Below are 72,089 nucleotides of genomic sequence, written 5' to 3' on the forward strand. Positions count from 1 at the left end.
CTGATAAGCAGAAAGGAATATGGTGTTCCTTGTTCAATATGAAATATTAAATAAATTTTTTGAGATAGTGGAGAACAAATTTATGACCAACAATATCTTTTAAAAGGCAAAAGACAATACTTGTTCCATATTCATAAATTCTATGAATTACGGTAAGTAGAGTGTACGGACGAGGGTTTTTTATATCATGCACTCAAAAAATATAACCACCAAAATAGGCAAACTTGCAGTTAGTAACTCCAGGTTAGCCAATCGACTTTGATCTACTCTTTGAGCGGTTGATCGCTGAACATATTACTGAATGATTTCTTTCGTTACGATGTCTGTATTTTCGATGGTCTCAATGATAAATTTGGAGTCAATCCTGAAATTCAGGATATAACTCGAACAGAAAGACCTAGAAATATGAGATTTTTGAGACAGATTGAAATATCAAATATTGCAGATAATATGCATAATGAACTAAAGGCCTCTCTTGTTTGCCTGATCATTTCAAAACTACGAATTGGATGGGAATTGAATATTGCTTTCAGATGTATTGTCATAAAATGACTTATTTGCGCTCGAATCCGCCCATATTGGCTCTTAAACTAAACTGCTGAACTCCTTTTATTCCATTATTATCTTCAATATTTTGCGAATGACCGGGCGCTAGTTATGCGGGAATTTAACCTATTTGCCGGCCTTGAGGAATAATGTTATCATAAGGGCTCCTTTCATTCCTTACAGAAGTGTCTTAGTTGTAGCATAATATTGACTCTATTCGTCTATGCTATTAAGACTTTCCGAAGGAGTATTCGCAACATCATGTTAGTGAAACGTCTAGTCCTGGTACCGTTTCACTTTGCTTGACATTCAGGTGTTCTGGTTTGACAAACCGAAAGCTTCAGTCGGTTTTTTCCTCAGATCTCTCCTGACTTTTCGGTTGATGTTCCAATATGTTCTAAATCCACATTTTTATAATTCGGGATGCATTGGTTTTCCAGAATATATTCTGCTTTTTCCACTGGTCTATATACTATTCCTTGTATACCGTGAATAGGTGGGTTTGATTTCCTATCTGAACGCTTCAACCATTTGCCAAACAATGTTGTCTTCTTTGGAAAGATTAGTATCCTCATTGATCAGTATGGATTAATGGTTCATTTATTTTTACTTCGTTAAATGCAAAGAGCGCTTTCCACCGAGCATCAGAAGGACTATAATTTTGCTCAATAATCATTAAAATTATTCATATTATTCCATTATATTATATTTCATATGGAAATTTTCATATATTTGGTGGGCTGAAAAGTTCGTATGCTGACACATAGAGTATTGAATCAATATGATTTTCAGTTAGCCCTAACCTTCAAAAGATGCGTGTATGAATTTGACAGGTGTTGGACTATTAGTTCGTAAGATATAGCATTTTGAGTGGAGCAACTTTTTTAAGATGGAAAAAATTGAAGAAAGGCAATTTTGTTTGTTACTAAAGCATTGCTCTTTGGCGAAAAAACATGCTGTTGAAGCCAAGGCTTATCTTCATAACCGTTATTTGGTCTCTGCACCACGAAAATCACTGTTAAGATGTGATTTGCAATTTTGCTTAGTTCAAACGAGATGAAATGAGGGAGATTCACGCAGTGGACGCTCCAAAGATGCTGTCATCGACGAAAACGAACAAATGAAAAAATTTTGGATTACCTTAAAGTCTAGTTGATCGATATAACTGAGAGTCTCATGATATTAAAGAAACGTTGTTGGACATATCGTAAATGAATATTTGGGTATGTGAACGATCTTTCCAAAGTGGGTGTTGCGCGAGCTCACAATCTAGCAAAAAATCAATGGTTGAACTGTTCTGTTGAAATTTGTGCAACGATATGTAACAATGGATGAAACATGGTTCAATTATTTCTTATCGGATTCCAATCGACATTCTGCCGAGTGGACTGCACGTGATGAACCAACTAAAGAGCGTGGAAAAAAGCAATAGTCGGTTGACAAGGTTATGGTATCAGTATTTTGGCATGAGACTATTATATAGCGCTATTGGAGCCTGTGAAAGACGACATACCGGAAAAACGCTGAAGAAGGACACGAAAGTGCTGTTTAATCGTATCACGAATCAATTGAAACGATGACATAATTGCACGAATTGCTACCGCTTTCTCCAGATCTGGCCCTAGGTGACTTTTTCCTGTTCTCAGACTTTAAGAGAATCCTCGCTAAAAAGATATTTAGCATCTATGAAGAGGTAATCGCCGATACTGAAAACTGACACTCAATTCGAGGCTGAAGATAAATCGTACTATGGTATCAAAAAACTATATGACCGCTATTATCGTTTTATCAAAAATAAAATCAAATTTTATTAAAAAGAAAATAATTTTACATTAGCCTACGAACTTTTCAGCCAAACTTTTGAAGAATCCATCTGAGCCTCTTTTCCATACTGATTTATCATTGATTGATAATTTGATAAAGGTTAGTACCGATTATATTGGATTTATAAGTTGGTAATCGGTAGGACTGGTTATCAAACTATCAATCGATAATAAATTAGTTAGATCCAGGCTCAGATGCGATACGAATATTCGCGTTTGCCGCCTTATATTGAATTTTTGCTAGTCCAGCAAAGTCACCCATATCACGTTGAAATTGTCAGTTCACGTTAGATTACTGAAGCGTGCGGTTAGGACTCGGATTGGTGACCGGCTTAGGAACACCGCGTGCTGTAAGCTTTAAGTTAATTTCCTGCAGGCAAATTCCTCCGCTATATATTGGATATTTATTTGACAGAGATCTCTGAGTGTCAAACTGACGATGCTATCAGGGATCTCAGTCTCAGATGCGGTACGAATATTCGCATTCACAGTTTTCAAAGATATTATGTTCTGTTCCCTTTTCTGTCGGTAGCTAGAAAATTTTAAACTATAAGTTTTTATAATACTTCCATGCATGGCTGCTTAATCTGACGAAAAGTTTAAAATTAGAATGCTCTTGATACATTGAGCGTTATCGAGATAAAAGAAAACTGAAAAACCAACTGATCTCTTTTCTCTTTTTTGGAGTGGACTATTTAAATTTGGTCTTTAAAATGGCCTGCATGATTTGTTGCTAAGTTTTGACTACTGGGTTTGAATTACCTTCTGCAGTGGTTAGTGGTAGGAAATAAAGAAAGATCAAAATGATATTAGGTAGTTGTGTAATTATTGCAAATTATTCATCTCGAGAATTGAATGACTGAATATCGTGTTTTCACACTAATTTATCAGTATTACATTCATCTGAATCACAAACATTACATTGTGGGTAAGCTTTGTTTCCATCAGAATCCTTAGTATCGCACACGTCTTCATCAGTAGTGCAACCTTTGAAGTAGGCTGGTATGCGGGGTACTCCCACACTTACGCAATACTTCGCTTCATCGTCACAAGTATCCGTAATTGGATCTTTACAAGAGTCTTCCGAGGAGCACGAAAGGCATTTCAAGCTGGTACCTACAAGAAAATATTATATTATGAAAATACATCCTGAATTACAATATAGTGTTAAATTATGTATTTTATAAGATTATTAACTGGTCAATACGCGAAACAAGAATAATCAAAGGCAAATGTTACAGAATGACAATGACGCTGTATAGTTTGCTTTGTTATGAAAATATATCTATATATGACGTTCTGGGTTGAAAACCATGATTTAACTTGAAAAATTCAGAGTGATGAAAAAGGTGGAAAGAACAATTTTTGTCAGGGAAAATAATGAAAATAATAATACAACTGGAATCTACCTCCACAAAATAAAACTATGAACGAATATACAAACATTTCTCTCAAATTTTTCATAATTGCGATGGATATCACATGAAAAATATATTGTGTTGTAACATGATACTGTATAATCATGTATAATTAAAATATAGTTATTTTTTATAATTTCAATGAATCCCGAGTTATTTGAGATTTCGTGAATTCATGTTGCAGAGTAGTACAATTGCTCAGATCTGCTTCATTCTGTGAACTTGGAATCGATGAGGAGGCTGGTTGATGACGAAAAGAAGGAAATTTAAGTGTATTGACCTATTTCTAAACGAATGAAAAAATTTCTGCGAAATTAATGTACCGGGTTTTTCACCATAATTTGACCCCCCCTTTAACTTTGTTACTAAAAGAGGTATAAAAATTTTTATTCTACAAAAGTTTCATGAAATCGACTAGTGTTTTGAAAAATGATTTCAGAAAACGAAATACCTACATATTGATTGCAACTTCATTTTTTCAAATGGAACATCCTGTATATTTTTCCATATTTGACCAGCTCTTTTTCCCCTGATTTCGAATATATAACATATGTTTAGTCTATCTCTCTTAGTACCACAGAGTTTCAAATTTTAAGAACCACCGGCATGCTCAGTAATCAGTTTTGAAGTGGTAGTCTGCGATAATTCAAAATGCCCTTTTTGAGTTATCTCGTTGGCAACGACATGACATACGATTTTCACTATAAATTGGAATTGGATGATTTGGATGCAACTCCATATATTCTCTTCTTGTAGCTTCCCTATTTTTATTGTTCTTCACATAAAGAGAAAATATTTCAAATTTTTCCGCTTCTGTGTAGTGCATATTCGATGAATAGTTTCATTCAATGACAAACGTATGTCATATATCGTTGCCAACGAGATAACTCAAAAAAAGGCATTTTGAATTATCGCAGCTTTCCATTTGAAAACTGATCACTTAGAATAAGAGAGAAAGACCTAACATATGTTATATATTCGAAATCAGGGGAAAAAGAGCTAGTCCAATATAGATACAGTGATACAGAAAATATACAGTGTGTTCCATTTGGAAAAATGAAGTTGCAATCAATATGTTGCCCACTCTGTATATATTTCATTTTGTGAAATCATTTTAAAAAATACAAGTCGATTTCGAGAAACTTTTGTAAAAAAAATTTGGGTACCTCTTTTAGTAATAAAGTTAATGGGGGGGGTCAAATTATGGTGAAAAACCTGGTACAACAAAGATGAAAAAATTCAAATAACTGAATTATTAACTGTAGGGGTACAATCATTCGAAAATGCTATCATTATTATCCCCAAAAATTACAATCCAACACAATCATAAAAAATTAGGTTCGAGTTTTTCTCACAATTTTCAACACAATATTTAAAATACAATGTGATAATATTTCTCGAATTAAAAATTTGCACACTATTCCAACATTATTCTCCTTCAAAAATGATAAAAGGTTAGTTCAGGATATTGAGAATGAGTCTAATGAATCAAATCTTAGCGACACATAGATATTTCCGTGTGCAATCCGCAGACCGCAGTCAGCTCTTGTAATGTTGATGACACGACGTGGAATGTAGTTTTGAAGGTGTTTTTGTATACTTCTTCTTCTTTCTTCAGGATTCTATTATTGTTTGATACTCATATATCAATAATTCAATTCAATTAATGATGGAAATGAATTTAAGATACAGATAAGGCCTGATTTCAATTTTGTTGTCAAACTACAGTTTTGCAGTTTATTTGATCTATGAATGATTGCGAATTAGACAGCGCTCTCATCCGAAAATTTGAAGGGAGCAGAGGAGGAAGAATTGATATTCACAGCAAAAAAATTGGACAGATTCCTGTTATGATGAATATGAAATAAAAATAAAAGATCAGGAAAAAACAGACTAGAAAATGGTTCACAATGGCGATATTATTGACTATATCCCTCGTCGTAATTTGCACCAATCAGAAACGCGCAATTTTGAATTACAAATGGTTGCTAGGTGGAAAAACTGTTTGGCAGGACCTGTCAGCAGTTTATTCGCGTTTACCCGCGGCAAAACTTGACAGTTGTTGTCACCAAAAATTACAATACCTTTGAAAACAAACGTAATTATAATCTCCAAGGACACCAGAAAACGACGCTCAACCATTTTTTCTGATTTTATTGTCAAGTGCTAGTTAGTCAGCTTATATCGTGAAAATGAGTCGCTTTGGAAGCGATTCTTTGTCTAATATTGATCTGGCGGTTAAGAAAAGCATACCGTATAATACCCTCAGAACTCATACTTCAATATGGAAACAGTTCATGACATTCTGCAAAGCAAAGAACTATGAGCTTATGGAAAACACAACTTTAGAACAACTAAACCTAATTGTGAAAGATTGGGCGTGGAATATGAATAAGGAAAACGGTGAAAATTACAAAGAACTAGTTGTGAAGACAATGTGGAACACCGTTGCAAAAAAAAATGCAAGAAATGTATTTTGTGAAGTGAAAAATAATTTTTGACCCATTTAAAGACATTATCTTTAAGTCTAGTAGGGAAGCTCGTAATGAGAAAGGAAGGAATTTGCAGACGTGTGCAAATAAAAGGAAGTGCAGCTCTGCTTCATTGAAATTGGATGAGTATTATGCAATGGTTTCATTATGGGATGAAAGCACTCCAGCAGGACTCCAACGGAAATTTTACCATATCGCTTCAGTGGAACTTGCCTGGAGAGGTGGAGAAGCAGTAAAACTGCAAAGTTCATTATTTTAAAGAGGAAGTGGATAATTCTGGGATAAAAACAGGTAGAATACACATTTTTTTAAATAACTGATTTGCAAAAATCCAACTTTTTAGGAAGAGTAGAATATAATCCTCGCTTCAATAAAACGGCACAGGGTGGAGAAAAAAATGGCCGAAAGTAAATGGCTGGTCCCTAACACGAAGAACCCAACCTTTTGTCCAGTCCACCTATTTAAAATTCTGATAAACGTTCATCTAGAATAACAACTGATAGATTATTCTTAACGGTTAACCCATCATAGAACAAAAAACTTTCAAGTGGATGGTACAAAAACACTCCAGTGGGAAAAAATGAACTTTCGAAATGGACTAAAGAAGCGGCAGAGAAGGCAGGATTGAATACAAAAGGAATAAAAATAACAAACCACTATATGCGGTCGACAGCAGCCAGTAACTTAGCTAAAGCAGGGGTAGGTGAACAACAATTAATTACAATTACTGGCCACAGTTCAGCCAACTCAATTAAACCTTATCTGCAAATGGATAATGAGCACTACTCCAACATCATAAACACCCTTAGAAGTGACGCCTCAGAACCTCCAGGTAAAAAGCAGAAAACAGAAGATCCTGCAGTCACTCCTCCCGCTTCTCACTCAACAGATTACATTAATGATGTACCTACACCCCACATCTTCAATGAATCAACAAAAGTTTCAAACAATACCCCTAACATGTATCAAAATTGCAATTCATATTTTAATTGTACCATAAATAATTAGATTTGTAGTATTTTGGATGAAATAAAATTGAGTATCTGTTTTTCAGTTTTCAAATTAATACCTATACATAGGCAATGCATGCAGAATAATCTGTTACTCAGGAAATAGTCTTGTCAAATACCATTCGGGCATCTAATAATTTTTCCTGTGAAAAAAATCGGAAAAACACATTGCAAAGTAATATTTTTTGACAAAAAGCATTCGTGCCACCAGCACTCATGCTTCTTGTCAAAATATTACTTAGCAACGTGTTTTTTCGATTCTTTTCGGAAAAATTAGATGCCCTTATGATATTACTTACAAATAATCAGATAGAAAATTAGTTTTAGTCTCGAGACAAGATACTTCCCGGTAGAGTGGGCGAAACAAAATATGACATTTAATATTTTCAAATACGAACTATCATGAAAAAATTTAAATAGAAGTCACCGATATTGAAGAAGATGGCATTTAACATTTCTTAAAACAATTTCAACGCCTTACACCTAAAATAGTATATTCTAAAACAAGTTGCAGAATGGGCTCCTCTTCCAACACGAATGCGAAACGCAAGAGTGTTGGAATTGCCTTCTGCAACGAGTATTAGACGATATTTTCTCTATTTCAGTCAAGCTTTGTGAAATATTGTCGAAATTCAATGATAAATTCAAATTATACATCCTAGTGACTTTTGTATTGAATCTTGGCAGTTGGTGTGACTGTTACGAAAATTGACAGATTACCGAATTTGAATTGGAATCGTACGTTTTGAAGTTTTGAATAATTTAAAATTACGCATCAAATTCATGAATCATGTTCGATGAAATCGATTTAACACCACCTGAATTAAGAGAAATTACGAATAATGCTACAAATCACTTCACTATATCCAAATTATACATTATGTTGACAATTATTGACGTTTGTTGAAATTTGATAGGATTGAAGGCAGTAGAAACAACCCCAAAACGAAAAATATAACTGAAAACGATGCTGTAATGAGTTCATTACAGCACTGTTTTTAGAACTGTAATGATCTCATTACGATACTGAAATAGAGAAAATATATTAATATAAATTTTTTTTTCCCAAGTTTTCCCAAAAAAGAAAATATTCAATCATCAAATTAATTTCTAAATTCATTTTCTTACCCAAACTGACAAGACTTAAAAAGAGAAGAGCATATAGTATTTTCGACATTTTGGAAATTTGGATATGACTCTGTTCCCAGTCAATCTGTTATATAGTAGTAACCATCAATAATAGCCATCCATAATTCATATTAATTGGTACATAAAGCTAATAATTTCAGGGTAATTCAAAACCTCAAATACTCAAACATAAAGATAACAGTCTCAATTACATGAATTATTCTGATTATTATCGGAAAGTAAATTTTCTTCTACACGTTTCCGAATTTCGAAAATCGTTGTATACATTATGACAACTGTTCCTCACAGTCAAGGTTAAGATATAGTTTACTCACATAAATACCAGTATTGAACTTTCTGAAGTATCTGTCAATCTATGAATACTTATCAAATTACACTGCTTAAAAATATTAACGCACATTCTTAAAATCTCAATTTTAATGAAAGTTAACTCTACATTGACTTTATAAATTATTTTTTATGTTCTCTCGGGAAGAATTAGAACGAAACAAGACACATTAAATGGAAGAAAAATTCAGGATTTCCCCGAATCTTATGTGAAAGAAGAGAAATAAATATATATATATATATATAATCTGTATCCCATTTGATACCTTTCGGTGTATGGGTAGAGAAATAAACAATTTTCAAAATACTGGAATGCTGATAAGTGATTTAATACTTGGTATTTCCACCCCTTGGGTTAATTACAGCTCGGAAACGACGGTTCATACTCAAAATGAGTGATCTTAAAATGTTCTGATCTAATCCTTCCTAGATTTCTCTGAGTTGAGTTCTTAAGTCATTAAGAGTACCTGAAGATTTTCTGAACTTCTCAGCCTTCTATTGAGGTTGTCCCAAACCTGCTCAATCGGATTGAGATCTGGACTTCTTGCTGGCCATTCCATTCGAGAGACTTCAACCTCTTCAAGGTACTCTTGGACGATGCGCGCACGATGGGGTCTGGCATTTTCGTCCATAAAAATGAAATTTTCACCAATGTATGGGGCAAATGGCACTACATGCTCTTCAAGAATGTTCCTTATATACCTATCAGCATTCATAGTTCCATTATCAACGACCACTAGGTCTGTGCGAGCAGTCAAATATATTCCACCTCATACCATAATCGATCCTACCCCGAAACCAGTAGTATTCAGGAAATTGCACTGAGCATATCTTTCATGTGGACGTCTGTATACAAGGGAACGTCGATCACAACGGTAGAGAATCTAGACTCATCTGTGAAGAGAACTCTTTCCCAATCAGCCTCTTCCCAATGGATATGCTCTCTCGCAAAATCCAAACGCGCCCTTCGATGGGCTGGGGTAAGAGCTGGGCCTCTTGCCGCGACACGAGGCCTTAAATAATATTCTCTGAGGCGATTTCTTATTGTCTGAGTGCTAATTTGCACCCCATGAGTTTGCTCAAGCTGATTTTGAAGAAGGCGAGCGTTTGCAAACCGTTGTCTGAACGAAGAAACTCAAGTAACGTTCTTGAATGGCAGTTGTTACCCGTGGTCTACCCTGTCCTGGTCTTCGGACATTCATACCTGTCTCCCTGAATCGCTGCAAAATCCTGGACACACTTGTATGGGAAACTCCAAATCTTTCTGCCATTCTTGTGTATGTCCACCCTTCTTCTCGCAAAACTACCGCTTGGGCACATTCCTCTTGGGTCAAATTGCGTGTTTCGCGTTGCATAGCGATCGAGTGTAGAAAATCAAACGAAAGAAAAACTATTGATCACTAGAATTGATCGAGAAAAACTGATTTCAGAATGGAGCCAATACATTCAAAATCTGATAATCTCATCTCTTTTTATTCCTGCTGGAAAAAACATCTGTATTGAAGAAAAACGTTGAAAGTGGATAACATAGGCATGCATAATTCTGATAAAAATAATTATCATTGAGGACACCTTCAGTTGTATAATAAATTTGAGATTTCCATAATGTGCGTTAATTTTTTTGCGCAGTGTAATATTGAATACGGTCTGGTAAGAATCGGTAAGTGATGATCAGAAAGTGATCAAATGTATTTTGACCATTTTTTCACATAAGAAACTCTTGAATACAGACTAGTAATCATTACAGTAAAATAAAATTTTCTTCATTAAATCTAGACAATATTGTCAGAATTGTCTACCACATAAGTTTCTGGAGACACAAATAAAGTTGATATAACTGAAATCAGCTCTAATTGTTTATTGGAGCCAGCCACCTCGAATGATTCCGAAAGCTTGCTTGTAAAAGTTTATCAAACCCACAACCTTGATGTTATTTTGAGAAATGTTTATTATTATTTTTGTCCTAACCAACCCATATCAGGAATCTGAACAGGATCAATTTAAACAGAAAATATATCTTTTGAATTAGGCTTTTTTTGAAGGTGCAGGATATTATGATTCATCAAACCTGAGATTTTGAATATATGAAATGTATTTTTGATCGATGAAATTAGTCTAACAGTCGCGTCTTGATGGTTTTTTCCTTGATATTGTCTGAGTTGTATTTGTTTAATAATTGTTTTTTATCTACTTTTCATTTCATAACTTTGAAACCAACTGAAACTGTAAGTTATTTCAAACTTTCTCAAATTTGATGATTCAATCCATCCAAATTTAATTGAAAATAGGTTATTAAAAAAAAAAAGGAAAATATATGTTAAGTACGTTTTTCCTTCTTTGATTTTCAATATTTTCACTTCGAAATTAATAGAAATTTTAGTTTTGTCTATGAAGATTGTAATGCTATTCAAACAGTCGTGATGTTCTTCTCAATAAGTATTAAAACAGAAGTTTGTAGGTTCATTATAGGGTCATGACGATGATTTGAAAATGTAATCGGAATTAGCCCAATAATCACACGTTTGTTATAAGGGAGAAAATTCATAATACAGAGCTATTTTGAGTAAACTGAAAGTGCCATTCACACATTTATTCAACCGGTTCTTTACTATCTAATATATAAAATTCTTCTGTCACGGGGTGCGTAATCGAACTCCTCCGAAACGGCTCGACCGATTTTCGTGATCCTTAGCGAGGATATTAGTCAGGGGGGAGAATCGGACAACATTTATTTTTCATCTCCCTAAATGTTAAGGGTGGTCCACCCCTTAATTTTTTTTTTTTATTTTTCAGACAAAATTTTTTGTTTTTATTTTTTTATGATACATCATACAAAAATACATGCAACCCTAAATTTTCACCCCTCTACGATCAACCCTTATTTTTTATTTGGTAATTAAAAAGTTTTATTTTTTTTGCAAGAATTTTTTTTTATTTTGTCATGACGTATAATGAAAAATCTCATATGACTCTCAATTTTTCACCCCTCTACGTTCAACCCTCATTTTTTATTTGTTAATTATAAGCTTTAATTTTTTGGCAAAAATTTTTTTGATTCTATCATGACTTTAAATGAAAAATCTCATATTATTCTCAATTTTCTCCCCTCTACGATCAACCCCTATTTTTTTTTGTGAATTATAAACTTTAATTTTTTGGCAAAAATTCTTTTTTTATTCTGTCGACTTAAAAAAAAAATCTGATTATACTCTCAATTTTTCATCCCTTTTACGATTAACCACTTTTTTTTATTTGTTAATTATAAACTTCAATTTTTTGGTAAGAATTATTTTTAATTCGTCATGACAGAATAAAAAATTTCATATCTCTCTCAATTTTCACTCTTATACGATCAACCCCTATTTTTAAATCCCGATTTAAATATAATAAGGTTGCAAGATGGCAATCAAATATTATAATTGTAGTACGATAAATTCTTATTCAGAGTTTATAATTTCAAGTTCCTTTTTTTATTTTCTGTTGAATTTTGTTTCTAAAGATGCCGGCAATTAGACGTACAAACTTAAGTCGCAGAACTCGTAATGCTGCAAGTCAAAGAAATACAAAAGCAAGTCAAACTGATGAGCAACGAGAAACGCGGAATGAAGTTGAACGGAATCGATGGAACCGGAACCAACAAAATAGAAGTGTTGCATTTAACCCCTATAGAGCTGCATTTAATTATAACAAAGAAATTGACTACAGTACACTGCATATCGTTGCTATTGGACCAATGAACGTTATTTGTCAATATTGCAAGGCATTTAAGTTTAAAAATGAAGCCCCTGCATTGTGTTGCTCGAACATAATAAAGAAATTAACTTAATTCAGATGAAAAGCTCACAGACATTTCTTGATTATAGGGCGGTACGAAGTTTGCCGGGTCAGCTAGTATTATATATACACTTGTAGTGACTTTTTGCTAGTCCAGCAAAGTCACCTATAACAGGTTAAAATGTTTAGTTCACGTTAGAGAACTGAAACGGTAAGGACTTGGATGAGTGACCGCTTAGGAACACAGCGTGATGTAAGCTTCAAGTTTATTTCCTTCAGGCAAAGTCCTCCACTATATATATATATATATATATATATATATATATATATATATATATATATATATATATATATATATATATATATATATATATATGGAAGGTATAGTCAGCAGAGATCTCTAAGTCTATTTTTTGTCATATAAATGTAAATACACAATTGTCACCTATTTTATCTGCTATCATGATCATAGCCATTTTGTCAAATCCAATCTAATTAGAGATTCACGGCTAGACTTGATTTTCAAGCTACTTGACTTGAACTGAATTCAAATGAGATCAAATGAAGTAGTAGTTTTTCAATGTCAAGTAAAGTTTTTGTTGCGTCAAGTGAATTTCACGCAAACTTTACGGGCAGTTGAATATTCAGAAAGATGCATTTAGGTCGACAAACCAACCCCAGCAGGTACAGCGAGGGCTAAAAATAGAACAAGTGCATCCTTGGCGCCACGTTGGCGCTACATATGGTCATCCTGAAGTCACATCTTAGGGCAAGGAATGAAGACGTGGACCAATCAGGGACTTGGATTGCGCTTTGGTATGCAAAATCCAAAGTGACACTTAACATCCCCAGGAAATCGGGGGTACCATATTCAGTACGCTCGTAGCTGTTACCTTGTAAACACATAACTTGTACAGCCAAATTCAATTTTTTCATTATCCCAATTTAATAGAATTACAGTTGATCGATTCGATCAAAAACAGTTTGTATTCATCAAGTACTTGAATTCTATCAAACTTATCGGTTTTTATGAATTTTATTTTCTATCGGTTTTTAGCAGTTTCATTCTTTAGTGTCACATCATTAAAAAAAATGATGAAATGAGAAGGAACTTTGCAAAAAGCACTTTTATTTATTGAACTCAATCTTATTGTATAAAAGAACCAAAACTATCGACTACATATTTGAGTATGGAAACACTATGAATCATTACAAAATAAAAAATGCCTATCTCAGATTTTTTGAGTTTCAGCATTAGAATTAATCAATTCTCTTCATGTGATCATCAATATTTTTGAAGGTTTTGGCATACTTTCGCGATTATTTCTTCAATAAAAATTATTTAAAACTAAATAATTGAATTCATTGGGAATGCAAAGATATTCAGAAATTCCCTGTAACATAAAGGTCATCAGAAAAACGATTCTGTTGATTGAAATGAATATCTATAAATCTGAAATATTCGGCCACTTTAATTTGTCAAGGAAATTCCAGTTTCATCCTTGTTTTTTCACGTAATAGAATATCCGATGATGGTTTATTATGAACTGGAATTCACACCATCTGTTTTCAATGAGGTGACCTCCGTAGGTTCCATCATATTTTGTATTTATTCTCAGCCGACAACCCCCAAAGAAGTTTTATAATTTTATTATGTTTGTGTATATTATTCTAGAATCCGGCAGATCCTCAATGCACCTTCGTTTCTTCATCGCTAGAGCTGATACTCAAAATATTATATTTCTGAAACTACCTAAATCTACTAACAAACTTCTGCCAACTAAAAATTTCATATAAATGAGAAAAAACTTTTTAACGATTTTGATTTTCAAAACAAGTACTTGGTTAAAATATCAAGCGACTTGGCTTGAATGAATTCCTAAATCTAAGGTTGAATCAACCTAAGGTTGAATCAATTAACTTTTTATGTTTCCTAGCAACTAATTCACGAGTTGCTTGAAAATAATTTGTGATATCATAATGAACAATGCAAGTAATAATTGTTATCAGAACCTCATAATTGTTATGACATATTGTGAATAAAATAGTTAAGGTACAAGGAACCTTGGGGAAACTCATTCCAGCCTCGCGTTTGCATACTTTGACGCTTCGCACCTCGATATGCTACCTCGCCGCTTGGCTGTAATAGATCACTTTCCCACTCGGTATGTTATACAGGGTGAGTCTTTGACTTGTACATATATTTTAACCGAAGATTCTTGAGGTCAAAAGAAACACTTTTTTCATTTACCATTTTTTCCGATTCGGCCCTGTTAAAAAGATATAGCCATTTTAAATTTTCATAATGAGCTAATTCACCCCTGGTAACCGGAACACTGAAGTTTTCGCAAGTATAAGATATACAATTTGAATCTTGGAAATAAGCTATTAAATTGAAAAAACCATCATAAACTCACTTTTAACATTCCATTTGTTGAACAAAGTAGTATTTTTAATACAATAAACGAGTTATCCCAATTTCACTGACGATAAGGATTAAATATTTTTCTCTTGATTTTCTATTTCATTTTCGATAATCATAACGAATTGAGCTCGCTACCACCCATATTAGCTTAGCTCTGATATTCATAATTCATATCCATTCATTTATTATATCGCATTTATAATATATCGTTGTTTATTTGATTTCGTACTAGAATTGCAATTTAACCTTACATTCTCAAATAAATAATATTCATCTGTGACACTTCTAACACAGACTAGTAGTCTGTGGTTTTAAGTTTGAACCTAAAATTTCGAGTGCAAATTTAAACACAACAGTTCGAATAATCTATGTTCTAACTTCTAACCTAAAATCTAAAATATTCATTTAAAGTTCACACTGTTATTGTCTTATGATATTTGATATTATATTTGCATAAAATGAAAATCATCGAAGATTTGAAGAAACCCAACAGAATATTGAAGTTCCATACATATTTTCAAGAAATTCAAAAACAATTTCCAAAATAATGGTGTGGATACAAAATAAATAAGAATGCATTCTGATACAGAGTAATTCCGTTATGAAATGAAGCATTTGATTTGTGCCAACTATCTCATAAAAATAATGATCTGCATCAATATTTTTGAAGCCATTAGTGTGAAAATATGGAAATGAAGTTTTATGGCTCTGTAATCAATGGAAAATGTTAGACCCCACTTGTTATGAAATTTGTTCTATAATATGTACCTGCATTAAAGCCAACTCTACTTGATTCATCTTGATTTCGCCATTGAAAATAAATGAGAAGTAATTAATATAAATATCCACAATTGAATATCCTGTTTCTTTCAACTCACCTATTTGTTTTCATATTAAAACAATTATGGCACTCTTGGAAGTATGTCAATCATATGCTTTAGGATGAATTTATGGAGTAGCAAAAGAATAAAAGTATTTAATCTCAATCACATGAAAATTTGTCTAGTATGTACTTAGTGGTATGTTTCGATGTGAGTTTGAATGACCACAAGAAGAATACAGTATTGTTCGATGGCAGTCTTTAGTGTGATATTGATTGTTCTCATTGAAATGGGACTATTTTGTGAAAACTTTTTTAAACATGGGCTTTATAGTAAATCTGGACTTTTCAAAATAGAATGTTGATTTTAATGAAGTATCTTATTATCTGACCTGTGTCAAAGCTCAATAATTTGTAATCAAATAGAAGAGTTGAGGTGAGCTTATTCAAATAACTTCATTTTCAAACTAAGTTGGCTAGTACTTCAATTCTAAAATCTGAGACATGACATCATAGTAAATATTCATTTCTGTGGTTTTTTTTTCCACAACAGAACAGAGTTGCATTTAGCCAAAGTACCCAATTTTTTGAATTTCACAGATAATTTTTTTTTTTAAGATCAAGTTACTCGAAAACGGCGCTTTGTACGAGAAAATATGAGGAATACTTTTATTTTTCAAATTAGCTAAATATTCTTCAATGAACGTTCAAATTAATTTTGAGAGTTGGGTTCTTAGATTTTCTGGTATTTTTATGTGATGTAATGTTCATAATGAAGAAACTGAAAGATGTGTAGGGAATCTTGTGTTCGGAGAAGATGTATCACATCAAGGAAAAGCTATAATCCAAAAATCATTTCCTTCAATAGAACCATTTACGAGATATAGCCGAAAATCACATTTTTTTATCGATTTTCAACAGCCTGTATCTTAGTAACCGGGCCGAATCGGAATAAATTATAAAGGAAAAAAGTGTTTCTTTTGACTTCAGCAATCTTCGGTTAAAATATATGTACAAGTCAAAGACTCACCCTGTATAGTGTTATAAAGTGAAACATTAAAATGATCTAGTTCTGTAGTTATTGGAAATCGAAAATTAAATGGCTTAATATTATGTTTTCACATGAACTTATCAGTATTACATTCATCTGAATCGCAAACATTACATTGCGTATAAATCGTGGGATTCTCAGTTTTACAATAGTTTTTATCAGTGGTGCATCCTCTGTGGTATATTTGTACTTGAGTTAGTTCCAAACTAAGGCAGTAGTTCTCTTCGTCGTCACAAATAACCGAAGTGGCATTTTTACAAGAATCTTCCGAGTTGCACGAAAAGCATTTCAAGCTGGTACCTACAAAAGAATATTATGTTATGTTCGAAATTGAAATTTTCTTACAAATACATCCAAAACTGAAATAAAGTGAAGAAATTTGATGAAATATGAATAGCGTAAGATCTCAAACTGCCAAATATATGAAACAAAAATAATCAGTTGGGGATGTTACAGAAAACGTAAAGTAACTCAGAAATTATTGTCTTTTGAAGCAATATCATTTGAAAATATCATCTTTCTTTTCTTCTTCACAGAATCCAATGCAATCATCAGCATATAAGGTTACATTTCAAAAAACAAAATTTATGGTTGGAGATTTTTCAACCATTTCCAACACAATATTTGAAATACCATGTGATGATAATTTTCGAATTCAGAAGTTGCACGATATTTCCACATTCTTCTACTTCAAAAATGTGAAGATGGTTCACGTTTAGGATATAAGTCTACAATGAACAAAATTCTGACGACGCGTATTTCCGGTTTTTTTTTCAATTTTTTTTCATAGATATTTTGAAAATAATTCGGAATAATGCAACAATTGGAACACAATATCGTTAAGAATTGAATACTTATTCTTATCAAGAAGATGAATATCTCTTACAGTTTCCAAGGAAATATCTGAATGGTGGACGGATTTTTTATTCAATTTTAAGATTTTTCACATTCCTGTATTAATTTCTTCACCTTAATATTAAATTCAGTAATAAAATTATAGTCGCGAAGTTAAAGAATATTCAAATATTAAATTAATATCTGGACTTCTTTCTCACCTAAACTCACGAGACTTGATAGCAGAAGAGCATATAATATTTTCGACATTTTAGAAATAACCTTGTTTTCAGTCAATCTATTATATTGTCGTAACCATCCATAATTCATATTAAATAGTAGTCATAGCCGATAATTTTGAAGTAATTCAAAACGTTAACTACTGAAAGATAAAGATAATAGTCTCAATTACATGAACTAATCTGATTATTATCAGGAAGTGAATATCTTTCGTATTATTTCAGAATTCCGAAACTCGTTGCATACCCATTATGACAACTGATTCCTTATAGTTGAGGTTGAGATATCAATTACATAAATAAGATCCTATATCATAATTTCTGATGTATCTGTCAATCCATCAAATTAGTCTAAGTAGTGCGTGCATTTTGAAAATTTTGAAATATTTCACATGATGATATTCTTGAAGAAAGTCTAATATTGAAATATAATATTGAATAAGATTTATCCTCTCACCTCTGTTAGCTAGACAATGTTGTCAATATCAAGTAAAGCTCAAGTGAAGTAGCTTGAATATCAAGTCAAGCCGTGAATCTCTACATGGACAACTCGAGAAACCAGTTTTTAGCATGACATGATTTCATTGAATTGAATTAACATTATCAGGATGAAAGTAGTAGGGAGTATCTAGTCTTAGTAGGAGGCTATGAAAAACAAAGAGTACCAGTTATTATCAAATGCAAATGATCAGTGCAAATCCTTTTTTGGCGAGTCGTTCTAGAGCCAAGTTACGAGGTGCGCCCTCTCCTAGGGGTTTGGTGTTTCGTCCCGAGATCGCTGGTGGACTCTCCAGTTGAGCTATCTAGCGATCTCTGCCCAAGACACACCTTCCCACATCATCGTGAGAAGTGACACTGTTCCTGTTGCAACCACATATTACGGATAACATAGATGCGACACTCCCCTACCTAGAGTAGAATCATTTGAAATTAACTCCCCCTGGCGGTAGAGATTAGAACAAACTCGACAAACGTGGGAAATTTGAAGTGAGTGGTTTTCGTATACTTGTTTTGAATTTATTAACGAAATATTAAGCAAATTAAATGGAGTTTGGTGCTATGATGACCAAAAACTATGAATAACTGGTATAATATGTGATGATATTACATTTTGTGCAAATAAAAGTCGATAGTAGAATAAAAATATAATATATTAGCAGTAAACAAAAATTGAAAAATCGACAAAAAATAAACAATATATGTATAAATGAATCAACATCGAATAAATAAGGGAGTATCAACATTAAATCATAAACGATAAATGAATAAATTAGTTTCAACAATAAGAAAATTACTTTCAACAAAAAATAAATAACATAAATAAATTAATTTGAATGAATAAATAAAGTAATTTATGAATAAATTAATAAATAAATAAATATATCAATAAATAAAGATATGATTAAATGAATAAATAAATCATTTCTTTTTTCTCTTTGTATCAAAGATTCTTTTTGCCCCTATTTTGATAGGATCAATTAATTCTTCACTAGGGGAAGTTAGAAGGAACTTGGAAAATTTTGTATCGGTACCACTCATAATTTCGTTTACCTGCTTGCACCACCAGTGCAAGGAACACCTTATTATTGTTTCACATACTTTTTTTTGTCAACTTTCCATGTTTATACTGCCTTACCTGAATAAAATCCATGTCCCCCAATTCTTCACTGTTAAAGGTTAATTTTTTTTTACATTTATCACATTGTTTGATCAATTTATCTTAAAATAAAATTTTACAAATGAATCCACACATATAATCAGTTTCATCATATGGCACGCATCAGGTAGACGTGTTTTCGGTTGTGCTCCGTAAAAAGAAACGAATCTAATTCATTTGAATATTGCACAGATAAAATAATTGATACAAGTTTATTTGTTATAATTTAATTTAAATCATTATGGGTCCGAAAGTGGTTAACGATATGAAGTTCACAATCAAAGAAGCACTGAAAGATATTTTCAATGATGAAGAATTTATTGATAAAGTTTTTGTGAAAATCACCGAAAAACTGAATGCCCTGGAAGTTACCATAACAAATCAAAGGAAATACATCGGTCAGCTGGAAAATCAAGTTCAGAGTTTACAACAAAGAAGTAAAATTAATAATATCTGCATATACAACTTAGACGAGGAGCAAGGAGAAAAAACAACTGATAAAGTACTTAACCTCTTCAACGCGAAATTGAAAACAAACATCAGGAAGGAAGATATAGTGAGAGCTCACAGAGTAGGAAAGAATAATGGGAAGACTAGACCAATTATTGTGAAATTTGAGAGATATCAGCACAAGGCCCTAGTTTTCAAAAATTGCTCAAATTTGAAAGGAACACAAATTGGAATTATGGAGGACTTGCAGAAGAAACAATTTCAACTATATAGGGAAGCAATTCAGATATACGACAAGAGACTGGTATTTACCAATTTCGGGGATGTTTTTGTGAAAATGAATAATAAAATCAAAAAAATTCATAACAGTGCAGATTTGTCTGTGTCTAATAACAAGAACTAATTATTTAACATTGGAATTTGAACAATACTTAGTTTAAGAATTAATAATCTTAGCACCTTTATAATTAAGTTCAGATAATTAGGTTATTTTACATATTTGTTGATGATATATTTTTTTTTTTTTACATTGCGGAGCCAATCTGTTCCATTTGATCTTGTTTTGTTTTTCTTTCGACGATTGGTTGCATTTATATATTGTTCTGAATGTTGTTGGATTATTTCAAAGAAATTGATGGGTATGATAGTATGAGCACAGAGGTTTTCGAGGGAATTCACGAAGTGGAGTACATTTCTGATGATAATAACTTCAATATAATACATTTTAATATTCGTAGTATCAGAAAAAACTTTGAAGAATTGATGATTTATTTGAATCAAGTGAAACTAGATAATATTGGCGCAATTATACTATCGGAGACTTTTAAAGTTGAGAATAAAGATGATTTTGAAATCGATGGATATGATATTTTTTATAATGAATCTTCATTTAATAAAAATGACGGAGTAATAGTATATGTAAGGAGTACACTGTTGGCTAGATGTGAAATTCATAAAATACATGAAACAAATTTATTGAGATGTCTATTGAGGGTTGATGAAAAAACATATGGACTTACAGCTAGTTATAGGTCCCCTCAATCGAATCTAAATATTTTCCTAGAAGACTTTCAAAATTACTTTTCAAGTATAGATATACAAGAAACTGAAGTTTTCATAGGAGATTTGAATATTAATATTGATAACTCTGGTAATTATGAAGTGAATAAATATCTGGATATTTTAGCTGAGAATGGGTTCTTATCATGTATTAATAAACCAACAAGAGCTACTGTAGACTCGGCAACGGTTATAGACCATTTATTTCTAAAGGTGCCAAATTCTCAGGGAGAAAAAGAAGGGATAAAACCTTACATTATTCATACCGCAATAACTGATCACTACTGCATTGGTGTCAGCATACATAATGTTAAAATATGTAATAGAGCGGATACAGTTCAAATAAATAAAATAGTTGATCACGGTAGATTGCTACAAATGCTGAAGAATGAAACGTGGCATGAGGTTTATGAAAATGAGAAAACGGTTGGTGAAAATTACCAGGCTTTTATTGGGACTTTTTCATCAATTGTCAATCGGTGTGCTCGGGAAAAGGTAGTTAAGAATAAAAATAAAAAAAGGAAACCATGGGTAACGCAAGGCATAATCAATTCTATAAAACATAGAGATTCTCTCAAAAAACTATTACTTAAGAATTTTTCACAGGAACTATCAAATGAATATAAAACATACAGAAACTTTTTGAATAATTTAATTAAAAAAACTAAAAATATATACTATACAAATAAAATTTCAGAATTTAGGACAGATTATAAACAACTTTGGAAGACTGTGAATTCATTTACTAATATAAACAAAAAAAAAACCTCACCAAGAAAGATTTCCATCATTCAAGATAACAAACTCTTAGAAAATGAGAAAGATGTAGCAGATGCGTTCAACGGTTTCTTCATAGATGTTGGAAAGGAGGTACAAAGAAATATTGACCGGACTTTAAATTTGCAAGCATCCGATAATAGATCTATCAGACAAAGCAACTCGATTTTTTTTGAACCAATTACTGAAAATGAATTGATCCTGCATATAAGATCTCTTAAACCTCGGTCATCTCCTGGAGATGATGGAGTTACTGCAGATATAATTCAGCGTTATCATAAAATGTTAATAAGTCCATTGCTCCATATATATAATAAATGTATAGAATCGAACTCAATTCCAGAGGCATGGAAGGTTTCCATAGTTACGCCAGTTTTTAAGTCGGGAGATAAATGTCTAGCAACAAATTATAGGCCCATATCATTAATTAATAACTTTGCCAAATTGTTCGAAAAGTGTATAAAGATGCGAATTGAAAATTTTTTTGAAAAAAACAAAATATTAACTAACTGTCAATTTGGATTTAGAAAAAATAAGTCTACGGAAGATGCAATTTTTGAATGTATCAGTAGTATTTACAAACAGCATAGTAACAGTAAAAAAACTTTAGCGGTCTTTTTAGATTTATCTAAGGCGTTTGACTCGGTGGAACATGAAATACTATTTGAGAGACTGGAGAATTTGGGTGTACGGGGATCTCCACTGCTACTATTGAAAAACTATCTAACTGACCGAAAGCAAAGAGTACAAATAAATAATGTTTACAGCGATTATGCCGCCATTAACACTGGAGTCCCACAAGGAACGGTATTAGGCCCTTTGCTGTTCCTTGTTTATGTTAATGAAATTGGGAACTTAATAAGAGAAGGTAAGGTCATTTCATATGCGGATGATACAGTCCTCTTGTTCTCGGCTGATACTTGGAGTGAAGTATATGAGCGAGCGGAGCATGGTCTTGGTGATGTGTGTCGATGGCTGACAGGGAGTAAGCTCAGCTTGAATTATAATAAGACAAATTTCATGACATTTTCCCCAACCATAGCAGATCAACCAAGAACTAAATTTTTGTCGATTCATTCATCATCTTGCCTAAAAATTGGATCATGCAGTTGTGTGAAGATAAACAAGGCTAGAGAGGTCAAATACTTGGGGATAATTGTAGACGAAAATTTAAAATGGAATGAACACATAATTTATCTAACATCTAAAATTCGAAAACTATTCTTTAAATTCAGTCAATTAAGACAGATATTAAACAGAAAATTGATTATTTTATTATATGAGTCATTGGTTGAATCGGTTCTGGGATATGGCATTGTCGTTTGGGGCGGTTTGTATGATTCAAATTTGAAGACTTTGTCAACATGTCAGAATCGAATATTGAAAATTTTATCGTTCAAACCTTCTAGATATCCAACTCTAGAACTTTATGAAGAACTTAACATTCTAAATATTAGAAATCTCTATATACTATCAAGCTTGAATTTTGTGCCAAAGATTAATGATTCCTTTGTAGCTGTATCTCACGATCATAGTACTAGAGCTAATATGAATGAGTGTATGCGTATACCCAAGATCAGAAGCTCATTTTGTGGTAGATTTGTTACTTACTTTTTACCAAAAATCTATAACGAGCTTCCAGGCTATTTGAAGAAGTTGGTGATGAAAGGAAAAAGTCGAAAATCCATAAAATCCTTCATTGGAGAAAATAAAGTTAAATTCCTGCATCTGTTTTCTAATTGTTGAACTTCTATCTATGTGAATATAATTTACTTGTTTGACCCCCAAACCATCTATCTTCTGTGCTCCTGCAACCCATTATGCCCGATTGCGTATACATATTTTTTTTGTGATGAGGGTGATTAAGGCACACAAGTTTTAACTTAGGCCAAATCGCTCTTCTTAGCTATAATAATGTTTTGTAATTGATTTTTTTTGGGATGAATAAATTTATTATTAAATTTATTATAAACTAGAGAACATCTACTAAATTTTGATTTTTGTTCAAGGACTATTAATTTTGGAATAACCATATTTAAATCTTCAAGCACAACACTTTGAGGTAAGGGAGATTGTGATGAAACAAATGATTTTAGATTATCCAAACAATGTGATGTCAAATCCTCTTCACAGTTGGAACCTACAGAATGGGAGGACATAAAGTTATTCAAAGTAAGGCATTTGAAAGAGGACATAAACTGGCCAATATTTGGATTAGTGTTCCCTACACCATGCCCTCGGATATAACTGAAAAAAAATTTCGAGGCAATCTTGATTGAAAGCACCAGTCAAGATATACTTGAAATTTTTTTTCAGTTAACAATCTCCTCTTATGGTAAACGAAAGCTTTTGAAGTCAAAATAAATTTTTTTATGGTAGGTACCACCACATTTTTCTTTTTGTCGTCGTAAAAATACATTTTTTCAAAAATTTTTTCTGATTTTTCCCGAAAGATTTCATGTTCTGATTTAATCGTTATTGGTTCCTTCAAAAACTCACCCTGTGTATTTCTAATCTTCGATACATTGAGAGAATCGAATAATTTATCCAAAAATAAAATGAATTCGGCAGTGTCTGCTACTTCGGAAGGTAGACTGCATTTGTCTATAATATCTGAAACGAAAAAAAAAATAGTTTCAGTATCTAAGTATATATAAAACCGCTTGCACATATACGTCAAACTTTAAACGTAAAATCACAGCCCAAACGGGACCATCTAGAGCAAAAATGACAAGAATAAGACCCCCCTCAAAATCGTCTGAAGATCCCGGGAAAAATCCCAAACCTTCGATTCTCCTCGCGGTTTTCGAGTATACGGGGTGTTTCGGATCATTTTGACATTTCAAGTCCCATATTTCTGTGGTATCTGTGGACAATTTGACTGTCAGTGTCATGTTAATAATAAATATTCCATTTCGATATATGAAAGTTCTTGAAAAAGTTTGCAGTTTCCAAAATTGTTATTCTTTAAATAAATGCCGACAGATAAAATGCAAAGTCTTCGGCGAATCGAAAATTCGATAGATATTTGTCAAAATTTGGAAATGAACATTGATATCATCGAATGCATTTTCAGTTCAGGTTCGTTTGAAGGGTTTGTATAATTATTGATTCCATTGGATGAATGTTACTTTATTTCAGGAATTTTTCGTTTATTTTCCACAAACTATAAAACTACATTCTCTTTCGTGAGAATTTGAATCTATTGCGACAGAAGATGGAACTACAAAAGAGAACAGAAGCTTCATCTGATCATGTATTAAACAGATAGAAAAAAGGAGTTTTTCTATCTGTTTAATAGATAATTCACAATTGGCTTTATTACTGGAAAAAGAGCCAAGTTAGTCAGATGACATTCAAAAATTTCCATGTGTTTTTTGAATATCTAAAATATACACTTTTACGACTGAAGAGTGCAAAAATATAAGTGACCTATCAGTTTTTGAAGAATTTGAGTGCAGTGCTGTTGAATTTATAATGAAGAAATCAAATCGTTGTGAAATCTTTCATACGAATAATTTCAACCATATATACCCTGTTATATTATCATAATATTATTTGTCGTTCAACTGAAACCTTGGAAATTAAGAGACTCTCAAACTTATAACCCGATTTCTCAAAAAGGTTCTACCTAGATATTAAATTTGCTTATGAGGTAACATAAGCCATGGGTATTCGAAAGGCAAGTCTATTCATTCTGTCTCTTTTCAGGTTGTTCATTTATAGCTATACTATATACATATATAAAATCAGTTCGAATTTTTCACTTGAATTACTAGTCAAAATGTTACAACAGAAATAAAATTTGAAGGATCATTCAGTATATGAAGAATTTTGACATGGCAGTTACTTTCGAAATTGGTATAAATTTTCCAGCAATTCAATGTAGGTATAAAATACTTTAAAAGGTAACTATTTATTAATACCTGCCATGTCATGAATGAATGATTAAACTTTTATAAAAATGTATATACCTATTATTACAACTCTCTTTTGTTGAATCAAATTTCAATTAAGTTTTCAAAGGAGTTTTCATATGTTTACAATTAGACATGTTGAATTATTGCAATACATACTTGAAGAATATAAACAATTACTATACTACCTTTTTCATAATTTCTAGTGATATTCATCCCTAAACATTTTTAGCTTTCCCTAAATTCTTTATGATAAAATTATCACTTAAATTTTCTATCAGATATATTCATTCAGAATTAACATTTGTTAAAACAAAAAAGTCATCCAAGTACAATGCAACAACAGTTAGCAAGTTATTTTTTGATTTTATGTAAATACAATGCTCAATTGTTGATCTTTTTCAACTAATATCTGTCAAAATTTCATTTACTATATATATTGCCCTGTTCAATTTACTTCTGAGTAAAACCCAGAGCTACAAGCTTGCTCTATAACGTAACGAACCATCACGATTAAGCTTGAATTCAGCTGTCCTCCACTGAATCAGAATTATCTAGTGAAATTTCTATATCATCCCTTATCTATAGTAACTACATCGCGACTGGTATTAATGAAATTGTTACCTGTATCCCTTTGATCATTCACCAGAACCCACAAAAATCATTTTTGTCCATATATCTTCAAGAAATATTTTCAGATTCTAAAAACGCCTTAGTTCTTCAGGAATGTCCAATTGGTCTTTCAATATTATAAATTATGGAAAATAACCTACTATTAACCAAATTTTTAGATTTCAAAAGGTGTCCTTGCCTGTATTCTAAATATATACACCCTATATAATTGTTGATCGAATATTGTATTTCTTAATAAATTATGAAATAGAAGTATAATTTGTTGCTCAACTGAAAAAAGTATTGATGAACCTCGGAAATGAGGGACTTCTTATAACCTGATTTCTTAAAGAATATATGATATTATTACGATTGTTTGTAAGGCAACATTAGCCATGGGTTTTTGAAAGGTAGATCTATTCATTCTGCCCCTTTTCAGTTTATTATAGCTATACTGAATATTCCTAAAACAAAATTTCACTGTAGGTCTTTTCATAGATCTTATCGAATGATTATGTAAATTCAATATTTGTCAAAACTGAAAATAAACATTGAATGCAGTTTCTTTTTCAGGTAGTATTTCTATTGACTGATAATAACTCTCACATTTTGATTATGCATTTTTCCCAAACTTTTTAAAAAAGAAAGAAATTGCCATTTCTAGAGAAATGAGAATTTCAAATTTCAAAATGTCTAATTACTACTTTAAATATATGCACCCTATATAATTGTTGATCAAATATTATGTATTTCTTTATAAATTAGTTAATAATTTGAAGCTTTAATCTCAATTTTCAGACTTGAATTGGTCCAACATCTCTAGATACTTCTAATTGATATTCGACAAATAAATATCCTGTATAATTATCCATCCAAACGAAAATAATCCATCTTCTGAAAAGAAAAACAATGTTTACTATATAGAATTAATTTTAATAATGATTCAAAAGTGATGAAATTTTGCAGACTTACTTATTTTGGGTCTTAGATCACAAATCCTCTGTCATAAATTCCTCAATCCAGCTAGTTTTTTTTTTTTAATTGTGAAATTGGCTTAATGAAGGTGAGGTTATCCACATTAATAGCTAGTTTTCTTGTATTTTATTAACTGATTCTCGTTAGAAATGATTAATTAATCACAATTCAAGCTTTCTCTGAAATAAAAATGCCTTTTTTTCGTCAAAATCGATGGTTTTATCGATTGTTTATATATGGCGGCGGCCATCATGTTTAATACGTAACGTGTGTCAGATGCATAGACCTAATATTAGGTCTAATAATCTAATAATCTGCAACGTTGCCTGTATGCCAGATCTTCTTGATGGGATCGGTTTTTTACTTGGTGGAAATTCATATTAATAGATTGTTTGAGATTATGACGTATTATAAAACTGTATGGAAACTCATAATTTTCGCACAGCTATTCGAGCAGAAAATTCGGCAATTATTTCCGTGATGAATAAATGGTAGTTCATATGGTGTTATTCCGGTTTTTTCGATATTGGCATCGGATTCAGTTTAGTCCTCCTGAACATATACAGGGACATTGATGTTGACGACGAAGCTGTGATTACAATGTTTTCAAGGGTTCACAGACCAAATTAGATTTTGTGTTATACTTGCCAATTGTCTTCTTTTTTTTCTTATGAAACAATAGATTTACTATTTTTTTTTTAAATTTCTACCTGAATGGCTAAAATCGTGATAAGTAAATAAATATATTATAATATAACAAATACATAAGCGCACAAATTTTTTTACCGAAATTTGAGGCTTTATTGTAAAACACTGGTTATACATTTATGATTAGAAATATTGCCCATCGCTGATCACTATACTTTCTCACATCTTTCGGGCAGCGTAAAAATTGAAAAAACTGGTCATCTTTTGAAGCGATCCACGAATCGATCCAAGTTTTTAATTCTTCATAATAGTCAGCTGGTCAGCCAGGCTGTGTGCTATTGATCGAAACAAGTGATAGTCCGAGGGAGCAACGTCTGGAGAATACGTCGGGTGAGGTAGGAATTCCCATTTCAACTTTTTCAAGTATATCTTGACTTTCGCAACATGGAGTCGAGCATTGTCATGCAGTAAAACCAATTCATCTACTCTCTCGTCGTATTGCGGCGGTTTGTCTCTCAATTGATTGCGTTCGATAACGATCGCCTGTGACCGTTTCAGTCGGTTTTAACAACTCATAATACACTACGCCGAGCTGGTCCCACCAAATACTGAGCATGACCTTAGAACCGAGAATATTCGGTTTAGCCGTCGACGTGGAAGCATGGCCGGGATATCCACATGATTTTATGTGCTTGGGATTATCGTAATGAACCCGTTTTTCGTCTCCAGTCCCAATCCGATGCAGAAATTCCTTCCGTCTTTGCCTCGAAAGCAGCTGTTCACAAACAAACAAAGTCCGTTCAAACACCTCCCGGCTTCAACTCGTACGACACCCACTTTTCTTGTTTCTGAATCATTCCTATGACTTTCAGGCGTTTTGAAATGGCTTGTAGTCCTAATGATCCTGTCAACTATTGTTGCGTTTGAAATGAGTCTTGATCAAGTATTGCCTCCAATTCTGCATCTTCAAAAACCTTCTCTCTTCCACCGCGATGCTGGTCTTCGACATCAAAATCACCATTCTTGAAGCGTTGAAACCACTCTCGGCACGTTCTTTCACTAATAGCGGCCTCACCATAGGTATTTGAGAGCATTCGATGAGCCTCAGCCGCAGATTTATTCATATTTCAGTAGAAAATTAAAACCTCCCTCAAATGACGAGAATTTGGCTCGTAAGCTGACATGGTTAATCGTGAATAACTTTATGATGCAGACACAAATCGACTAACATGTCGATGGCGTTATGTTCACAAATAACTAAACTTATTGTATGACATCTACGATATATTCATTTCGACTACCACTTACCGTTACAGCCAGCTATTGCAAAACGGCAGGACCAAAGTTGTACGCCTAAATCTAAAATTTCGGAATATGACATTGTTCAGCTAAAATATTTTCGAAGTTCAGGCGCTTCCGGTTATATAAGAATTAAAAAATTTTTTTTCAAAACAAACTTTTTTTTCATTTTATATGTCTCAGATATTATCGAGATTTCCATTCTCAATTACTCTTTGCTGAAATTATTGTGTTAGTCCTCATACTTTTCAAAATATCAAGGAAAAACCGTAAAAAAGAGAGAATTTCCTTAGTCACAATTACCTGAATTATTTTTACTGTGAATATCCTATGCCTATTTCAATTCACTTTCTCAAACTAAAATGATGTTGGAACATCGTGCATATCTTGAATTTGAGAAATATCATCACAGGGTGTTTCAAATATTGTGCCAAAAATTGTGAACAAACTTTGATCATAACTTTCGATTTTCAAATTAGAACCCTATTTTTTTGTGATTTCGCTGGATTCTACGGTAAAAAATAAGGGTAGTGTCCAAACATGATTATGCTCTCAAATTCAATAATTCAAGATTTTATGAATTTATGTTATACGTAGGGTCAATTTTATTCGATCTGTTTCCAGACAGACTAGCAATAATACTCTATGACCATAGAAATTCAAATATCTAATTACTTTACATGTGACAGGTATTTTCATTATCAAAGCTTCACTAATTTGATTTCACGAATTGAATTTCCGATATTCAAATGACAAAATTCTGGATATACTTTTCTCTAATTAAGTGGCAAATCAGTTCTTTCCGGCACATTTTGTGGAACAAAATAGACTGGAACGGATTTATCTATTATTTGTCAAATTTGTGATACAGAAAACTGTTCTGCCAACCAACATTTTTCAATGCAAAAATCACTAATAGATATTTATGGAAATTTCCGTCAATTTCAATAAAAAGGCAGTGAATTCGGGAACATAATGTTTAAAACTCGTACAGAAGGCTCATTCTACCACTCGGTCATTTTGAACTCTTGGAAGAATATCAATAAGTTCTGCACTTGTATTATAAATATCTAATTCCATATTCACGATGAATGGAATAGAATTATTGGTAGAACTCATCAAATTTTAAATCAGAAATTTCCTCATCTTCTTGAAAGGATGTTGCATACTTCATGAATATCCATTATACTGGATGGAGTACCTACCTAGAAGAAAAAAACCTCTACCTACCAAATGAAATAAAATCATGCAGGACTCCTGTGTGCCAATTCTATTCATATGAAAAAGCGGTAGAATACATTTTATGAATTCAGGAAAAAATCAGCGTGGTGATGAAAAGGGAGTAACAGAAAGTTTGAAACATCCTTCCGAATTATCTTCTCGTCAATTGGTGGTAAATGTGGATATTTCTGATTGAATGCTCGACAAGTTCTCGAAACAATTCTGTTGCATTCACCGTAGATATAGAATAGATCCAGAATTTCATTATTTGAATAACGGGGATTCATATCGTCAAATTATAATCTACTAGATTCAATAATGAGTACACCTGTCACTTTGAAATAATTGAATATTTGAAACGCACTCTAGAAACAGATTGAATGAAATTGACCCTACGTATAACATAAATTCATAAAATCTCGAATAACTCTTGAATTATTGAATTTGAGAGCACAATCATGTTTGAACACTACCCTTATTTTTTACCGTAGAATTCAACGAAATCACAAAAAAATAGGGTTCAGATTTGAAAATCGAAAGTTATGAACAAATTTTGTTCACAATTATTGGCACAATATTTGAAACACCCTGTGATGATATTTTTCAAATTCAAGATATGCACGATATTCCAACATCATTCTAGTTTGTGAAAGTGAATTGAGTATACCTACGCATAGGATATTCACAGTGAAAATAATTCACGTGATACTGACTATGGAAATTCTCTCTTTTTTAAGGTTTTTTCTTAATATTTTGAAAACTATGAGAACTAACGCAATAATTTTAGCAGAGAGTAATTGAGAATGGAAATCTTGATAATATCTGAGACATAAAATGAAAAAAAATGTTTTTTTCGAAGAATTTTTTTTTATTCTTGTATAACCGGAAGTGCCAGAACTTCTAAAATATTTTAGCTGAATAGGGCATCATGAACAATGTCATATTCTGAATTTTCAGATTTCAAATCGGCCCCGTTCTCCAGAAACGTCTAATAGGCCTTCGAACATGAAACAACCTCTATAAATATTCATATAAATATCTAAATATAAATATTTTTGAGAGGTTAAGCTTGATATCGGTGTAATCTGGGATTTGGTACCATAGAAAAACTCGAAACCCTTAACGGCGAACCCCCTCAAAATTTAAGGCTAGGACCGCCCTTGATTTGTCGTCATGGAAAGTTATTTGCATCAAATATTTTCATGTGAGCAAGGGCGAAACGGTATGTTCTAGGAAAGAAGTCATATAGAATTCTACCCTAGAATCAGCATAGTATACCGAGTGAATCGTCTAAAATCAGCTTACGATACAAGGTTTCCAAAAAAAACTCTTATTTTCTAGAGGGATACCCAGTGAAGGATCTACCGGCATAGTGACGGGGTCCAAGGGGCGGAGCCCCTTCGGCGAGCAGAGCGAGTCATTTCAAAATAAAGATGGATCGTGATTAATAAGTCAAGTAGAAATTTAAAGAATAAGTCATCATACAAGTAGTTCTTCTTTTTTGCAACTCAACCCATTCAGAATTTCTTTTCATTAAACTTCCTACAGTGTTGCTGAACACCTGTGTGCACAGCTTTACCTTCATTTTATTAATTTTTTCAGGCAGAACATGTGAATCAGTCAATTTGGCACATATCTTCGTTGATGGGTCAGATATGTCCAAAGCATAAAATTGTATGATATGGCTCCATTTTGCTTTTTTTGGGACATCCTCTAATAAAAAATGTGCGTCTTTTGTCAAGAGATTGTTCCTCAAACCTTTAATGAGGTGAGGAGTATCAAATAAAGGAACAATCTGTTTGTTGTCCACAAAAAAACCAAAATGGTCATGATTCACAAGTTTCTGTCTTCCTTCCTGAAGCAGCATTTGCACTGCCTTTGTATTGGTGGTGCCCTGATCACAAATTGTGATCACAACATCCAACCCAATGTTTTGTAATTCTTTTATGAGTGATTTTATTAGCGATATCAATTTATAAGAATTAATGGCTCATCTGCTGAATGTGAATGCCAAAGGTTGTTTATAAGACTTGTACAAACCTTTAATGAAAAAAACATTCGCAATGATCGGCTATAACAGCCTTTTTTCATCTCCATAGTCCTCGAAGCCAACAATTTCGTCTTTATAAGGACTATAGGAGATGAAAGTTGGTACACTCATTTCATCAAATATGAGTGCACAAACTCTTTCTTTTGCATTCATCTTATAAACCACCTATTTAAGGTGTTCCATAATATGAGCATTTACACCAGGTTTAAATTCTAGCATTAGCAATAATCTCCTCAACGTAGCACCTGTTGGTAATGCAAACATTTTACTCAACAGGCGATATCCTTTGGTAGATGATTTATATAATGCTAAAGCTAGAATTTTTTCATCAATTGAGAATCTCCTTGCATTTAATTGCCGCCTCGATTCCTTATTTGACTGACAAAAAATCCAAGCTTACCTGGTTGACAGAGGTAGCCAATTTTCCAAATAATTTACTCTCCATAAATTTTTTTGCCTCGTTCATCCTAGTCTTGAATTTATTGGAGACCATGTTATATCTGCGTTTGGATTTTTTTGAAAGATTAAACAAAATCATTTCTCGTTGAGACAAGTTATATTTGGAAACTCTTAGTTGCCTCTACAATGATTTTCACGACCTAAAAAAAAAGATGATTATTTCAACTGGAATAATAATAATGAAAAATTGTATTCAATGACAATTGCAATCAATTTGTATGGAACATTGACGCATGAGGATAATCTTATATTATACAATTAGTAACTTTACAAGAGAAATTAAAAGGTACTTACTTTCAATAACAGGCATCTCCTCATTATTTACAACTGGACAAGTTCTCTGGAATTCCTCTATTTCCATAGGCTCATTCGAATCTAGAAAATAAAAATATCAATGAATTTATCTTTAATTTCAGAAATACAATTAAATCGTGACTCACCTTCATGTATAGGTTTTTGGGCATGATCAATTCAATAGAGTCTTCCTGCATTTCTGGATCAGTGCATACAGTACCTACAAAAAATCAAATGTTCATCAGAATTCAAAAACTAACAAACTAGAAACATACTACATCCTTTGACTATTACTGAAATATATAGGTACTAACAAATGAATTTCTACGGCGTACGAGAATTGTACTTACTTGTACAACTTCAACGGCCAACGTCTCGTTTCAGCTTCTAGGTTGAAATAATATTGCAAGCAGTGTTGCCGAAAGTGTAAACTCAAGATCGGTATAAATGACTGCGCGAAATCGGTGTATTTGGGGGGGGGAAATCGGTGTAAGGAAGATTTTACCAAGAATATCAATTTATTAAAATAAAGTATAAACAAAAGAACATATAATTAACTGATAATAAATTTTCTTGTAACCAAAAATAATTGAGTGAAGAAATTAATAAAATATAAAATTTTCATTAAAAAATAAAAACATATAAATTTTCCCCACAATTAAAAATTCATGAGTTTGCCCGCCCATACCAATATGATTTTGACATAGTTGAGGTCATTTCTTGACCAATGTCAAAATCAAAACAGTTGATCCTGTTGTTTTTATCAATCTTTTTGAGTGCAACAAACCGGTATAGTATATCCAAAGTCACTTGGAGGAAGCCTGAATATTTCAATTATACAAGGGTTGTCTAAGTTTTCAGAAATTCTTTTGGAATTTATGAAAATTTTGCTATCAATACTCTCAAATAAACCCCGGTATTTAGCAGATCGTCTTGGAAACAAGAATGTCCCGATTTGATTGATCTTATTGGCTGAATATTTCCCCTCGTATTCCCCTTTCCACTTTGAGAGCGTTTTTGGTTACACTTATTGGCTGCATCTGTCCCTTCTTAATTACTTTCCAATAATTCGCATAGACCAGTGTGGTCCATAGGGGTATTATTGAAATGCATTTTTACGTAGTTTTAGTTCGTTGTGTGACTGATGCTTTTATTTATTCATTTATTCATTTATTTATATCCCAACAGACCACAAAGGTCTCATTACAAGGATAAAAAGGTAACATAAAAAAAATAACCATACATAATAAATCATAAGAAGGTATAAGTTACATGCCAACACTGAACCTTACCATATAATACAATATAATTTAATTTAATGGGGTTGAATCACACAGAGAGTTGTATGAGGTATCGCATAACTGATGTGCGAAAAGTACTCTGCGACATTGTCCAATCAAGATCTATCATGGAATTGAGTTCATTTGCTAATCGTAACATGGCCACAAGCGGAGATCTAGTAGTGAACATACGAGGAACATTGAACACAGGGAAAGATCGAATTTTTCTTGGGGGTACGTTGAATCCTACAAGTGATAATATTTCCGGTGAGTTTATCTTGTTATTGATCAATTTATGCAAAAAAGTTAACACCGCGAGAGTTCGTCTGTTTTCTAGCGATAATAATTCAAATTCATTTCTTAGTTGATATGTTCTTACAGTTTTATAGTCAGCTGGTTTGTTATACTTCTTGAAATAAATGTATCTTAAAAATTTGTTTTGTATTTTTTCCAACTGAACCAATTTACTGTGATATTCAGCAAACCATATCTGTGTACCAAATTCTAGTTTGGGTCGAATTAAACTATAGTAGAGAATTTTCAGAGAATTTATGTTTTTGAAGCTTGCAGATTGCCTGATTATGAACCCTAGTAACCGGTTAGCTGACCTTAGTATAATCGTGAAATGGTGAGAAAAAGAAAAGTTGTTATCATATGTGATACCGAGGTCTTTCACTTTATCACAACGCGTCAAAATTTCGTCGCCGATCATATATTCAAACAAAACTGGATTTTTTATTCTAGCAATAGTCAGTGTCAAACACTTTTTAACGTTGAAATGTAGTTTATTTGTGAGACTCCATTCATAAACCCTGTTTATATCCTCTTGAAGCTTTATACAATCACGTACTGTATGTATTTCTTTGAATATTTTTAAATCGTCCGCAAATAGTAGACATTCCGATGACTTCAGCACAGACGGCAGATCGTTAATAAAAATCAAAAATAGTAGAGGTCCCAGATTTGAGCCTTGGGGAACACCAGAATTGGCTTCAAACTTTCCTGAAGTATTTCCGTTATATTTCACCTTTGAATATCTGTTTTCTAAATAACTTTTCATAGTTTTGAGTAAGTTACCCGACAGACCAAACCTGTTTAATTTCAACAGCAATACGTCATGGTCTACTTTGTCAAACGCTTTACGAAAATCAGTATAAACTGTGTCTAATTGGGATTTGTTTTCCAAAGTTTCGTACACATAATTTCCGAAAATGAATAAGTTTGTACTTATTGATTTATTTGCGATGAAGCCATGCTGTTGGGATACAAAGTACTTCTCAACATATCCGTATAAACTGCAATAAATTATTTGTTCAAATAACTTGGCTGGTGCGCACATTATGGATATAGGTCTATAATTGGTTATGTCCATTTTATCACCTGATTTAAATATTGGTGTCACTATAGAAGTCTTCCAGAGCGAAGGAAAAGTACCCGATGAAATAATAAGATTAAAAATGTGAAGCAAGGGCTCCCTCAACCATTCGCCACACCCCTTCAACAAATATGGTGGTATACCATCCTCCCCTGAAGCTTTTTTAGGTTTTAGTTTCTTTAACGCGCTGTTGTAATCTATGACTGAAATTTCATTCAATATTAAAGTTTCATTACATCCATCATTCTTTTCACATTCAAAACTCAGATCATACGATGCCTTTGCTGATGAGTATACCGAAGAAAAAAAATTTGCGAACTCATTTAATGATTTTGACTATGATGTTTGGCACAAATCTACGGTTTATGTAAAAAAAGATGAATATTTCGCAATCAAATCTATTCCTTCATTTACTTTCAAAGTCAGAATTGATATATTATCGGTTCTAAAGAAAATAATTTCGCATCCTAATAAATATCTTCATTCCACTGAAGGAAGAATTGATTAAAATGAGATTAACCAACAAAATTTTCATTACATTTTCTGATTTTTAGCAATGTTATTACTGGTTTGAGAAATCATGAAGAATAGGTATATATGATGTTGAGGCTCTTATACGTCAAATTAGCAGCTACGTAGCCAGATCGAAAATTCAATCAAGTATTTCAAAGAAAATAGAAATATTTCATCATTCCCTGCCATCAGTCGGGACAGTTTTAATTATATGTTACATATATCTTTGAATATTTATTCTGATTCTGAATACGAAAGAGTTATCGAGGAAGAACTAAGGAAATACTACAATTTCTAACTGAGTGAAGTAGTCTATGACTTCCGGAAAACATAGAAACTAATATTGAAATTTAGATAACTAAATTTGACATTTCATGAATTGTCATTAATTATTCGTAATTGAAAATTTTATTGGTTTATGGATTTTCAACCATATTAACGAATAATTTATTACAATTCATGAAATTTCGACTTTTTAGTTTCTTTTTATGTTTTCTGGAAGTCATAGACTACTCCATTCAATGAGAAATTGGAGTTTTCCTTAGTTCAAGTTTTTCCTCGATATTTCTTTAAGTATAGGATTTGCTTGAGACCCCTCTCTTTTCAGACCTACGTAAAATTGACTGAATGAATTAAAAATATAGGTTTTTTGGAAAAGACTTTTCATAAGATATCTATAGGAATCTCTTCAACTTATGAACCGTTGAGCTCATACTTAAGTATTGCCATATTGCTGAAATTATCATCGACCAAGCTATCTGATAATGCAATTATATACTGGGTGTGCCGTTTGAAATAAGAAAGTAGTTCTCTGTTTCCGGTATAAAAAGGAATTGTATAAATTTTCAGCACAAAATTATTATTAGTTTTCCATAGACGTCTAATAGGCCATCGCGGTGAATCACCCTGTACATCATTATCATTTAGCCTTCTGCTTCCACTGAGGGACATAAATTTCGCCTTACATAACGAAGAAATAAAATTCAATTCGGCAACGTAGCTGCTAATTTGACGTAGAAGGATGTCATTCAAGGATCTCAAGGTCATGCACCTATTCTACCCTAGTTTGTCTTATCTTCAGAGAGAACATTTCCGAATTCATCTCAAACACTTTCGTGCTCTCATAATTCTATGCAACGATCAGTTCATCATCGTTGATAACATTCCTTGATAGTATATTACAGGTCGAGAATGAAGAATAATCAAATTATAAGACCGTAGAATGACGAAGTATCATTTTTTATGTAACAGCAAAAGTTACTCACGTCACAAATTTTCTGAAAGAATCGACATCTGAGTCCCATACATATCTACGCAAAAATATTATTTTCAACTCAAGGGTTTGAAAATTGTGCGCCTATGGTTTATGACTGTTTTGCAATTATCTCTGGCCAAGCGTTTTTATAGACTAGTTCAAGTGACTTTGGATATACTATAATTGTTTCGGTTGACAGTCTGTTGCGTTGAATCGTTTTCATATGGTTAATGGCAGAAAATATTCTTTCCATGTTTGCCGATGAATGGGATAATGTGAAAATATCCAACACGAATTCAGTTACAGTGGGAAAAGTGGGAGTGTCATCACCATTCTTAATATGAGCCACTTCTTCCCAAAATAATAACGAATCGTCAGGAAACTCTTTAATTATTTTCTTATTCCGCAGGGTTCTCCATTCTGTATCACACTTTTGGAAATCTGTGTCGCCTATTAAATCGGGAAACAATCTGCACACTGGAATTACAGAGGCAGTTTTGCCTTCCTTAACATTCCTTGCTTCGAAAATATTCAAGTCATTAATAATATTGTTTTTTAATGGGAATCTTTGAATTATTTGTTGACAGGCCTCTAGATAGAAATCCAAGCACCTGACTTTAAAAAATTTAATATTTTCTTCACTGAGTTGTTCGTTGCCACTGAGAAGAGAATTGTTAACAGCGGCACCATAATAAATATCATCAATTTCTAAAAAATTTTGTGGGTTTTTGAAATCTACGTTTTCTATTTGTGTAGGTATTTATCAGGCACTTCCTTCCAAAAAACAATCAAAAGTTGTTTTTAAGATTTGAATGATATTTGTATATAAGAGATGAATTTTGGGATGCTCTTGCAATTTGCAAGAGCAAACCAAACGTAAACAAATGACTAACAGCGGTTCCAAGCGACCGAGATCAGAACTAAAACTAAATTTCGGGTGGGAGAAGGCGAGTGTTCTATCTATTTTGTTTTGTTAGTGTTCTTTTTATTTTGTTTTTTTGTTGTTAAGTTTGGATCTGTATTTTCCATGAAATCATGTTATGCTATGACATGTCGTTTCTTGAGTAATAAAAAATATAATGAAATGAATGATAAATGAAGATGTTGAAAAAAGATAAGGCTTAAGCGTTATTCCATTTCCAACTTGATAATGTAACTGGTACAACCCAGAGAGTGTTACAAATTTCATGAAAAAAACAAGCTATAATGGCTACACTCGGTATTTGTGGAAGAGAGGATTGTATGCGTATACGATTCAAATACTATGAAAATGAACTACCTTTCAAAAAAAAGTCAAAATCGCACAAACAATTTTGACGAAAATTTATCTCAAACTTTTGCCTAATTTTTAGTGGTGCGTTAATTTATTGGCAAAGGGTATATTGTTCAATTTTATAATCAATTCAATTCAATTTATTCATCAATAGGTATAAATATACATCAGACAAAAACTTCACTTGCAGAAATATACAGCCTAAGCAAGCTTGTATGCTGTCATTATCTGCTTCTACAACTGATGAACATTCTCCCCAGTTATACAAAAAATTAATACATTTGTTGAAAGAGAAACAACAAAAATGTAGAATACCAATTGAAAGGCATAACAAGCCAAAGAAATGCAAAAAAAAAACACAAAACAAAAAATTATGCCGATAGGATGGCTTCGAATCTATCCGAATTAACAATCACATAAATTCGGAGATGATATCGAAAATTTTACTTTTTACATTGGTTGTTGAATTAAGTTCTTGGTAGAGGAGGTTATTACATTTTTTTTATCAAACTCCAAGGCATTTAAGTATAACATCAAATCATCACAATTTGTTCGTATACTACGTATATTAAAATGTACCATATTCATATTCGATAGACATATCGAATTCAATCTCCTTTCTAGCATCATCAACACTAAAATATTTGTTTTCTGTGTCATCCAATTCTGATTCGAAGCAATCCATCATACAACCACAATAGCAAAAAAATAGTAAAAATATAGTAAAAAAAAATTCCACAATCAAACTCTACAACAATTGTAGGCAGTATGTATACAGTGAAACTACCCCGATAAGCATATAAGAACTTAACCTATATAGAAATCACATACATCATACAACATAATAATAGGTACAATTCAATTCAATCATTATCAACTCATTTAAACTAAGGAATCTACGTCCTGTTTATCATTAACTGAAATTACACCTTTTTCAGTTCTAACCTTAATTATACCATCAACAGTCCACACATTCTTGGGAATTTTCGCTAGGGCATACTTGAATATATCGATTCTTTTTCTGGTTAGATCTTCTTTTACAAAGACCTTCGATCCCACAAAAAGTTTTCTTGATGAGTAAAATTCACTACGATATGATTCATCTAAAAATTTGACAATAATCGGACGTGTTTTGTTTTTAACTCATTTTCCTAAACGGTAGCAGGATTTTATAAATCGCGCATCAATGTTTACTATTATATCTTGACACATGGCTATAAGTTTCTTCTTCAGATCCGAATTATCAGATTCCGGAATTCCAAAAACAATAACATTGTTTCTTTTACTTTCCTGTTGTAAATGTTCCAAATTAGACTCGGTCTTGTGAAGCCTTGATTTTAGTTCTTCCAAATTTCGATCGGTAGAAGGAAACTCATCATCTTGCAATCGAAAATTCAGCCGTTCAAACTCCTCCTCCATTCTGTCCTTAATCTCGAGCATTATATCCTCAGTAATGGTATCTAAATAGCAATCCAGTACGGCCACTACTGTCTCTTTAACGATTCCTTTCAATTCTTCTATATTTCCTCTAGTTAAACCCATTTTTGAAGATTTCTATCGATTATTATTCGAATGCGGAAAACTAGTTATCGGAGGAATGAAATACAATCTAATCGCGACGACACATGCAAATGTGTCATTTGAATTCATTCGAATACCGAACAACCGGTGGTGAAAAGAGTAAGCATCCACATCGACTTCAAATAGTGGCACAAACTGAATTATTCAGATCTATTGAAACCACCTTCGGGATAGATTTAATAAAAGAATACTTCTATTTCGCATCCTTTAGAAATATTCGCAAGTAATCTCCGCAGTGTAAATCCTGGAACGGCGCTCTTTTCAAGCCCGCTGATCCTGGAAGATTCTCTTAGGGTTCGAATCAATGAGCCGACTTGATATACGATGGACCTTTAATGGTATCTTGGCTTTCTCCCCCTTGTTCGAAGAATTCTAAAGGTCTTTGATGCGGACGCTATTTTTATTAAATGCCAAATTTTCAGCTAATAAATCTGTGTCATCTTCTCCTCGACTTTTCAGAAATTAGTATAGCGTTGCACAATGAATTTTCATGGATAATTTATAATAATGAAATCGAAAGGATGCAGCTAAGAACAGAAAATTGTTAATGATTACAACAATCCAACAAAAGTTTAAAACTTTAAGGAATGAAAATTTCAAAAGAAAGTGGGTTACAATGGTAGAATTATTGGCATAATCGGATTTGAGAATTAATTCGTCATCAATGAGTGAACATTCGAAAATTACAGACATCGTGACGAAATGAGTGATGTGTTCAGGGAACGAATGCTCGAGAAGAGGTAATTAACAAAATGAAAAAATTTTGCCAGTATAGAATAATAATAATGACAAAAAAAAATGCAGGAATACATGATTTTCCAATGTGAAACCTTGAAATGAAAAAGTGTCAATAAGAAAAGAAGACAATCAAAGAATCAATAAATGTTATACATGATACTCCAAAAATTCCACAACTGGATATGGTTCAATTTCTAATTATAACTAAGAAGAACGTAAAAATATGCTTCTTTGTCCTTCTGTCTCAAAGTCCTTTACTTACTTTCGATAATATCGAAAATACAGAGTGTTTCATCATGAACCGGACAAACATAATATACAGGGTGATTCACCGCGATGGCCTATTAGACGTTTATGGAAAACTAATCATAATTTTTAGCTGGAAATTTCCATATTGGGGTTTGAGACAATGATCTTTCTCTCTAAAATATTTGCAGATCTCTACTACTTTTTTCAAATGGCACACCCAGTATATTATTGCATCATAACATAGCTTTTTTGATGACAATTTCAGCAATAAAACCTTGGAAAAAAAATTAACGGTTCATGAATTAATGGAATTCTAATGAAAAAAACTGACTGTTTGCATTTTAGATCAGAAATGTACAGGGTGTTTATAAGAAGATCATCATCAACTTGGACCACTCAAATTCATCAAAACTCATGATTTTCAAACTAGAACCTCATTATTTATTATTTCCGTCGATTCAACGTAAAAAAATAATGAAGGTTACCTGAGCGAACCACATAGCTGAAATGAACATTTCAAGAAATATCGAGGAAAAACTCAAAATGAGGAAAAACCGCAATTTCTAACTGTGTGGAGTAGTCTGTGAATAAATGGAAAGAAACTGAAATTCGATGTTTGTATACTTAAATTTCACTTTTCATGAATCATAACTAATTTTCTGTTGGGATTGTTGAGAAATTCATAAATCGATACAATTTTTAATTACGAATAATTTAATACAATTATTAAAATGTCAAATTCAGTTATCCGAACATAGAATTTTAGAATGTTCCTATAGCGGTTTGTCCTCATTTTAAGTTCTTCCTCGATAACCCTTTAAGTATTCGTTTCAGGTATGAGGTTTGCTTAAGTGACTCCATTTTTTCATACATAAAATTGACTGAAATAATAAAAAATATAGGTTCTAATTTTAAAATCTTGAATTTTGATGAATTTATGATCTTCTGGTAAACACCATGTACATTTTTCCTCCAAACTTCAAATACCCTTTGCGGAATCGAAATAGACAAAGGTTTTTTCGGAAAAAATATCAAAAAAGCCATCTTATGAGGCAATAATATACTGGGTGTGCCATTTGAAATAAGGAAGTAGTAGTCTGTTTCCGGTATAAACGGAAATTGTTGAGATCTGAAAATATTTTAGGGAAACATATCATTGTCTCAAACCCCAACATGTAAATTTTCAGCACAAAATTGTGATCAGTTTTCCATAAACTCCTAATTGGCATTTGCGGTGAATCACTACTGTATACAGGGACGGCGCGAGCAATTTTGGCGCCTGAAGCAAAGAATTTTTTTGCGCCCCTGCTATAACAAAATAACCTCCTTCATCCATAACGCCGGCCCTGCCTGTATACTGATGACACCGGGAGAATCATTTCTGCCTAATGAATGACATATACCTTGTTTTCGAAGCATATGCGAGATACGGAGTGTTCAACGTCAGTTCTGAGCAATATTTTGAATGAGGTCAGTTATGGATCTGCTCTTATCAGAAGAAGGTAGGTAAGTACATATTGACTGAAAAACAATTAATTCCTCAGAAAACTACAGGGCGACTTTTCAAATTCATTGAAATTCTGAGAATATCATCAAAACCAGACTCATCGACAAAATTTATTTGAAACTTGGGAATATTGGCATGTTATTGACAAATGCTGAGATCGAGTCAGAGACCTTTTATAATAATATTCTAGGACCGGAATGCATAAATTTTTCAATTTCAACAATTAAAACATGACAATTATGATGATAACGAGTGTTAAAGCTGAATTTATTCCCTTTCTGAACAGCGAAATTATTATTCGAAGCGTTATTTTCAACCTTAACACTTTATATGAGGAATAATGAGTCCGGTCCTGGGATATGGAAATAATTTATATCTATCTGAATCGATCTCAGCACACCAAACTTAAACTTTTGTGAGTGTTGTAAAATTTCATTATTCTCGAACCATTCCAAAGGTTCATTTTTGAGAATAATAAACCAAAACGTACTCGATCCAGTAACTTATTACTTCTTCTCGTTCTATCTATTTTCCGATGGAAAAAGGGGCATGCGAGAATAATGAGAGGATCATTAGGCCGTCGTTATAAATCGAAGATTTAGGTGCCACTCGATTCATTACGTTGCAGAAATCGTGCGGAAATAGGCTGAAAAGAAATAATTGGACGTTCTGCACTTTTCCACTGGATGAACTTACAGTTGCCATAGGAACATTTCCCGCTCGAAATTGGTGTTTGTTTATCATTAAAAATTCAGATGTATAAAGGAACCCGTGAGTTTTTGAATAATCGAGCTTGATTAAAAATTTCCGCTCACAAACGTTCTGGGTTTCTTCTCTCGATGAATCATCAAAAAACCGTTGCTGGATGAAGTAGATTGAAATTGAATAATTCAGTGAAGTTTTTTCTTTCTGGATTTGCAAGTCTGTGTGTGTTCGAATTCAGTTAGTTTTGTTTATGTTTGGAGTAAAGCCTGTTGAACAATAAAACGAATTTTTTCTTTAATCAATTCCTAGGTAAACATAGAGGAAGAAATCTTAGATTCTGTGATATTTATTGAACTCAAATAAATATTGATTTTTGGCTTCATTTTATATGGAAACTAGCTGACCCGACAAACCTCGTACCGCCCTATAATCAAGAAATGTCTGTTACCTTTTCATCTGAATTAAGTTAATTTCTTTATTATGTTCGAGCAACACAATGCAGGGGCTTCATTTTTAAACTTAAATGCCTTCAATATTGACAAATAACGTTCATTGGTCCAATAGCAACGATATGCAGTGTACTGTAGTCAATTTCTTTGTTATAATTAAATGCAGCTCTATAGGGGTTAAACGCAACACTTCTATTTTGTTGGTTCCGGTTCCATCGATTCCGTTCAACTTCATTCCGCGTTTCTCGTTGCTCATCAGTTTGACTTGCTTTTGTATTTCTTTGACTTGCAGCATTACGGGTTCTGCGACTTAAGTTTATACGTCTAATTGCCGGCATCTTTAGAAACAAAATTCAACAGAAAATAAAAAAAGGAACTTGAAATTATAAACTCTGAATAAGAATTTATCGTACTACAATTATAATATTTGATTGCCATCTTGCAACCTTATTTCGGATCTGTGGATAGATTGAAAACGATAAAAATCGGGATTTAAAAATAGGGGTTGGTCGTATAAGAGTGAAAATTGAGAGAGATATGAAATTTTTTATTCTGTCATGACAAATTAAAAATAATTCTTACCAAAAAAATTGAAGTTTATAATTAACAAATAAAAAAAAGAGTTAATCGTAGAGGGATGAAAAATTGAGAGTATAATCAGATTTTTTTTTTAAGTCGACAGAATGAAAAAAAAATTTTTGCCAAAAAATTAAAGTTTATAATTCACAAAAAAAAATAGGGGTTGATCGTAGAGGGGTGAAAATGGAGAGTAATATGAGATTTTTCATTTAAAGTCATGATAGAATAAAAAAAAATTTCTGCCAAAAAATTAAAGCTTATAATTAACAAATAAAAAATAAGGGTTGAACGTAGAGGGGTGAAAAATTGAGAGTCTTATGAGATTTTCCATTATAAGTCATGACAAAATAAAAAAAAATTCTTGCAAAAAAAATAAAACTTTTTAATTACCAAATAAAAAATAAGGGTTTATCGTAGAGGGGTGAAAATTTAGGGTTGCATGTATTTTTGTATGATGTATCATAAAAAAATGAAAACAAAAAATTTTGTCTGAAAAATAAAAAAAAAAAATTAAGGGTGGACCACCCTTGACATTTAGGGGGATGAAAAATAGATGTTGTCCGATTCTCCCCCCTGACTAATATCCTCGCTAAGGATCACGAAAATCGGTCGAGCCGTTTCGGAGGAGTTCGATTACGCACCCCGTGACAGAAGAATTTTATATACTAGATTATATTACATTTTCTTCCAGTTGATGATAACAAATTTGTTCAAATCTCATCTAATTGCATAGTTAGAATTCCACAGATTGTAATGTTGCGCTATCGAATCTAAAATATGATGTTATCATTGAACATAATTTTTTCTAGTTATTGGACCATAATTATTGTTACCAGGTCCAGGAATAGCTCAATATAATATGTAGAAGAGATGAGTGAGAATTCGATTTTTCCGAGGTAATGATTTCCATGTAGAAACCATTGACAATAATGATATCTGAAATAATGTAATCTGAAATAATGTAATGTTACAAAAATCAATGGATTTTTAAAGAAATTGCATTCCCTAACAGAAATAAATAAAACGATTGCATGACGTAAAAAAGATCGCGATGCTTTTTCTTGATATTGAAATGAACATAATATAAAATGTAGGAAAAAGAGAATGAATTATTTTTTCATGAAAAAAAGGCTTAAATTACCATAGCAAGAATGATCTGAATTAAGTCAAATATGCGCTACCGTTTTTTTCGATGACTTGTTGCCATTTTGAAAATAATATTATTATGCCTCTCTCATAGAAGCCCTCGTCCTTCGTGCGAGTCAATAGTGACTCGCACGAAGGACGAGGGCTTCTATGATAGAGGCATAATAATATTACCTTCAAAATGGCAACAATTTATCGAACATATCGACATATATAGATATGTCCTAATAAAACACAATTCCTCTCTCTTAGTCAAAGTTGGCCGCTTCTGGGCTATTACTTCCTTCAGATGATTCAATTGTTGACAGTTGAAAGTTGTGCTATAAGGGAGCAGCTCAAAGTAGATAATTCCCTGCCAATCCCTCCAAACATACAGCAAAACATTCCTGGTCATCAATCATAGTTCGACCACCATTTCCACCGGCCCACCGCATTTCGACCACGACCGTTTTTGCTTGACGTTGTCATTAGTGATCTAATTTTCATTACCAGTCAGTAACCGCTTGAAAAAATAGGTCGATTTGAAAGTGATTCAGCAGCAATTCGCACATGGGGATTTTTGCGTTAACTCGTTTGGTACCTAAACATCGAGCATCTTTTTGAGATTAAACTTATGCAAATGGTTACAAACGGTTTTTTGTGCAATCTTTAGCTCTTGGGCAATCGAAACACTGCTCAAATGACGGTGGCACTCGACGATGTCCATGATTTTATCGACATTTTCGACAACTGACCTTTCATTGCGTGGTGCATCTTTGACATCGAAATTACTGGAACGGAATATACGAAACTAAAATTACGCATGATTAGCTGTTACAGTTTCAAGATCATAAGCCCTTTTCACATTTTCAGCCACCTTGCTTGCATTTTTGCCTCTATCGAAGAAAAACTGTGAAATTTAGCGTTTTTTCTCTTTGCTAGTGCCCATCTTTGACACGCGCTCAACAAAACTGATCAACTAATCACAAAACCTCCAAGAAAGTTATTGTAGTACGAAATCTCATCTTTCTAACGTCATCTAGGGGAACCCGATCGGACTCATACAAAGCGAAATACATATAACTAAAGCCATGTATTGGAAATATGTTGGATTTCTTTTTAACCTAATATGCAATATCAAAATATTCGAAATATGTGTTTTGACGCATTTGTTACAAGAGAACAGTATGATATTGCCCGAATATCTGTAGTTTTCGAATGAAACACCGAAAATGGTTCAACTAATTGATGAAGAATTCGAAGTCAAAATATATTCTGACTTGACAGTCAGAAAGTTGACAGAAAGTTTTCGTTAGTATCGTATCACTCAATGAAGAGGCACACCTGCTTTTACTGATTTATTACGAATATGTCTAAATAATATCATCAACATAAGCATAGGATCATGTTAATTGAATTTTTCAACGGATTGCAAGCGGTATGCTACCTAGTAATGTCCGTCTCCTGTTCGTTCTTCAAGTTTTATTAGAGACTGAAATGAAAAATGGCAGTCCTATGAATTCATTATTAATACAAAAATATGTTCGGTATGAAACAGTAGGTATAGTTCTATAGGTTTATATTTGAAAAATTAAACATAAAATGATAGTTACTTTGAAAGTGCTTCATTTCATTGATCTAGTGACTGCTATATCCAATAAATGTTTCAAATATTTATTGAAAATTGATAAATCCGAAATCATAGAAGTTGAATTCTGGAGTAAAATACAATTATTCCTTATTTTTTTGCAATACCATTCAGTATCAAGCTGAGGACTGTTTTCGCATGCTGTGCCACGCAGTGCTTGCATAGGTACTACCATAGTATAAGGAAAGGATAGTAACCCAACCGCCGTTTGACGGCAAGGAAATAGTCACCAGGGGTCACTACTGTAGTTGGATTTGGATTTGGAGAAGTAACTCGATAATAGATAGCGCTGAATCATGAGCTATAGATGGCGCAGAAATAATACGATAATTCATTCAGTGGCGTGGTTGAAAAGGGGTCGCATGACATTGCCAACAATTTTTATGTTATTATTAAGTTATCACAAATACACGCCACTGGCTTAAATGCTTATTACAGAGCAGAAGAAATATCAAAATATAGAAATCTTCTGACCACTCTATTTCAAATATTTCAAAATGACACCGATTTTTTCAGAGGGCTCCACTTTACGGGCCAATTTTTGACAGTAAAATTCGAGTAAAACGTGAGTACAACTAGATGGCGCTCAACATCAACAAAATCGAAAAAAGCACTACACTGGCTTACTATCCTTTCCTTATACTATGGTACTACGGTGCACAACAGACTAGCCTTATCTCAGCTGCAACCAGCAAATTACGTCAGTAATTTGAGCTGGAGCTGTCTCAGCGACTTGAAAATCTTCAACATTCCGGCGAGGCCGAGGTTTTCCTGATACATTGTAACACTTTCTTTTTCCCTATATCAAAGGGCGCTGAGGTGGTGTCGCGTCCACTTTTAGCAGAAAATGCATGTCATGGAGCCCGTGTTTGAAAGAGTGAGAAGAATAAAGGTTGGGGTGTTACCCTTTCCACTTTTCTGGAAATAGACTCTTTTCTCCTTTTTTTCTTGGTGCTCTGGTAGCTTATCCCACTAAGACAATCATCAAAAATGACAATGATATTACTCCCAAAGTGCCTTTTATGTAGTCCATATAGTTTTGGCAGACTACCTGGAATATTGCTTTGCAAAATATTCTCGCATTCAATAATCATAGAAATGAACGTTTTGGTCGAAAATTACTTAGTTTAGAAGTTATGAGCTAAAAACCAATAAACGTCCGAAGAGGTTGAGGTACTTCATCCCTCCTCAAGTTAGCACAGGGTCCTCGTTTTACAGTATTTGAAAGAATCATCCTACAGCCCCCCGAACAACCTGTAGAAGGTTTATTAAGTTCGAAAATTATTCCAGTATACCCCACTTTTCTTGTGACAAAAATGAAAGCGATTTGTTCATAAAATGAAATACTTTCATTATTTTCATGAGATTTAATGAAACATAGTTCGAGAAGACAACATCTCATTGGAAACCTTTTACATCCGCAAGTACCCGCACATAAAACAAAATATTTTCATTATTTTTTATGATATGTAATGAAAGAGAGTTCCAGAAGACAACATCTCATTGGATTCATTCTACCTACCAGAGTACCCGACGTACGAGTAACCTTAGTACCTACAATATGGAGAAGATGGCAATGAATCACAAGTAACGACATAATAACGATAGGAATGTTTACCTCACATGCAGCTCGCATATATCAGAGAAAGCTGTCTTACGTTTGTTTATTGAGTGCCATAATTACAATGCTATCACAGATGACCATGTATAGTTGGACGAAAAGTTGTATGAATATGATTCCATTCGATTTACGATTTTAGCCAGCGGCAGTATCCGGAACCTGAATTTATGTTATCATCATGCTGGCGATCAGCATTACAGGTGTTTTCTGTTAGTTATTGCTTGAAATTGAATACGTGTTGTTAAAATGATACAATCTGGCTCGGATTCAAATTGATGATTCAATTCGAATACTCAATGGTGATGCTGATAGCCATCCTAAGCGGATACACTGCTCAACTCAAAGAAGGTGAGCATTCATCTCGACAGTTATCTGCGAGAGGATCTCACAATCACTCGATTGAAATCGACCCATTCTGGTTACGTCATTTGAATACGATTAAGATTTTACTTGGTCTGATAGAATCAGAGAAACTAAAATTTTATTTCGGTATAAAAAAAAATCAGAAAATTACTGATTCACGTGAAATCAGAGGCTTTCGCTTTCGCGCTCTTGTTGAAATTCACACCTATTCATGTAATTTACTAAGCAATTTTTCTTGTAAATCTTTGAAATACATTGAAATGTATACATTGTCATTTATCTATTTTTGTGGAAAAAAAGAACTTATAAAAATAAAAGAAACCGTTTGAAATGTTTGATTTTTGCCCATTAGCTATTTGCTATTTTGGATCAGCAAAAAATCAGCGATGGATATTCTACATTTTAATTTGCCAATTTCGGATTAAATCGATCTTTTTCATTGAAATGTAAAAATCTTGTGATATTGAATGCTATTATTACCATGAATTTTATCTCCACCGAAATTCCGTTCTTCTTGTATCTTAGCATCTCTTCAACACTCCTAGCAAATAGCCAAAAAGAATACACAATCAGATCCGTTCTTCATCAAGTGAAATCAGGAGGATATAAGGAGGAAATTACACCCCACAAGCCTCATCGAAATATTCATAGTTCTAGAGCCGATTTAGCTTTCAACCAACATAACATAACAGTAATTGCTTAGAGCATAGCTGCGACAAATATGAACGAAATCAGTTTTCTGACTGATTTTTCAATGAATGTGATATGCGAAATTATCTTGTGTTTTTACTATTCTGACTTATGAATTTTTCGTGATACGTTCTTCTACTCTACAGGTTGTACGGAAATTAATTTTTTGCAGTCAATCCATACTCGCCTACTTCTACTCTACAGTATGTATACAGGGTGTTTCCTAAACATGCGGCAAAAATTCAGGGGGTTGTTCCTTGGACTATTCTAAGAATATTTTGTCCTTTGATGATTTTTGAAAAACCTATTTGTTTCGAAGATATAGGGGAAACAAAATTTCAGATAATAACATTTTATCATGAAAATTCAACTCAACCTACAAAAACTGTTGAAAATGACCACCTCTAGCCAGCATACAAGCATCCAATCTTCTCCTCATTGACTGCCGAACCCTTTCAAAAACACCAGGATCATTTCTTATTAAGTTACACCCAGCAATGATCCGATTTCGCAAGTCTTCCACATTTTCTACTGGAGTGGTATAAACTAATGATTTTAGTCAAAAAACTGGCCGTTTTCAGTAATTGGAATGTTGTTAAATAAATTTAAAAATAAATTGTACCTACTTAGTAAACACAGTGCGGTACGCATTTTAATTTAAAACTATTATTAATTTTAAAAATATGAAAAATGTTGTTCGCCCTGTATCTTCGAAACAAAGAGGTTTTTCAAAAATCATCCAAGGACAAAACATGCTTAAAATAGTCCAAGGAACAACCCCCTGAATTTTTGCCGCATGTTTAGGAAACACCCTGTATACAGTTACTCCCGGGACATCCTGTATAAATTTTGGAAATGTGTTTTTATTGGCTTTTTGCATGTGCAGATTTATTTTTTGTATCTTTTATTATTGATAATATGATGATTGAAAATAAAAATTTCTCAATTATTTCTATGTTGGGGAAATATTGTCGACTGAAATTATAATTTCATCTTATTTTTGTGAAATATCAAACTAAATTATTTGTTTTCATAATTTCGTATGTTTATTGGGAATTTATTGATATTTTACTTGTGTCATATGAGAATTTTATATCTATTTCCCCCACCTTAAAAGTTCCATGGATCCGCCACAAGGTTATCCGATCAGAATATTTTTTTTATTATTTCTCGCGTGAAGCTACTTATCTGATTCTCAGGATAGTTCACTTCATCGATGAAGTTTATTACTCATAAAATTTCAGTACTCACCCAAATCTGATGGATAAATTTTAAGATGTCGGATGTTATTGATCCTCATGAAATACATGGGTACATCTTTAAGAGAGATTCTAAGAATGGATAGAATTTGCTAAAATTTTAGTATGTTACACCTATGTTATTATTATTGATTCCATGCTATCCCAATGGGTGTGGCATTATGCATCTTCGTTTTAATATACAAAAGGTGTAACATGAGTGACTGGCCATAGCCTAGTGGTGAATGCAGGTCATCCAGGACTCTCAGAAAAGTAGCTTGTTTTGTATCCTAAGACTGTTAGTTTAGGAGATAGAGGGTGGTTCATGCAAATCGTCCTAAATTTCTGATCTCCATAACTTGGGAATCAGCATTCCGATTTCGTTCAAATTTTTAACTTCATGTATCTCTTCAAAGCAATTAATAGTAATTTCAATATTTTCAGGGCAGTAGTCAGATTATTGAGTTTTTTCCTTCAGACTTCGAAATCTGTTTTACACGTTTTAGAGAAATAGCGTTTTTGGCATGAAAAAATACACATTTTTCAAAGGAGTAGCAAAATAAAGAATTGTTATGTTATGTAACTTTGATGCAATCTGATAATTTTTCGAATGTTATAGCTTTCTGTTCTACTCTCTTTCATTGTAAACCCTCAGCACCTACTGATTTCTGGAACAGGCTGCTTAAAATATCAATTAAAAGTATGTTTGATAAAACTGTGAATTCTAGATAACATCACCTACATCATCTATCTAGATACATCACCTACAGCATGACCCTACATTTTTAAAATTGTTTGAATAAAAAGAGAAAAAATGGAAAATCGAGTTCTAAGTGATAGCATTATAAGCAGAACTTATGCAACAAATTTCAAATCATCCAGAAATATATGATTGAAAAAACGAATCTAAATTATTATTTTTTGGGGACATTCATTCTTCTGCCGTCTGGAAAACACCATCCTAAATCGTAGGTGCAAAAGTCGAAATGTGCCGGCTAATAAAACGTGCCCAAAAAAAAAGTTCGCTCCTACTATCTCCGCACCCCGCAACTACTCGGTCACAATCGTTGGCGACCGGCGAAAGTGGAGGAAAAACCGTCACAGGACAGACTAGCTAAACATGAAATTATATACTCAGTAATATAATTTCATGTCGTTTGGAAATTATATTTGGAAATTCTTCAGGCATTGTACTTGTTTAGTTTCATAAAGCCGAAGATTGATGAAACGGTAACATATAACAATGAGCAGTTCAAATTGTGAAGATATCAAGGGAGAAAATTGAACAGTTTATGACTCACCAAAATGACTGACCACTTTTCGACCGAATAGAAACTTGAAATCTTTGCTAAAAGTAGGGTTTATGTGAAAATGAAGGGAAAATCCGAAATCCGAAACCTTTTCACCCTTTCCGATATTGCCCTTCTAGTTTGTTTGGGGTCATATTTCAGTGTATTGCGACTTCATGGTTGAACAGAAACATTTTATTGAGGTTTGTTTTATAAATGACTATCTCCCCTTAAACAACTACCCTACTTTTCACGCCACAATTATAAAATATTGTATTTTTTTCTGACATCTGACATCTTCATTTTCATAGAGATATTAAGTGTCGTCAAAAGAAATCCTTTATTTTTCCAATAGTGACCTTAGTTATCTGTCTCTCGCGTCCAATCAGGTTCCACTAGATGAATATGAGATTTCGAACTACAAAAACTTTCATGATTAGTTGACTCAGTTTAGTTTGAGCGCGCGTTAAAAATGAACATTAGCAAAGAGGAAAAACGCTATATTTTACAATTGTTCTTCGATAAAGGCGAAAATGTAAGCTAGACTGCTGAAATTGTAAACAGTGCTTATGGTGTAATACCAAATAATGCGCAATTTCTCTTTCGTCGATTCCGTTTCGATAATTTTGATGTCAAAGGTGCACGCACTGTAAGGCCAATTGTCGTAAATGTCAATAAAATCATGGACATTGTCGAGTCTAAACATTATGTACTGGGTACATGGGCACTATTTGGAGTACCCAAGTGCTTAAGATTGCTCTTAAACTGTTTGGAGTCATTAGCATAAAGCTGGTATCGAAAAAAAGCTCTGTACTGTATTGGTATAGTATATCCAAAATCACTTGGAGGAAGCTGAATATTTCGATTATACAAGGGTTGTTCAAGTTTCCAGGAATTCCTTCGGGACCTATGTATCTATTGCCTAACAATACTTTCAAATAAAACCCGGTATTCGGCAGATCGTAGTATCCACTTCAAAGGGATATCTACGGCCAAGCGTTTTTATGGACTAGTTCAAGTGGCTTTGGATATACTATACCACACGAGTTGACGCAAAAAACCTGATGGACCGAATTCCCATCTGCAAATCGCAACGATATCAACACATCAACACTAACGAGAACGTCAAGCAAAAGCGGCCATGGTCGCAACAAGATGAGCCGTCGGAGATGGTAACCAAGCTAGGATTGGCGGCCCAGATGGTTTTCATCAATACGAGCGAGGGCTTTTATGAGTGAAGCATAAGATATAACCTTCAAAATGGCAACATGTGAATTTCTTTTTACTACACCTCATATGCGAGATAGGAATTATTTTTTACCGTTATTCAAGTTCTATAAAATCAAGATTTTTAATAGAACAACTGAAAGCGTGAAAAGTGTATTATGTAGAATGTGCACTGAATTTGAAGCTGCTGCAACCCCGACGTTCTCAGTAGAAATCTGATTGAATATGACAAAGTGTCTCTTCTTATAACTTTCAACTGAATCGTCTGCCAAAGCGGAATGCTCGGATAGAAATTTTACTGCCCCTATTCAAACAGATGCGATTCCAAAATCACGAATTGTCTTCGGCATTTCTTGTTCTTGACTACTTGAACCGTAAAAATAACGAGAAGGAACAGAAGAATATTGTTCCGAACAATGAACAATTAGTGAATAGAAATGGCGTTCGTCTCCGTTACTGTACCCGACTATGGAAATGACAATTGAAGGACGAATTGGAAGTTTACGGAAGAAGAATTTCAATATTTTTCAGACATCTACTTTAGTGCCTTATTAGGTTACGTTAATTATCTTCCATTCTCTCCCCTATCGACCCAAGGCATCATATTTCGGCTATGATGGCTATGAAATATCCCTGGCTCGTCTGGAATAAATAATGAGGGGGGGAAACTTTTCCGACATTTGTGGCGGAGCAAGAGGATCTTAACTAATTCATGAAAATAAATAGAATGAATAAAACTTCTTTGAAACGTTGAATTCAACTTGAAGAAAATTAATCGTTCCGTTACTCGAAGCCAGGTGGAGGATATGTTGAATTCTGTAGCAACTCGCTAACTCATCAAGCACATATTTTTTTAAACTTCCAAGATGATTTTTTCTATTTCTACATTGGTTGCGCTGATTTTTACTTCAGATCATAATTAATTTCTTTTTTTCACAATAAAACGACTTATGTTAATTACCGCGTTTGCTGCTAGATCTGTACATTATTTTTACTGTTTTACTAAGACAAGTGAATCACTTACCATTTTGCTTATAGTCCGATCAAAGTATACATACCAGGTTACCAAAATTCGCATAGAGCATAAAAGTTGGGTTGTTTTGTTCCTTAGCCTGTACAAGTTGTCAAGGCCAGCTTTGTTCTAATGCTGAATCTCCATTAGAAGAGGACTCATTTCATATAAACGACCAGACATCCGATCCATCGCTTTTGGACGAGTTGATTTTCACTCAGCTCGAAGAAGAAGACGAAGAACAAGAAGAAACAGATGTAATAAATGATGATAATTCGGACCAATAATTTTATCACATTCTTTACAATAAAAGACAATTTTTTTATTATTTATTAGTACAGATCGGTTCGTGGAATAGGCCTACCGGGGAAACCACGTTAAAAAAAACGCGTCAAGTACACACAGGTGACGTGGAAACGTGTGCATTTTATGGAGCATACTACTTTCTTCGCTCATATCTCGGAAACGGCGACTCTCACAAAAAAAAAGTATAGAGACAATTTTTGTAGACAATTGCACGATCTACAATTTATGTCTGAGCTATTTTTATGATAAAACTCACCGTTTGGCTGAAAAAAGCGAAAAACCCATTTTCGCGACCTTTGACCTTGAATAACTTTTTTAGCAACAATGGGATTTCTGGGGACTTTTCACCCTTTCTTTCTAATGGTATCCTGACCAGCTCTATGCGAATTTTGGTAACCTCACCTCTGTTATTTGGTCTAACTTGACCGGACTATTATGGTCAATGAGAATGACTAAACATTAATTGAAATGATGAATAACACCATTATGCATTTAATTCATTTCCGTCGAACGAAATAAGTAAGCACTACTTTTTTATTGATTTGGCTGCCTTTTCCCTAAATCGATATCTTGAAAGTCTTGTATATACAATACACTCGTAAAAAAGTTTACATTTTTCGGGAATAACTGCAGAACAGCCGATTTCCCAGGTTTTTTTAATTTCTTTTTGTTCGGAAGATTCGATATTGCTCATTTTTGAATTATGTTATAAGTATATTCAGTTAATTATTGTCTCTTTAACAATCTACAATCAATGAGCTTTCATCACCAAGACTACGCCTTCTATTATATTCCTACACAGAATTGACATTATCACTATTTTAATTTTTTGGGTGATTATTTTGTAATTCAAGCAAAAAGTGCGTCTATCGGGTTAAAAAATGCTATAGGTTTATCAAACGTTATAGACTAACGATCTCAGACAATAATTGGAGTCGTCCCGGTTTCTCCAACTTGTCAATCTTACATTCATTATTTATCAGCGATTGTCCCAAAATGTACTGAGCTATAAAACTTAATACCATCAATTTTTTCACAATATTGGCCACTTCGTGTGATATACCTCCAAAGAATGGAATACGACAGAATCTAGTCAACACTGGTTTTGATCTTATTTGGGAAGTTTTTCTACGGTCGGCTGACTGATTCCTCTTCACTATCAAATCATTCACAATGTTACGTGAATATCCGTTCTTAACTGCCAAATACTTTAAAGTGTTCAATTCCCTCCTAAAAAATTCCTCTTCCAGCGGTGTTCTTAAATGTCTACTGACAAAATTGTTGATAGCTGCTTTCTGAAAATGTCTAATTTCATTGTATTGTGATATCTAATAATGATCAGATCAAAAAATGTATTCTTCTATATGACTCTAATTCTAAGGTGAACTCAATATTTGGGTGCAATCCAATCAACCAAACAAAAAACTCCTGTAGTTGATCCTCAGTACTCTCCCAAGCGATCAAAATTTCGTCTACGTATCTGTGCTAAAACACTATTTTCTCAGCCATAAAAATCTCCGCAAAAAGTGGCGACAAGCAATTACCCACGCTGAGACCTTCTTCTTGAATGAACAATTCACCTTCAAAGGTGAAGAAATTTTGTTGTGAACAAATGTCAGCCAATGGAAAAAAGCAATCTGCCATTTCATAGGTAATTGATGAATTATAGAGGCTAACCTTTGTTTACAACCAAAATCTTCATCTTTGAAAGTGAATTGTATATTCAAGCCTCAGCTCCGGTAATTGCTTGTGACCACTTTTTGCGGAGATTTTCATAGCTTATTTTGAAAAGAATTTAGTTCTTAACTCGATGAATTCGTTCAAGGAGAAAATAGTGTTTTGGCGCAGATTCGTATAAGATGTTTTGATCGCTTGGAAAAGTAGTGACCGGGTTCTAAGTTCTTTAGATAATTACAAGACATGCATATATTCATCTAGTACCTACTTAAGTAACCTAGTACTGAGTTTTTTGATTTCTTCAGAATGTTTGTATACAAACAACAAATTATTATTCACACTTTTTACGTAATACGAACACTCTACTTCACTTTGAATACAGAAAAATTAATCTCTAAAGAAAGGGAAAAACAATGTCAACATCATAACGAATCCTGAAATGACTCTCCGGCATTTCAGGACATCCTTTTAGCCTGTTAGTTCAAGAAGGCTATGGACATATTGAAAGTAAGGGCATTTCATAGTTTTAACTAATTTGATATTGATAATGAAAACATTTTATCAAGTATATACTCATTTGAATTTTACAATTTTTTTCGAAAGCATCCTATCCCATAATTGACCCATCTAAATATAAATGGTGTAGAGGTAATTTTTCCCTCCCAATAACTCATCTACCATCATCTCCAGGTTGGTGGTTATCACGATCTCGTTGTAAATCGACGACCTTCCTCGTCGCTAAAAACGTCTTAGGTGTCCGTTGAAAAAATGTCCCGCAGCGTGGCGAGCGCCTATAAATAAGATGTCAATAACAGCCATCGTTGAAATTTAACAAATAGCCTTTGTTCTTTGAATAACTTACATAGGAGGTAACGTAGTCTAGCCGATGGATAATATCTGCACAGTCGAGAGCGTGTGTGTGGCCTGTGTTGGCAGTACCTAGAAAGCAAAGTGTTCGTCACGATGAGTTGGTTTAGGAAAGACTTTTCGGAATTTATCGTTCAAAGAATATAAGAATGGAAGATACTTGTCTTATTTCTTGGTTGCCAGATTTTTTTTTTGACTGAAGGATTACATAGTACATATAAATTTGTCATCAAAATGTATTTGGTAATATAAGAGACAAACAATTTTTACCACAAACTTTATTATTCTTTGAAGTTTCAGAAGTTCATACTTCTGAAGACAGACTGGTAAGTCAGTTTCTTTGACTTGGCAGAAAGTAAAATCTTTCCCCTCTGTACTTAAATATAAGATGGTCAATATTTTAATTAAATAACTTTGGCGTCGGATTGAACAACCCTTTTTTTGAAAAAAAGTTTATTTAAACATATTTCCTAACAAGCTTCGTTTAAGAGATACAGAATGTTAAAATTTGGAAAGAAATTAGAATTTAATTTACCTATAACTCTAGTATTATTACATTATCGTTTTGATTATTAGGTAAGTACCTCTCCAACCAACATTATCCAGTAGCGTAGATATAGGGATGAGATAATATTTTTCGAGAAAATTATTTTTTCTCCGATTGACAGCAAATATTGATTTTGCGGACTCATATCAATCAACAAAGTTTTACTGGCCCTGCCTAGGCATCAAAGTAACTACTTTCCTGCCTAGGCACCAAAGTGATCATTTCCAATGTGAAAGAAATATTTGACATTTTCTGACAATCAATATCTGTTGCCACCTTCCTTATTTCTGGAGGAGTAAGTACTTCCAAGTCGCTATCCCTGTCCATAATAAGAATATATACGATATTTTTCCAAAAAACTGTCAGATATTTCATAGGTTATCAAACTATAATTATTATGAATATATACATCTCCATATATAAACAAACAATTCCAACAATTGCGATTTCTATCAAATTTCGTTTTAATTTATTACTAGAGGAAAAATTAAAAGATTGTGGTAATTGTAATGATTTATAAATACAATGTCCCACATATATCATTAGGTATAAACAATAGAAGAAAAAATTATATGTCCAACTCGGCAGCAAAGCTTAGATAATATGACCTGGTTGAAGAAACCCTCTTGATTTCGGAGCCGATTTGGTATTATTTACTTGAATATTGGAGAGTTTTCTGGGGACAGGAGTGATTTTCCGCATGGCAACTGAAAGACAAGTCCGTGAAAGAGGATTTTCAGCATGTGATTTACTGATAGATTGCCTATTAAGATTTGTTCTACTTAGTATTTCAAAAAATTATTAGTTAGTGGTGTTGAATTGGTCAGGAAGATGAAGTTAATGGACTATTTGTTATTACTTTCAAATTTTTCAAAATTCGCTAATACTCTTTGACCAAGAAATTCCGATATTTTGTTCAGAATTTATTGTGGTGATTCCAATTGTCTTCATTCAATGAGATATATTATGGAAACTACAAAATTTAATACTCTCTTCTGGTTCTTTCCTTTTTTTTCAGATTTGATTATGATATATGCGCCGTCAACTTCTGGCGAAAAGGAAGAATGGAATGACTTTGTTTGGATGAGGAAGAAGGCCTTCAATATAAATATGACAGATTATTAATTGCTGAGGTTATTATCTGTGCTCTTGTATCATACGTTGAAATGTATGATGCCCCGTTCACTTTTCCTCAGCTGATTCTGAGATTTATCGACACATGCTTCATTGTGTGAAGTTAACAATTTTTTGGATATATAATACACGAGAGAAGGAAAACTTCACGCTATCATATTCAAGACTGATGAAATTGAATAACACATGCTTGAAGATATAGATTAAACTACCTGAATATCTGAAGCAGTTGATTGCGATTTGGTTTCATAAAAAAGTTAAAGCTCTTTTTGGAGAATACAATTTATAAGATTACTGCATTTTTGAATCTTCAAAAATAATTGTTAGTTCTACTTGTTTATGTGATAAACTCGTCTTGTACTTATCGAATAGTAGAATAGCTATTTCTTTTACTAGACAGCAAAGTAGATTGGGCGCGTTCAGCAGAAAGATCGGTTGTGTAAGTAGCTCTGCTACTGATAGGTATCAGTTTGGTAACGTTAGTATCCTCTGTTGGATGAGTTGCTCCTTTTCTTGACAGCAATATGAGCAATAGTTTCTGTGGATCATTCTTGAAGGTTACCTTATGATGAGAGTCAGTTTTTTGTTGAAATAATGATTTTAATTTCAAGTTTGCTCACAGTATTATTACTTTTTTTTCTTCAATATATGGGAAATTTATTCAGAGTGGCATTTCAGAATGTTAATAAACGTATATGTTTCAGTTTTCATTATTGCTATATTTGAAATTTAAATTTCGTCCCAAAATCACTGTCATTAACATCAAGTATAACTCAAACTTCATCTGAAACAACTGAATTTTGTATGGAAAAATACAAGCTCAAAGTGAATACCCTTAACTGATTCAATTAAAACTGGACAATAGTTGTAGAATTTACGGCTGATACAATGATGTGCGGATACACAGACTGACAGATTGATTGACAGTCAGACAGATAGATAAGAAACCAATTTTTCGAAATGCATTCTGAAATTTTGAATCGATGTCCAAAAATGTGTTTATCCGAAAAGTGTTCACAATGCTTCCACTACCTTTGGAAGACTCGGAACCAAATATTTTCTTCTTCAGGACTTGATCCCGTCGACGTTACTTCTTGATTGGGTACCAACCTAATTCTACTACTACCGAAGCTAGTAGTACCGACACTAGTAGAATGGATATGCTGATTAATTTGTTGAAAATATCAACAACATCCCAAGACATAAAATGTCATTTGTCTTTATTGCTCACCTTTTATATGATGTCAAGGTCGTAGATGTTGTTTGCAATCGCTCCTGAGTCATCGTAAGGCGAAGAAGCTATAGATTTATAATTTTACATGACCATTCAAATAAAATTGAGCTCCTTCGCTTCATGAAATGTCTCCACCACATTTTTTCAATTATGCTTTCATTAGTTCTTCCAGTTTTGAGCCAGATGATCTGGAACTCCAGCGTGGAAACCTGTGTAAAAATGATATGTTAATATTACTGCAAGTCCGGATGATATTTCATTTCTTTTTTCAATGACTGTGCAGTAGTTTCTTTGAAACCACTGGCTTTTATTTTCAAAAGCGAAAGTAATAGACTTATTGTCTTCTAGAACGGATTTTGTTGAAATACTCATGCACCTTGAAATGTCAGATTTCAAATATTAACTATATAGGGTGATTCACCGCGATGGTCGATTGGACGTTTATGGAAAACTAATCATAGTTTTTTGCTAAAAATTTGCATGTTGGGGTTCGAGATAATAATCTTTTCCCCTAAAATATTTGAAGATCTCTACAACTTACGATAATACCGGAAACATACTATTAACTACTTCCGTATTTCAAATGGCACACCCAGTATATTATTGAATCATTAGATAGCCTTTTTTATGGAAATTTCAGCAATATCCATACCTTGGCCAAAAAGGTTCATAAGTTTATGGGATTCACATTTTTTTGAAAATCTCTGCACAAATTTTATTTCGAAAAACTCTTTTCCATTTTCGATTCTGCAAATACGTTGTATTTTAAGACTGTTTGCGGTTTGGACCAAAATTCTAGAGGGTGTTTATCAAAAGATCATGACTTTGGGCAACTCAAATTCATAAAAACTTACGATTTAGAACCTATATTTTTTACTATTTCAGTCAATTCTACGTATCGTACGTATTGTATTTGTAATTAATTTTGTTTGTACCGAGAACAAGTCTCGAAAATATATTTATTTGGTTGGATTTCCATCATAAGAATTCCAGACTCAATCCCTATCATCCTATTGGTTGAGCTTAATCCATGTGAACAAAAGCAGACAGGTATCCTCAAGCAGATATCAGAGTATCCCTGATGGGATAGTGGTGGGAATGTACTATCCATTACAACATTTTTCATTTTCATCAAAAGCACTTTTCTGACAACGTACACTATGTAATCACACAGGTGCTTATTATAATATATGCTAAACGATTATAATCAATCTTAATGACTTATTTACAAGCTGTATTCTCTCGGTTGATACTATAATTCATTTGATAATGATTTAATGACTTACCTCACCTTATATGAAACCGTGCAATAATTTATGTGTTTTGGACAAGAACAGAACCGGTGTGAAATTTTATTTATGAGATCGGGCCTGAAGAACGTCTCAATTAGATTAGGAAAGCTTCAATTCGTCTGTTTAGTTCTGCTATTATGGAACTATGAGGATATAATTGTGGGAATACCATGGGTGTCAAAGTGTTATCTCCTTGACTAAAAAGGTTAGTTTTGGACAGCAATGGAATAATGGAGTATTACGATTCATTGGTCTCAAATGACCCCAGCAAGAGTTGACTATTTCAGAGTATCTACAGTTTTTTTCTAGGCTTTTTCGTACTTCCTGCTTTGCGAAGGTGTGGAATTCAAAAGTTGAATAGAACGACGACAAAAAAATTACCGTACCTGTTAATTATTTCCTGCTATCTCAGTATACTGCCAAAGATTTAATGTGAATGTGTTAGAACGAAATGTCTAAATAATACCGAAAGAAAAAACGGATAGTAACTCCTTCAATACATTCTTATTTTTTCTCTATGGCCACGACAATCCTTAAGTAGCCAGAAATTTGTCTTGAAAAAATAAACATGGCCGTAACATTCAGAATGTATTATCCAAAAAAATAAAACGCAAGGATTGATTTTCAAGGAAACATTGTTTGCTTACAGACAGCGACTCAATTTGCGAAAAATATTTGCAGATGCTCTAATGAATCATTATATCAGCTGTGCTGACTTAAATGGAGATTTCGGAATCGATTTTTTCAGCACAATTAATAACCTACTTAGAACGCACTTACTGTTCTGGAATTTTTTTTCTACCCATTTCTATGTATTGACCCGAGCCGGCAATATCACCGAATTTAACTCCATTTGACCATTTTTGGATAGGGTACAAGGCGAAAAAAATCAAGGGTACGAGGCTGAAAATGAAAATATTCCATATAGTAAGCTCGGTAACACCAGGGATTTGTTGAATGTATGCGCGGAGTTTTATTACGGTATCGGTTATTGTGACGCTCGAGAGTTTTAGACTTTTATCAGTTAATTAAAATATATCAATCCAGATAGTTGGACCCGGAGATATCGGGTAGTTCTTTTCTGATGTTCTTCTCGAATTTTCGACTGTTCCGATAATGTCTTGGTATTGAAATTTCGCACACAGGTTGTAATTGTTATTTTATATCAAAATCTCAACTCCTTTAATTCTAGAAGTAAGAGGTATCGTTATATCAACGTCAAACAGCCCACATTAGGACGACACCTTACCGTATCGTCAAACTGATCAAATAGGAGAGCGAAAAATGTCGACTGGAACCTTATAAGTAATTTCAAATATTTTTGAGGAATCTTCCTCGATATTTCCCGTCAAACTGAACCCTCATTGACTGCTATCAAAATTCATATGTTTTGTATTTCACCAGAAATTGTTTTTGGCAGCCGAGTAAACAATCTGTAAACACTCATTTATTACTGAATCTCTAAAAGTTTTTCGATATAGATTTAAGCGCCATCATTCGTTTTTTTTTCTTACTTTTAAGGCGGCCACTCACGAGGCTACCATGTTCGAGCGTTCGGATAATTTTACAGTCGGGCAGCTTGGGACACGACAGCTCGACTGTAAATCAGAGAATGAACTTGATTGCCCGACTGGAATCTCTTGGACGCTTGGCGTTCAAAGTCTCGGAAAAACGCTTCGTGAGTGGCGGGCTTTAAACTGCGGATTCTTGAAAGTCTTTTGAAGTAGCCTCTGTTATTCCTCACAGTAATTTTTCCAATTCAGATGGAATTTGAACGTAAATCACTTTGTCAAATTTATCAAATGATGTTTTGTTGATTTCATCAAAAAATTCCCTCAATTGTTCAAAAATAACGACACTATAAAAGAAACGACACAGTTTTTGAAGGTGCATTTTAGTACCTATTTGTATTCTCATAACTATGTTGGAAGCGCCTATTCGATATCAATCAATTAGGCACTTGGCATTTTTTTATTTGACCACAAAAAGTGGCATTTCCACTAAGTTTCAAAAAAATGTGATGTCCTGGCAAAATGTCCGGTATGCCAGTACTGGTGGCGGCAGGAGAAATACTAGTTTTCCTTGGTCCCATCAGTGAAACTAGTTTTTCTAGAATTTTCCCTTGAAGAAAATCCGTAGAAAAATAACATGTCCATGAGGAAAAACTTAAAATGAACCTCGAAATCAACAATGGACTAGTTTTCATTTTTTTGTTAAGGATTGATTCTAAAAATTTAAGTAAAATGAAACAAAAATGTGGAAGAATCATTGCTATATCTCTAGAAATGAAAAAGTTATGGGACTTTAAAGTTGCGCTTGGAAAAATAATTTCATAGTACGTGTAAGTGGCATGACGTCACACACTAGACGACTGGTATTCGCACAGTGCTTACGAATTCATTGGTGTACAATCACTTGTGCCGTTCGTGTCGTGTTTTGTTCGTTACACGATGGCTGAAATAACTTACTATATACATACATATAAATTACTTTTTTCTCTTTTTACTTTTTACTCCTCACATAAATATGTTTTGCAATTGATAGACTTCAACAACCAGTACTCAACTACAAACTGTTTATGAAATGTTTTTTAAATAAATCATCGTTATAAGTTGAACCATGATGAAGCAAACTCAAATGTAGATACTTAGGTACTTGAAAAGTTTAACTCCTTTTATTTCAGCGTTGACATAAGATGGATTTGAAGAAAAAACTCCATCACTGCGAATATATCTATTTTAGGCAAATTGTCACTTTATCCTTTCACGAAGCCTTCTTTCATTATGGTGACATAAAAACAAAACTCGAGTTAAACCTACACTGTACAACTACAAACGGCGAGAGAGCCTTGGCGCGGCTAAGTATTTGAACGTAATTTATGGTGTAGCGATCACAGGCAAGTGCCGTGACGTCACAGACCAAAGACGTTCCGCGCTAAAATACGTAAATTTAAATTAATCTATTTCTCAGTCATTTATTGATGGATTTTCAAAAATTTTTCACTGATTTATCAGTTTTGCTCTATATTTTAATTCTATCGTGTAAAATATAGTATTATCAACATCACTAAACTAGTCCATTGCGAGTTATTATTGCCGTCTGATCTTTTTCTCTTGAAATTAAAAATAAAACATTGCAAACAATTATGACCCCCTATCATAAAATAATCATATAGTGGAGGTTAACTGCAGATCTGCCAATTTAAAATGTTTATTCATGAGTGGAACCTTATAAAATTTTAATAATCTTTCTTATCAGAAACATGAGTTATTCAGGATAAGGGAACCTCCAGTCGTCTCTACGGTAATTGTTTGAAAAAAAGGTCTAACAGCTCGACGTGGAATTCCTCCCGTCATCTGCATATTTCATGGCTTAAACTTTTGTGGCCCCAGTAGATAGTGTTTTTTTCCTGAAGCAATTTTAATAGAATTAACTCCAACGGTATTGTTTGGGCGTGCATCAAATAACTGTTATCTTTTCTAATTATCTGACAATTATATTATTTATGCGTTGGATGGAGTCGTTACGGTCGAAATGATGGATTCGCCAGGGGTGACCAATTCAAAAGCCATTACAGCACAAATCGAATAATGGGAGATGGCCATTACCAATATACACGCCCGCGTTCGAGTCAGATTCGGTATCACTTGTTCACTAGACCATGCATGCGCCATATTTAATTTTTAGCTTCTGGTAACGCACGGCAGGGGATCACAAACTCCGACAATTTCGTTGAGTGGTGGTTTCCTTTATTTGCAACAGTAGTGCCAAATTATTTGGATTATACAGGATGATTCACGAAAACCGACGTTAAGAATATTACAGAGAAAGACTCGTGAACACTTGAAATTTTATAGGTAAACTCTGCTGGGAGAGATCAAATCTTGGATAACTTGCAACGATTTTGCACGCTTCAATCCATGTTACGCTACTGGAATTTTCGAAGACGCGGTAATTTATCAATTAATCGTATACCATCGGTCGGAATTTGATGCGCGTATCTAGAGAGAATTTTCTGAAAGATTTTCAATAATTATCGAGACTTCAGGAAGGATGCGTAGCTAAGTTTTAGATTTCAGTCATTATTAGTTTGTAGGATTTCACATATGCCTACTTATGCGTTTCGTCACTGGCACACACACCGGACTCATCAGTGTGACTTTGGTATATTTGTGTGTGCCGTGTCATAGACGCTTGGGGAACTTATTATTATCGGGAGCCGCCGGGACTCGAACCCGGCACCTTGTCGCATCTCGGTGAGTGAGTCTACTACAGTCTTAACCACTAGGCTACCGACTGCGGTGTTTATTGTTGCTATGTGGAGCTTTATGAGAAGCCGCCACATGACTCCCTCCCCAGTGACGGAGGAACGAAACTTATGCGTGTTACGAGGTCAACGGTGCAGCCGGTTATTTGCCGCCTAATCAGAGCTGCACCTCGCGGCATCTTGCGGACGGTGAATGCCGCCTATTCAGGTCCGCTCTACCGTGGCAGACCAAGGAGCACGTATTGCACGTCATGGAAATGGGCGTCTAGAGTTTCGTTGGAAATTGCAGATATATGGGAGCTACGCATCAACCTTCTGCTTTCCAGGACACATCGTTAAGACGGCCATTCCCATCACACGTTGGGCTTGCATGCTGTGACGACGGAAACACGAGGCTCGGCGTGCCATCGGCTCTAGTGTCCGATGGACACCCCAGTAGCCGTAACGTTGAGCGGGGCAGTGAGTCGCCTCTGCGCTCCAACGCCGCAGCTTTCCGCCATCACGTCGGGGTCGCCAATGTAGGATATCACATATGCCTACTTATGCGCGTTTCGTCCCTGGCACACACACCGGACTCATCAGTGTGACTTTGGTATATTTGTGTGTGCCGTGTCACAGACGCTTGGGGAATTTATTATTATCGGGAGCTGCCGGGACTCGAACCCGGCACCTTGTCACATCTCGGTGAGTGAGTCTACCTCTTAACGTCTAGGCTACCGAATGCTGTGTTTATTGTTGCTATGTGGAGCTTTATGAGAAGCCGCCACAAGTTTAATTTGAGATTTGGAATTTAATTTATCGGCGAAAATTGTGTTGGGATTCTTGGTAAGTGTTGACATGAATATTTGTATTCAACAAGTAATAATATCACCAGAACGAATTAATTTAATTTGAAATAGTAGTTTTTTTTTAGTTATCCATCTTATCGAAACGTATTTCAGGTTTGGTAGGATTCTTTTTGTGTCGAACAATTTCAACAAAACTCCTTCTCAAGTTTATTTTATGATAAATGTAATGCTTTCTTTATAATTTCTTAAAGCACCTCCTGTGGGATTGGAAGAACAGAAACCTCTCTTGGGATTGAAAAATATCAAGAAGTACTTCCTTGAGATGCAGAATTTGGAATAGTACGTATGTTAAACCACTTTAGTTCCTGAATCTGAAAGAATACCTGCGTAATACCTGGCGTTATCACATCAACTTCGCTGAATGGGAATTGGAGTACTATAGCTTCCTGATAAGATCTGGTGTTCAGAAGTCTGAAAATAATTTACAGAAGAGGTTCCATCCTAATAGCAGAGTAATTCATTAAAAACCGATTTAAATTAAGTTTTTATTTAAATATTATTTGTTTAGAGTGAAAAGGATCGACCTTTGTATATTTTATTTTATTGAATTTGTAAAAACCTGGGTAGGAGTTTTGTTGCCAAATAAGCCAAATCACCCCTAGAAATTAGTCTTCAGAGTCTAATGGGCAATTGTAACGTTACAAACTCTTGAAGTATTCATTATAGGTATAGGGTTTGCTTAAGTAACACCCACTATTTTTGTAAGTAGAATCGACTGAAAAAAAAATATAGGTTCTAATTAGAAAATCTTGAGTTTTGATGAATTTGAGTTTTCCAAGTTCATGATCTTCTCACGAACACCCTGTACATTTTTGCTCTAAACCGCAAACAGTCTTATAATACTACGTATTTGCTGAAGCAATTTTCTGCCGAAATATTCAAAAAAATTTGATCCTCATCGCCACCATTTTTTTCATCAGAATCCCATCAACTCATGAACCGTTGAGTTTTTACCCAAGCTATGGCATATTGCCGAAATTGTAATCAAAAAAGCTATCTAATGATGCAATAATATACTAGGTGTGCTATTTGAAATAAGGAAGTAGTAGTCTGTTTCCGGTATAACCGGAAGTTGTAGAGATATGAAATTATTTTAGGGAAAAAGATCATTGTCTCGAACCTCAATATGCAAATTTTCAGCTCAAAATTATGATTAGTTTTCCAAAACAACTAATAGGCCATCCTGGTGAATCAGCCTGTAAACAAATATTATTTCATTATCGAGCTTTCGAATTTCAGAGTTCTCAAGAATAATCTAATGAACCATTCCAAATTACATATCTTCTGAAAAAATCCTTGGAACAACCTGCAGTTGCAAACTAAGGCAACCTGAAGGCAAATTTTTTTGCTACCCTGTTCTTATCTCCATCCTAACCTATAATTAATTCTATGGCAGCAAGCCAACACTTGTGAACTTTGCTGACATTTTCGTAGACCCCACTTCTTGCACCAGTTCCAAAATTTGAGGGATATTACGAATTTATGGGACAGGTGAGTGGGCTGCCCTGATTATATAATATGCAGGCAGAATAAATTGCAGGACCGCAGTAATCTTAGAATATTGACTAGGTCATCAAGTGAAGGAGCCATTTCCATTCTTCATTTCATACATAGTTTTATGTATCCTCTAGCACCTGGAAAAATATTAGTTTGAGCATATTATGTACCTTTATCACTCCTAAATACTTGAAGTTGGTATTTGGTTGGTGTTTTACAAAATTCAGTGACTGAAGACATCAAGATTGGAGATATAATTTGGTTCGATACAGATGAAATAAGCTGTCGAACAGTCTTCCTTTCCTTGTGCTGGAGTTTATTCGTTAGTTACTAGGAGAAGGATTCGAATTTTGATGGAATCGAGAGTGATATGTGGATAAGGTTGAATTATTTTTGACTCTACAGGCTGGTCCGGAAGTGGTGAAACACGGTTCCCCTATCGTCCTGTTTTTTCATATGATAATACCCAATTTTTATATCATACTCCTAATATCGAAAATACCCCACTCGTCATCATTTATCTGTGATACTTTAAGCTGAAGATAATATCTTAAAAAATGTTCAAGATAATTGTACGATTTTGTTTTCATTGATTTTCCGAAAAGTTTTCAAGGCTTCTGCAAATTTACGAATCACTCTAGAGGTGTTTGCAGACATCTGAGCTGACCATATAAGCGATATACATTCCTCAAGAGAAATCTGACTAAGTTTTTGTTTTTTCAAGTTGACTTCATTTCATTTCAACAAAATAAAGGTTTCCAAATAGTTTGATGATTTATCTGATATGGCTTGTATTTGATTGATATTATTAATAGGTATCAAGTGAAGTTGCGTAATTTTATCCCTCGGAAAGTAAAAAGACTTCTCACTAGGCTATCTAACAGGCAACCAACATTCAGGGCATGCCATTTGAATAATGACTCAATTACATTTTTGAAGGCCATTCTTCAAAAATTGCAGTGTCTTTGAGACCACCTGTAGAGTGATCCGTAAATTTGCAGAATCCATGGGAATTCAATGAAAAAAAAAATTTCTATCTATCTTCAAGATATTATCTTCAGTTTATCCCTTAACTACCGATATCAAATATGCTTGCTCGACACTATCAACGGAGTGCAGGCACCTTGACCGGCTTCTTATTTCTAGCCCTATATACTCAATCTCAGTATTATATATATTTTATTGGACAGATTATGTGAGTTAAGTCATTAATCGAAAAAAAAATTATAATAATGGTGAAATTAAAGAGTTTACTATAAAAAGAAACAAATACTGACATCAGTACACATTCTATTCGTAATAGTAACATGTTACAATTCCCTTGTATATTTTTTCAGAAATGATCAATTTCAGCGAAATAATTATAACATTCATGAGATATCAGTTGACTTATCGTTACTGATCAAGAAAAATTAGAAAAAACCTTTAAAACAAGAAAATCACAACAGTTGAAATTTACAAAATTTGTTTTCTGTTTGAGCACACTTTAGGTACATTCTAAGCTTACCTATAGATATATGACATAAAAAGCAAGTATAGAAGGTATTTCTTTTGATTCTGGAACATGTTTAAGGTATTTCACGGTTCTTCAGTTCCACCTTTAGTGAAGGATTGAGGATTGCTGTTTCTGGAATTCCGTGTACGCTTCTAATATAGGTCCTTCAGCTGACGAATTAAATGAAAACTTTGCAATCTTATGTCGTGTTCTGGTCTAACTAACTGATCAGCGACCATTTTGAGGTCCAGGTTGATCAGACATCATCGAAAATTGAAATTTACAGATAGAAAGAGATGCTCTTGTGATCTTTCAATGTCTTTCGTTCACTTTTCTGTAGAGCATACGGTGAAAACCTACCCATGAGACAACCTATATTCAGTCTCACAGGGCCCCCGCAAGGGTCATCAACGCCCGCGTGCCGAACATATTTTGGCGCCCCTTAAAGGGGGAGGTGGAGAAAAGCGCTGCTGGGTAATCGGCAAATTTTTTTTTTGGTCTTGTTGAGAATTTAGTGTAGAATGGTTAAAAATCTATCAGCAACTGTCATTGCCTTAAGAACCTTATGCTGTCAGTTGTTACATAATACATTTTTTAAATTTTTCATTATTTCATTTTAGCATTCGACTTAAAGCGCATTATGTTTTAATTTTGTTATGAAACTATAGATGTTTCAAAACTTAAGATTTATTCTTCTATAAATTATTCATAAAGGCATAAACATTGCTCTTTCTCACGAGCAGCCACTAGTTTTCCAGCTTCAGTAAGTTTTTCCTCGAAAACATTATCATCTCTATAATTTTTGAAATTATCAACTTCTTCAAATAGTTTTGGCACACTTTAATGTCAATTGCTACACTTTGCATCATTTTGCTTGAAATATTAATCTGGAATGAAGCATCATACCAAATTATTATACTACAAATGAATTTAAAAGATTAAATATCAAATCAATTCAAAAGATTGAATATTTAATAAAAGAGAACTTGCTTTATGTCTAGTTTCTATGTTGAAAGTATCATTTTCTGCTATTTCTAAAAGGCTATCACATATTTGAATAAAATAAAACTTTAATATCAATTCTACTTGACCATTTAGTATCACTTAGGGGTTTTAGATGTAACTGAGGATCATGCTTTTTTAAAACATTCAAATTTTTTGTGGATGAAGAGAAAAATATATAAAGTTCTTGTACAATATTAAAAAAGTCCAATGTTTCATTTGAAACCTTAGCAGCATCATGGCGCAAAAAATGCCCTAGGATTAGCATCGAGTATGCGTTTTTGTAAACCAATATGTTTGTTTTATTATTGTTATTATTATATATTCGCGCATATTTGCCCCATTATCAGACTCTCGACCTCTCATGATTTTAATTTCTAAATTTGATTTCTTTTTGTATCTGGTAGCCTAAATAATGGGTCATTCTTAAAGAATTTGAATGTGAGTTTTGCACTCGACTAATGTGCTCTCTCATCACAGGATCAAAAGACAAAATCATCTCAGACAGTTTTGAGAAAGTTCCCATTATCATATTCAAAAAGTATTTTAGAAAAACCTTGGAAAAGTTCCTAACCATTTCATAAAATTCAATTCGATCACAACAAAAAGCGGTTAAACAAAACACAATTATACACAAAATACAATTTTTTTCAATTTTTAGTTAGGTATTAAAGTATTTAAATTCTTGACTCTTAAACTTGGCGAAATAAAATATCTATTATTTGGATTACGCCGCCTCTCGCTGTTATAGCGCAGCAAGCAGATTTTGGTAGTTTCAGGAATTCTCCGTAACTTGTAGTATTTTTCCTACAGATGGTGTCGAAAGTGAATTTCAGTAATTCCTCTAGCTAAAGGCTATTTCATACCGATTGCGACGTTC

At 33.4% G+C, this 72,089-nt stretch overlaps 1 protein-coding gene and 1 long non-coding RNA gene across 3 annotated transcripts; both read right to left on the reverse strand.

The window, feature by feature from the left end:
- Nucleotides 1-16,845: 16,845 nt before the first annotated feature.
- On the reverse strand, nucleotides 16,846-18,000 carry LOC123688926. The gene is made up of 2 exons (XM_045627681.1): nucleotides 17,891-18,000; nucleotides 16,846-17,135 (listed from the first exon to the last, which is right to left on the reverse strand). The coding sequence occupies exons 1-2, from the start codon at nucleotides 17,997-17,999 to the stop codon at nucleotides 16,903-16,905; spliced, it is 342 nt and encodes a 113-aa protein (XP_045483637.1). The 5' UTR covers nucleotide 18,000; the 3' UTR covers nucleotides 16,846-16,902.
- Nucleotides 18,001-23,823: 5,823 nt separating this feature from the next.
- LOC123685344 lies at nucleotides 23,824-33,849 on the reverse strand. 2 transcript variants are annotated; one of them, XR_006748283.1, is made up of 5 exons: nucleotides 33,677-33,849; nucleotides 33,473-33,546; nucleotides 33,327-33,407; nucleotides 32,974-33,172; nucleotides 23,824-24,464 (listed from the first exon to the last, which is right to left on the reverse strand). It is a non-coding gene; the product is annotated as an uncharacterized LOC123685344 (long non-coding RNA). The 2 variants fall into 2 exon arrangements; XR_006748284.1 differs by having other exon boundaries at nucleotides 33,602-33,677.
- Between the last annotated feature and the right edge of the window lie 38,240 nt (nucleotides 33,850-72,089).

Source organism: Harmonia axyridis, chromosome 1, assembly GCF_914767665.1.
Source record: "Harmonia axyridis chromosome 1, icHarAxyr1.1, whole genome shotgun sequence".
Classification (NCBI taxonomy): Eukaryota; Metazoa; Arthropoda; class Insecta; order Coleoptera; family Coccinellidae; genus Harmonia; species Harmonia axyridis.

Bases quoted from the DNA above. Each gene is read 5' to 3' on its own strand.
- LOC123688926 (XM_045627681.1), bottom strand. From the start codon at position 17,999: ATGAATTATGGATGGTTACGACAATATAATAGATTGACTGAAAACAAG. The intron at 17,136-17,890 runs GTGAGAAAGAAG...ATTCTTTTGTAG, and splicing joins ATCAAGTCTCGTGAGTTTAG to GTACCAGCTTGAAATGCTTT.